The sequence below is a fragment of the Pinus tabuliformis genome, chromosome 9, assembly GCF_031772625.1.
Source record: "Pinus tabuliformis cultivar Carrire ecotype Pingquan chromosome 9, CPIR1, whole genome shotgun sequence".
In the NCBI taxonomy this organism is placed as follows: Eukaryota; Viridiplantae; Streptophyta; class Pinopsida; order Pinales; family Pinaceae; genus Pinus; species Pinus tabuliformis.
This window is the reverse complement of record NC_142307.1, coordinates 1,061,934,474-1,062,006,562: the sequence shown is the minus strand read 5'-3', so window position 1 is coordinate 1,062,006,562 and position 72,089 is coordinate 1,061,934,474. Positions and strand designations below refer to the sequence as shown.

The 72,089-nt window shown below is 44.6% G+C and overlaps 2 non-coding genes and 1 pseudogene across 2 annotated transcripts; all 3 read left to right on the top strand.

The window, feature by feature from the left end:
- Positions 1-30,224: 30,224 nt before the first annotated feature.
- On the top strand, positions 30,225-32,036 carry LOC149152411 (18S ribosomal RNA; annotated as a pseudogene).
- Positions 32,037-34,750: 2,714 nt separating this feature from the next.
- LOC149152410 (5.8S ribosomal RNA) lies at positions 34,751-34,904 on the top strand. Its single transcript, XR_016263915.1, has one exon. It is a non-coding gene; the product is annotated as a 5.8S ribosomal RNA (ribosomal RNA).
- Positions 34,905-35,151: 247 nt separating this feature from the next.
- Positions 35,152-38,505, top strand: LOC149152409 (25S ribosomal RNA). Its single transcript, XR_016263925.1, has one exon. It is a non-coding gene; the product is annotated as a 25S ribosomal RNA (ribosomal RNA).
- Positions 38,506-72,089: the final 33,584 nt, after the last annotated feature.

Here is a 72,089-nt window from a genome sequence, read left to right as displayed (position 1 = left end):
CAAGTGAAATGAAACAACCAATGCAACCAAGTAAGTATCTCATCTGCTGTTTGAAATCTCCGCAAGTTCTCACTTATGACCAACAAAAGAGAACTATTGAAAGGCAAGTCCCATGACAACTTAGAAACAGATCCATTGAATGATATAAATTCTCTATCCACCTCCAAAAACACTGCAAAAGGATCTTGAAATTCAAGCACACTGGAACTTAGCTCATCCAATGGATTTCTCTTCTCCTCATAACATGAATGCAAACTTTGATCTGAGCCTTGTGACGAGACCTTTGCTGAAAATAACAAAGAAACCGGCTGCCGGATCAAATTCATATCAGCACATGTTTCAAGCTCACATGTGGTCAATGGAGAAAGACTTTGACTGCAAACCTCATCCAAAACATCAGCTATTGGATCATGAAAAACTTGATAAGACTGCTGTAATATATCCATTGAAAATGTATGACATCTTTCTAGCTGTTCATCTTTTTCTTGAGAGATTTTATGAAAATTCTGCCTTATAAACTGAAATGCTTCGAAACAAAAGGGTATAGAATCTTCCCGCATCATCACATCATGTATTTCATCTTCCACAACTTCATCTATAATCTGACCTTCATCCTCAACATTAAAACTGAGTGATTGTTGATTTGTTATAGGCTTTTCATTCGAAGATGTACTATGCAATCGACCCTTCAAAAACTGAAATGATTCAAAACAGAATGGCACGGAGTCACCTTGAATCATTAAATCAGCTGCAATTTGACAATCAATGGCTTTCGGGGGTTGCAAATCTGAATATGAGGAGTCTTGAACAAAGTTTTCATCGCGCTCAAGAGGATCCAAATCAAGACTAGTCAACAACGGATTTGTGATTGCATGGAAGTTGTCTCTGATGAACTGACATGAATCAAAACGAAAAGGCAAAGATCCTTCACTTACTTCAAAATTTGCTGCACTTTCCTCATCACTGTCATAGCTGATATATGATGGCTGATCGTTGTATTCGAGCTGCTGAAAATGAACTTCTTCTGCCCACAAACTAGCTGCTGGTTTGTCTGTAAGATTAGCTTCTGTTTGGAGAACATAATCGTCATCATACTCATCAAACCGAGGCAAATCATCATCAAACATACACATCATATCAACAGCTCTCTCTTCTTCACAATGATCTATAAAATCACGAGGACAACTAGGGTAAGAAACAAAATGTTTGGGATCAGCAACTTGTTCTTCTTCAATCAGCGCGCCATGAACATCATAATCATTCCTTGAGTTGATCGTGTCCATCATCTTTTCCACTGCACTTACCAAAATGTCAAGCTTTACCTCTAGAGATGTTGATTCGGCCAGATCTATGTTTTTCATCTCTTCTTCCTTCATCCTTGCCCTTCGGATCAGCAGATGTGCCTCTACATTCACTGCACTGTTTTGCATCTCGTGAAGTGTTGCAATGTCCTTTTCTCTCAGCTGAAACTCCAACTCCGGATCAAAGGCACCCGGATAGTGCAAGAGAGCAGATCTAGGAGAAGGTCTTATATCAACTGGCATCGAATAATAAACTTGATTAAATCTAGCCGAAAACTGTTGTACTGTCTCACCTGGCAGTCTTTTCAACTGGTTATACTCTTCTACAATCAAGAAAAGGTTTTGACCGATCATCCACCTGTCGAGAAAAACTTTGACAAACTGCTGGAAATCTGAAATGTTTGCATCAGGCAGGGCTTTGAACCAACTCTTCACTTCAGCTTGCAAAGAAAGAGCAAAAAGCCTAATACTGACATCTTCTTCATCAACTTCAAAAAGATCTAGAAAATTCTCAAAATTCTGGACATGTTGCTCAGCGTTGACATTCTTACATTCACCATCAAACATCGGCAAGTATAGATCATAGTTTTTGGGGAAAGCATGAAGAAAAGAAGGTAAGACAAGAGGTTTATACCGATCTGGAATTTTACAAGGTATAGGGGTATGTACAACAGGTATAGAATTAGTTTTGGTCACTTGAGGTTCATCAACTTGAAGATGGCCATCACAAAATTCGGAAGAAAGGTCTTGATCAAGCTCAAAGGTATGCAAATCTTTGGTATTCACAATCTTCGAAGGGAAAGAATCAACTGCAGGTCGAGGATCTCTTCTCAAATACAATATACTTTGCAAAGCCTTCTTGACATTCTTGGGAAAAGAGAAGAAATAATTTATGACAAAGAACAAAATGTCTTGGATGAAATTCCAACTTGAATACCTGATTTTTCCATATTCTCCTTTCATGTTTCTGCTGGTCGGGATCATCCTCCAGTGGAGTCTTTGGATCTGATCTCAAAACTGATTTAGAGTTGCCAAGTGAATGATTTCAGCCTTTCAAGTGTCTGATCGCTGTTCACCATCAACAATCAGATCTGAACTTGATACATGTACTGGGGTAAAATGCAAATGAAGTGTTGTATCCACAAGCTCACGGAGATTGACTGAAGCAGCGTTTATCTACTAACGCTGATGTAAAACAAGAGCGTTTTCGAAGGCTCCTGGCGTAACTTCAGGCTCCGTCTAAGACTTTAGAAATCACACTACAATGAGAAAATTACAAATTTGTTCTCCCCAGTATGGTCGCCAATATGTTAGTGCTTGGAATTCACCTAGGCTGAGATAGACAAATTCTCAAGGCTACATCAAACCATTTCACCTTGTAGCTAGCCCTACGAGGTATGAGAAGGCTCTCTCAGGTCAGATTCGGTAGATCTTTCAATATGATAAGCTGACCAATTAGGAATAAAGATTTTAGGCTAGTAAATTGATAAGGGGGGTTGATTTAATGATTTTTGGGGTTTTTGGTGGCAATTGGAGGGAGTGCAATTCAGGGTGCGGGGATTGAGCACAGTTTTTTTTGCAGGGGGATCTTTGGGGCAAGGTAGGAGTGAGCGCTGATGCCTTAATCTGAGATGGATGATCAGGGATGATAGAGGAGGAGCTAAAGAGGGCAAACAACCATTTTGAATCCTCTCTAGACAGTAGAAAACATAAATATTGAACAAACTAAAAAGCTGAGCATGTCAAAGCATGAATTCAAACTTTACCACTTCATCTGTCCAATTAGAAGCAAAAGAGAGATGTGGAATACATAAACAAACTTACAAGAACATGTAGAAAACACACCATCAACACATCAATCCACAAGAATCCACAATGATGTCTGCAAAACCCTGGCCTTCCTTTCCTTAAATTGCAGAAGTAGATGTACAATACACAATAATGCTTTCTCCCACAAGAGTCCAACCATGAAAATGAGAAGGAGAGAGCATAATATAGACCATCTAGACCATATAACTCCTTTCCCCACCTCTAGGGGTCGAGCTCAGCTTCCTAGGAGCAGTTTGAACTAATTCTAAACTAAGAACTAGAAAATAGGCAGCCAAACAACTTGCCTCTATTACTTAGCTAACTCATCCATGCATTAATTTTTCACTTTTTACATCATGGAAGCTTCTAGAAGGGTAAAGAGAGATAAAATATATCAAAGTGCCATGAAAATATTACATTTATCCATCATCTACAAGTAAAAATGGTCAACCATAGTCAAAACAGTGTTTTTTGACAAAAAAGGTCAATTCTGGCAAAGCTGGCTCGAATGGTCGCACCCCCTGTTCAAATGGTCGCGCCCCTTTGCAGCTACTTTTGAGTGGGTTCCACTGATCCAAATCAGGTGCAAGATGGCTCATTGGAAAGCTTGGTCTGTCTACTTTCCATCTCAAGTGGAATTTATGAATTTGGAGTTGTTTTGCCCCCTCAAAAACCATTTCTCCCAAGGTCACTTTCTGCAACTCAAAAAGTGGGCAGAAAGTCATTTTTTTGATGTATTTTGAGCTTTTGGAGGCTCAAATCTCAAAATCAGGCTTCTCCCAAGTATTGGTAATTTTTCTCTTTGCATGCCCTTTCCAAAAATGCTAAGTTTTCAAAATTCCGAGCAATCCTCCAGAATGGTCTCACCCGGGGTGAGACCATTCCACGGGCAAAAACCTGTAAAATTGCACAAAAAATTCACAAATGACAAAATTTTCTCCAAATTTCTTGAAATTTGGGCTGGGAGTCCCCAATCAAGTACCATGCTCAGTCAAAGAGGATTTGGCCAAAATTTGGAGTGGATCGGGCGTTTTCCTTCGTTTTTGTGCTTTGGCCAACCGTCCTTGGAGCACCTTCGTTCTCGCCGGTATTTTTGACATTTCTCTCAAACCATGACACCTGTGTAAAAAGTGAAAGAGGTTTTTCTTTCTTGGAATGTTTTGGACAAAAACCTCTCTCAGTTTTGCAAAATTCATCTTTGATTGCTCAGATCCATGATTTTAGTGAAACTTGTCCCGATGTGTGGAATGAGGGATTTGGTCGAAATGAAGCGGAATGAAGGGGATAGAGGGCTTCTAAATTCTTGAGGAAATTTTTGGGAGTAGGGAGGGATGTTAGGAAGTAGGGGAAAGTGGAATCTCAGAGATTGAGTGAGAGGAAGGGGTTCAAAAGAGTGAAACATAGGCCCAACCTAGAAAATTGCCAGGTTGTAGCTAGAAACTAGGGTTTGTGCAAAAATGAGGAATTTGGGGGATCTAAGTGTCGGGAAGTGTTTGATAAGGTACATTAAGGATAGGGGAAGGTGTATGAACATCAGGAAGCAAGTTTTTCCGGTGATTTGGCCGCCCAAGAGAAATCGCCTTCAAAACCCTAGGAGAGGGAATTGAACCTTGCCTAGGCACAACTGAAGCATGAACAAGGTGTCAAATGACCCATTAGACACTGACATGATGATGAAAACCCTATGAATGATGATAGACTCAGCTGAATAATGACATGGACTGACATTTGGGCAAACCCTAGACCTAATGCCTAGTGACCAAATTTTGCTTGAAGACTCACTGAAATGAAAAAATTTGACCTTGACAATTCAAAATCACTTTGTAAGAGCACATTTTATCACTGGAGGAAGGCTGCAAAGACTGACACTAACAGTACTAACAACAACAATCCAAAGACTAAGAATTCCAAAACTAGTAGCTCATAGCAATGGTGGGAGTTTAAATAGGAGAAGGAGTCCCCATGAAAGGTGGGAGGATGAGCTTATATCCAAGGAAGATAGCACAAATGACAGAACAACCACGCCAAAGAAAGGAGGGCGACATAAACAAGGCCAACAACCAGGTCTGGAGTCATTTGGAAGGCCGACTGTTGGAACAAATTCGCCCAATCTGGATCATCACAGGCACATAACTGGTCTGTCATGCTGACATCGCTAATGAATAATGTAGCTAGTCATGTCATTGCGGGAGACTACAAATGACAGTTGCGCTGTCATATGAAATTCGACCATTGCAGGAATCACGTGTACTTTCGCGATGGCAGCACTTCTAGACTGTTTTGGAGCGCCCATCAGCGCGTTTATTTGGAAAGCAGACACAATGAGGCAGAAAAATTTGGAAAAGTGGGTCATTTGGCAACATCAAAGAGCATTCGTCTAGCTTGAGCATGTATAATTTGGACACATGACACAGTAGGGAGACTGGAGTGAGGACAGTGAAAAATTACTATGTAACAATCATAGCTGAAGGAAGAACTATGTTGGCTCCGATGAATAGAAGGAGTTTCTTGGGATATAGACCGAGGATGAATTCTATGACTTTGTATCGCAAATATCTGAATGTAAAGCATGAGGATGTGGAGCAAAGAGGACTTGGGAGTATGACTCAAACAACGAAGGAAGGGAAGTTGATTGACTTCGTTGCAAGAGCGAGAAAGAAGGAAGTAAGTGAGAGGTCAGTCTCACGAATCTTGAAGCACTTGGTAGAGACATCTTCTACTGATGATCTTCATGAAAGAGTTGCAGATGATGGGAGTCCAAGTACTTCTTCAGAAGTAGTGGTTGGAGAGGATTATGCAGGTAGAGATCCAACTGGCATAGTGTAGTTTTGCAGGTATGCTATGGGCATATATGACTTTCAGTTAACGAAATGCAAGCTTGGAGAGCTTGGTTGTACATGCGAGGGGGTTGAGGCTGTACACAGATACTCGAGGACACAAAATCAATCTGATACATGGGTGGATGAGAGTCAGGGAGGAAACGTCCTGGCCCTCCTTTCTCGGTAGAAAACCTTGGAGATAGGTTGGTGCAGGGACCTTGGTTGGAAGGGGCTGCACCACCTTAGCAAGGGGCCTTGGAGAAAGGATTATTTATGATAGATTATAGACTTGGATGTGGATGACTAGATGTTGGGATGGAGTCTACTTGGGTTAGACATCATGGACAGCTAGAGTCATGGACATCAGGTTGGAGACATGGCGCATGACATTTTATGTGGGGACATTATGCAGGAGAATGTGTAGAGGTGTCATTCATGGGAATCCTATGAAGAATTCCAAAGCAAAGGTTGTTATGACATGGAGATGTATGAGTCAGTGGAGAGGTTGTACACTCTTGTGCAACAAGGCCATGGGTTGGACATGTTGTAGATGGGATTTAGATTCCATGGACCTGAGCATGGGATTTGAGCAGATTCTTGATGAGTCCGAGATGTAGCAAAAGTTAGGAAAGGACTGATGGTGACATGAGGATGTGCATTCTTGCAGTTTGGGCATATGGTTGGATTAGCTACCCAACTAGTTCGAGTCATGAGGGGTACCAGTGTGCAGAGGTATGTTGGCATTAGTCGAAACGAGCCAATGTTTGACAGATAGATGTTGGCATTGGGTGGAGCATCTTGACAGACAGTCTATGGAGGGACGACACATGATGGAGATGGTTGTTCTACATATGTTGCAGGGATGTTTACAATATGTGGACCGGATGATATCATGGATAAGACTGTTCGGATATTAAAATCTTGGTGATAGGATGATTACCAAGGGGGGATGAATTGTCGAGGATGAAAATGACTTCAGGTGGAGGAGGATGTAAGGACCTGTAGTCTGTGCGATAGGAAGGATGCACATCACTGTGTGAATACAGGCAAGCCTAAGAAAACACGATGAGTGTGCGATGTGAAATGCATGTGGAAGGAGGTCTGATGGTGAGTTTATATGTGTGGGTAAGTTGGACAAGATACCCATGAGCCGACCAAGGAAGAGTTGCAAAATGGGTGAGATAGTTGGGGCGGTCCCGTGTGATGGGCGGGCTAACCCACACATTGGTCGAGGCTTGCAACTGAAAGCAAAGTTAGTTGGGTGAGTTGAATGAGTCAGCAGGGTGGCACGACTCGCCCACCCACCATATGAATACTTGGTGCGAGTTGGGAAGAGAAACAGCACAACGAATGAACAAGTCATTCGATCATACAAGCTTGAGCATCTAGAGAAGGTGTAAGGTGCAAGTCGTAACATAGAGGAACAAGTGTAGAGGACTAGAACCACAAGGGTTCATGCACCCTTCCATTGGACAGACTTACATGAGCTGCACAAGTTTTGGTGAATGGGTTTGGTAGGCAGGCCACATGAAGGTGTACCCACTGGGTGAACACAGTTGGCATCACAGGTGGAGGGCCGCATGAAGGCGTGCCCACCCATGGTTGGTGATACGGGTGAAGGGCTGCATGAGGTACCCGCCCATCTGTTGAAGGCATGGGTGGAGGGTTGCACGAGGCACCCACCCGTCAGTTGGAAGTGTGGGTGGAGGGCTACACGAAGGCACCCGCCTGCCGAATGGTGAACTTGGGTGGAGGGTGCACGAATGCACCAATCCAATAGTGGACGTGGGTGGAGGGCTTCATGAAGGCACCCGCTCGATGGTGAAATGAACTCGGGTGAGAGGTGAAATGAAGGCACCCGCCCACGGTCGAATGGTTCGTGTGAGGCTACACGAAGGTATTGCCTGAAGTGAAAATTTGGCTAAGTGTGGATTCAGGTGAGAGTGGGATCATGGTTTGGAAAGTTGGACTTGAGGATCGTGGACATGGATGATCATTCTATGGTGCTAGGGAAAGATTTTATGAGGCTTGCACAAGCCATACCAATGGTGGACCAGGACATTCTCTTGATCACTGTGATGCAGGAAAGTGTTCCCTCTGTAGACAGAGGCAACCACTCTAGCCCTAGAGTGGGTCTAGTCACAAACAAGGACAAATCAACAACAATTTTCCTTAAATAGTTCAAGTTGGAGGCCTACCTCAACTGGTGGTCGATGGAGTTCGTTGTGCTGCTCTAGCTTCCGCTTCCTTCTCCTGATGAGTAATCAACCTGAAACAAAGCAAAGGAAGTACAACAAAGCACTTAACCAGATACAACAAATGATCTATTTACCCATAAAGTCAAGAAATCATGAGCTATCTAGTACATTGCATACAAGACATAAGAAAACATCATTGATTGCATTAATTATGAAATAGATTAAGCTTACAACCAAGGTCTTGATGTCACAAGCCTCCTCATAAGGGTCCATCCAACATGTTCCTCAAGCATTCACTCTTAGAGATGGATCTCCCAATACACAAGCCTCTCTCACTCACAAGTTTTACACAAGATCAAAGGCACTTCACAACCTTCCTTAAGCTCTCAACAAACCCACACTTGTCACACTCACAACAGCTATCTAGCAAACTCACAGTACTAACAGTAACACTCCAAAGACTAAGAATTCCAAAACTAGCAACTCATAGCAATGGTGGGAGTTTAAATAGGAGAAGGAGTCCCCATGAAAGGTGGGAGTATGAGCTTATCTCCAAGGAAGGTAGCACAAATGATGGAACAACCACGCCAGATAAAGGAGGGAGACATAAACAAGGCCAACAACCAGGTCTCAAGTCATCTAGAAGGCCGACTGTTGGAACAAATTCACCCAATCTGGATTATCGCGGGCACATAACTGGTCTGCCGTGCTGACGTCGCTAATGAATAACGTAGCTAGTCATGTCATCGCAAGAGACTACAAACAACAGTTGCACTGTCATATGAAATTCGATCATCACCGGAATCACGTGTACTTCCACGATGGTTGTGCTTTTGGACTGTTTTGGAGCACCCATTAGTGCGTTTATTTGGAAAACAGATGCGATGAGGCAGAAACCTTTGGAAAAGTGGGTCATTTGGCAACATCAGAGAGCATTCGTCTAGCTTGAGCATGTATGATTTGGACACATGGCACAGTAGGGAGACTGGAGTGAAGACAGTCACAAATTACTGTGTAACCGATGCCACCTAGATTATGAAGCCTGAGAGAGAGGGAGGGGCGAAATGCTTTATGAACTGACTGAACTGGAACACCATCTGGAAGAACCTGCACGCAAATACAACTGATATCTCTGAATTACATGTATTCTAGGCATGGGCGCAGCCATCCAAAAGACATACGAAATAGGTCTATGGTATGGACACAGCCATCAAGCTAAAGAGACCATGATGATGATAAAGGTATGGTCACAGCCATCCATGAAGACTCAGGTATGGTCGCAGCCACCCATCAATGAGTCATGTAATCATAAAACCAATCCACGTAGCCCAAACATGTGTAATCTGAGTTCGGGGTCTTGAACCCATCCGACCAAAGTACAAATCCTAACATGCCAATAGATGTGCTGAAGTCGAGCATGATAGAACATCGCTTGATTACTGGTCAATGATGAAAACTGTTAACAAGTGCGAGAGAAACCACCAATAATGCCAGTGGCTCTCAAGGTACTATCCAACACAATCCACAGAGTGTGAAGAAGGAGTTGAAGTCGAACACCCGTGGAATCACCCAATCGACGACCAATGATGAAAGTTGACCGTCAAGTGCGAAGAGCTTGCCATTGAGGCATGCAAGCTCTAAGGTACCAAAGGGTATCTCTAGATCAATCTCTTGGATAATGAGCTGATGTCGACAGGAGACGACCCATCACAGGAGGGCCATAATGTTTCCCCCATCAACAACATGAGATAAGGAACAAGTGGTAGATGGAGAAACAGAGAATCAGAGGAGAAGGCGAGGGTGTAAACTGCAGAAGGATTATACTCTTGAACATGTCGGCGACACGACTTCGGAGGGGGTTGGAAACACTCAGGCATCAAGGGATCAGAGGCTCGAAGGAGACAACATGAATCGAATGGAATGAGGCTAGAATGATAACCCAAACCTGTGGAAGGCCAAATGACGATGTATGGATGTCCCAACCCGACAAGAAGCAAAAGTGTCGATGTTCAAGAGTGACTAGCTGCCATAGACAATCAATGATAAATGTGTTGTTGAGTCTAACCTAGTAATAGTTTAACGAGCCCTAGGAAGGAGAAGCATGAGTCTCGTCATGGTGATGAGTCCAATGTCGTCAGGGTTTAACGAGTCCGACATAGGTAAAACTCAGAGCCTTTTCATGTTTAGAGAGTTTGAAAAAGACACGGAAAAGAAAATTCCAGGGGGGTCCTTTTTCGTAGAGTTGTGTCTCTCGAGCCCGAAAAAGTATAAAACGATACTCGAAAGAACCACTCGACCATTACGATCGAGCAGTACTTTTCGTAACTAGTGACTTCGACCCAAAAAGTAGAAAAGCAGTCGGAAGCACGTCGTTTCGAAACCAATAACGAGCCTAAAACGACAAAAACTCGACAATATTTTTGTGTTTAAACGGTTGGAAAAGAGCTTAAAGGTGACCGCCTCTCATTTCTTTTAACGATTTAAGAGGAAAACTCGGCCATATTTTCATGTTTCGAGTCAGAAAAGTGCTGAAAGCAGACCTCCATTTTTATTTTCTTTAACGAGTCAAAAAGGGAAAAGTACTCGGAAATCTTTTCATCTTTTACGAGTCAGAAAAGAGCTTAAAGGAGACTCATCCTAGAGGAACGAGTGGTATAAAAAGCAACTGGTTCCAACAATGGTGGAACTACTCAAAACATGTAATGGTCAAGAGGTTGGCTAATAAAACCACTCATCACTGAAGTTCCTCAGGAAATAAAAAACAACCAAGTGAAAGCATATGATCAGCCAAAGAGATGGTGGTAATGGACTGAAACAACCAAGGCTCATCTAGCAAAATTTAGCGGATACACGACAATCAGGAGATGTAAATCGGCCATGGGTTCATTTTTACACAATCTTGAACCATGGAGAACTCTGCATGGATTCGATTTCATGTTTACACAAGCTTGAAATGAAAAACTATGCTTGTTATAAGTTCACATGCCCCCAGCATAATGACGCAATTAGAGGTGCATGCCCCCCAAGCTTCATTTCATTCAACGAAGTTGATGGAATGAAGGTTCATTTGCGAGATTTTGGAAAGACTCGACTTGGAATTTATGAGATCTTAGTCAAAGACTCGATTTGGAAAAGGAGGAGTTGTTTCATTTTTTAATGAGGTAGACACAATGAAAAAGAACTATCCTCATAACCCGTGTTTCATTTTTTAACGAGGTTGACACAAGATCAAACTATCCGCGTGACTCCTTGTTTCATTTTTTAATGAGCTTGACACAAGACAAGGAACTGTGCTCCAGGATCCTTGTTTCATTTTTTAACGAGGTTGACACAGGAACAAACTATCCTCGTAACCCTTTTTTCATTTTTAAGTGAGGTTGACACAAGATCAGGAACTATGCTCCACATCCCCTTGTTTCATTTTTAAGCGAGCTTGACACAAGATCGGGAACTATGCTCGTATACCTTTTTCATGGGCCATCCAAGAACGTGGCTCCCAAGAGGTCTTCACGGGATGGAAGAAACGCACTCTAGGAGGGACACATGTCAGGGTGCACCAATGATAGGTCGGGTTCCAATACCCCCAGTACATGATGTACGAGACCATCTGCATGATCAGCAGCAGATGCAGAGACGGAATGGGTAGCCACATAATTGACTTGTGGCAAGGAAGGTACTGCTTGAGAGCAAGAACTGAGAGGGGATGACTGCTGCGCAGGAGGCACCGGGGGACTAGAGAATGGTAACTGATCATAGTCACTATTCTTCCTTCGTGTGGAAAACAAACCACACAGAAAAGGGAAGAAATGAGGGCCCCCATGGCATAAATGTAGTCACGGCCAAGGAGAAGACTAAAATTCGCACCTTGGACAACCATGACGTCGATATAGATGGTTTTTCCCCCCAAAGTAATAGGAAACTTTGGGAGGATGCTGAGGGGTTGAAAAGATTCTCCGTCAAATGCCAACAGATTCTGTGTGACCAGAACAAGCTGTGGGGAACCCAAAGCTTGCCAAGTAGTGGAGGGCATAAGACTAACAGACACACCTTCATCCAGGACAATGCCAGGTACTGCCTTATCATAGGCGTGTACTGTAATCTCAAAAGGCACATAGGATGGAAGGTGGAAAGTGGTCAAATGGCTCTAGTAGAAAGTGATGTCCAAACTACTTGGTGGGGGAATTGTATGATTTCCCCCCTGCCCCCCAGGAACCGAAGAAGGACTCTCGGGATCAGAAGATAGGAGAGTCATTTTTGGACGCCGGAGAATCTGATGAGACGAGAAGAACATGAGCATGATGCTCTTCCGAAACAGAGTAATCAACAGGTGGTGAACCCAAGTTGACACTCTTTCTGACCAATGGTTGGTCTGGAATAGGCTTAGCACAACCAGGCTCAGAAGGAGGAGAACAGACAATAGAAGAATCTAAGTCAATCTCTTTGTCAATGGAGGGAGGGTCTAAAGAGAGCCACTGATAACCAACGAGGAGTTGGGGTGGAGAAGCTGTAAGGCTTTCCAAAATGGGTGAAGCTTTATCCATGAGCGAACAAAGGTGAAGGGGATGGAGGCTTTCACATTAGCCTACAGGGGAATCAAATCTTCCCTTCCTTCTTACCATTGGTAGTTGCTAGAATAGCATCGCCTTGAGCTTCAGAGGATGATGAGGGACAAACTTGATCGTGAGACCATACTTCTAGGATCCATGGAATGCCAGGATAGTCACGAAGAAGGTGGTCATCCTTGCACAAATTACAAGGAAACTTAACCTTCCGCGGAGTAGTAGAAGGTGGTTCACCTTGGGATGGACTCGGAGCGGTAACTGTACAGGTGGCCTTGGATTTATCAGACTTCTTCTTCTTCTTTGTATTCTTCTTCTTCTTAGGCTCCTAGTTACTTAATTTGAGACTTTCACCAAGTGAAGGAGGAGAGGAGGAGGAAGAAACAGTTGAAGAAGGTGCAGGCTCCACCTTGGAATCACCATGTCTTGGTTTAGATGAAGGAGATAGTGGGACTTGAGTGATGACACTCGGGACCACTGAGATTGAGAACAACCATACAGGAAAACGGATGGTTATCCCAGGAAAAGACAAGGTTGCCATATAGGGAGCACCGGCATTCCCAAAAGGAGGAAAAGGACTAGGGTTTCCATCGGAGGGAAAACCTTGGCCGGTAGACTCGAGGGATGTTGCCATCGAGAATGAGAAAGAACCCTACTCAAGCTAACACAAAACAAGATCTAACCGGGTAAATGTGAATCGTGGCCGAATAAATTTTAAGACACAGGAACAAAACTTGACCTTTTCATCTTTAAAGAGTCGAGAAAAGAACAAAAGATGACTCTAGTCACCTTCCAATATTTAATGAGCCTGAAGTGACAAGTGCTCAGATGGAATTTTTCTTTTAGGGAGTCTGAAAAGGAATGAAAGTGACTAATCTAGAGAACTAGCCAAAAGGTTTACCAGACAAATCCGTAAAACTGCATATACACCTTGGCAGTCATATGAAAAGAAGGGATTTTCTGTACAATAATCAATCTTCCTAAATGATGTGTTCGGTGCATTACGACTTGTAAGGTGGTAGACATGGCTTCCTATGGATAGAGGAAACACCTCTAGCCCTGGAGTGGGTCTAGTAACAAACAAAGGACAAATCAACAACAATTTTCCTTAAATAGTTCAAGTTGGAGGCCTACCTCAACCAATGGTCGATGGAGTTCCGTTGCGCTACTCTAGCTTCCACTTCCTTCTCCTGATGAGTAATCAACCTGAAACAAAGCAAAGGAAGTACAACAAAGCACGTAACCGGATACAAAAAATGATCTATTTACCCATAAATTCAAGAAATCATGAGCTATCTAGTACATTGCATACAAGACACAGGAAAACATCATTGATTACATTAATTATGAAATAGAGTAAGCTTACAACCAAGGTCTTGACATCACAAGCTTCCTCAGAAGGGTCCAGCCAGCATGTTCCTCAAGCATTCACTCTTAGAGATGGATCTCCCAATACACAAGCCTCTCTCACTCACAATTTTTACACAAGATCAAAAGCACTTCACAACCTTCCTTAAGCTCTCAAAAAACCCACACTTGTCACACTCACACCAGCTATCTAGCAAACTCACAGTACTAACAACAACACTCCAAAGACTAAGAATTCCAAAACTAGTAGCTCATAGCAATGGTGGGAGTTTAAATAGGAGAAGGAGTCCCCATGAAAGGTGGGAGGATGAGCTTATCTCCAAGGAAGGTAGCACAAATGACAGAACAGCCACGCCAAAGAAAGGAGGGCGACATAAACAAGGCCAACAACCAGGTCTGGAGTCATTTGGAAGGCCGACTGTTGGAACAAATTCGCCCAATCTGGATCATCACAGGCACATAACTGGTCTGTCATGCTGACATCGCTAATGAATAATGTAGGTAGTCATGTCATTGCGGGAGACTACAAATGACAGTTGCGTTGTCATATGAAATTCTACCATTGCAGGAATCACGTGTACTTTCGCGATGGCAGCACTTTTGGACTGTTTTGGAGTGCCCATCAGTGCGTTTATTTGGAAAGCAGACACGATGAGGCAGAAACCTTTGGAAAAGTGGGTCATTTGGCAACATCAAAGAGCATTCGTCTAGCTTGAGCATGTATAATTTGGACACATGACACAGTAGGGAGACTGGAGTGAGGACAGTGAAAAATTACTATGTAACAATCACAGCTGAAGGAAGAACTATGTTGGCTCCGATGAATAGAAGGATTTTCTTGGGATATAGACCGAGGATGAATTCTATGACTTTGTATCGCAAAGATCTGAATGTAAAGCATGAGGATGTGGAGCAAAGAGGACTTGGGAGTATGACTCAAACAACGAAGGAAGGGAAGTTGATTGACTTCGTTGCAAGAGCGAGAAAGAAGGAAGTAAGTGAGAGGTCAGACTCACGAATCTTGAAGCACTTGGTAGAGACATCTTCTACTGATGATCTTCATGAAAGAGTTGCAGATGATGGGAGTCCAAGTACTTCTTCAGAAGTAGTGGTTGGAGAGGATTATGCAGGTAGAGATCCAACTGGCATAGTGTAGTTTTGCAGGTATGCTATGGGCATATATGACTTTCAGTTAACGAAATGCAAGCTTGGAGAGCTTGGTTGTACATGCGAGGGGGTTGAGGCTGTACACAGATACTCGAAGATGCAAAATCAATCTGATACATGGGTGGATGAGAGTCAGGGAGGAAACGTCCTGGCCCTCCTTTCTCAGTAGAAAACCTTGGAGATAGGTTGGTGCAGGGACCTTGGTTGGAAGGGGCTGCACCACCTTAGCAAGGGGCCCTAGAGAAAGGCTTATTTATGATAGATTATAGACTTGGATTTGGATGACCAGATGTTGGGATGGAGTCTACTTGGGTTAGACATCATGGACAGCTAGAGTCATGGACATCAGGTTGGAGACATGGCGCATGAAATTTTATGTAGGGACATTATGCAGGAGAATGTGTAGAGGTGTCATTCATGGGCATCCTATGAAGAATTCCAAAGCAAAGGTTGTTATGACATGGAGATGTATGAGTCAGTGGAGAGGTTGTACACTCTTGTGCAACAAAAATGCTAAGTTGTGACCCAACGTTGTCTTTGTGCACGTTCGTGCAGCTCGTTTGCTTGACTCTCCCTTGTCCCTTCGTTATGGTCATGTGGGCGCCCACATAAACTCATTCAGGCAAGTCCTTTGATGGCATCCATGTTAACTTGTTCAGGTGGGTCGGCGAGGGCATCCGTGTAAACTCATTCAGGTAGGTCGGGCGAGGGCACGCCCAGGCGAGCGAGCCCGTGTCAAAAATGCTAATTTGTGACCCGAGGTTGGCTTTGTGCACGTTCATGCAGCTCGTTTGCTGGCTCTCCCTTGTCCCTTCGTTATGGTCGTGTGGGCACCCATGTAAATTTGTTCAGGTAGGTCGTTTGAGGGCACCCGTGTCAACGCGTTCGAGTGGATCAGGCGAGGGCGTCTGTGTAAACTCATTCGGGCGGGTCGGGTGAGGGCGCCCTCATGCAAATGAGTCTATATAAAAAATGCTAAGTTGTGACCTGAGGTTGGCTTTGTGCACCTTGGTGCATCTCATTTTCCTGGCTCTCCATTGTCCCTTCATTATGGTCATGTGGGTTCCCATGTAAACTTGTTCGGGCGGTTTGTTTGAGGGCGTATGTGTCAACTCGTTCGGGTAGGTCGTTTGGGTGGGTCGGGAGAGGGCATCCCTGTAAACTTGTTTGGGCAGGTCAAGCGAGGGCGCGCCTGGGTGAATGAGACTGTATCAAAAATGCTAATTTGTGACCCAAGGTTGGCTTTGTGCACGTTCGTGCAGCTCGTTTGCCTAGCTCTCCCTTGTCCCTTCGTTTCATTCGTGTGGGCGCCCATTTAAATTCGTTTGGGCGGGTCATTTGAAGGCATATGTGTCAACTCGTTCAGAGGAGTTGGGTGAGGGCATGCCCAGGTGAACGAGCTCATATAAAAATGCTAAGATGTGACCTGAGGTTGGATTTATGCACATTTGTGTAGCTCGTTTGCTCGACTCTCCCTTGTCCCTTCATTACAGTCATGTGGGCACCCATGTAAACTCATTCAGGTGGATTGTTTGAGGGCGTCTGTGTCAACTCGTTCAGGCGGGTCATTCGGGCTAGCCGAGCGAGGGCATCCATGTAAACTCATTCAGGCGGGTCAGGCGAGGGTGCGCCCTGGCAAATGAGCCCGTATCAAAAATTCTAAGTTTGTGACCCGAGGTCGTCTTTGTCCATGTTTGTGCAACTGGTTTTCCTGTCTCTCCGTTGTCCCTTCGTTTCGGTCGTCTGGGCGCCCATGTAAACTTGTTCAAGAGCATCGGACGACGACATCCGTGTAAACTCGTTCGGGTGGGTTGGGTGAGGGCATCCATGTAAACTCGTTCAGGCGGGTTGGGTGAGGGCGCATGCGGGTGAATGAGCCCGTATCAAAAATGCTATGTTGTGACCCGAGGTTGGCTTTGTGCATGTTCGTGCAGCTCATTTTCCTGGCTCTCCCTTGTCCCTTTGTTACCATCGTGTGGGTGCCCATGTAAACTCATTCAGGTGGGTCATTTGAGGGTGACCGTGTCAACTCGTTCAGGTGAGTCGTTTAAGGGAATCCATGTAAACTCGTTCGGGCAGGTCGTTTAGTGTGAGGCGCGCCCGGGCACACGAGCTCGTATCAAAATTTCTAAGTTATGACGGGGGTGAGCTTTGTGCACATTCATGTAGTTCATTTTCCCGTCTCTCCCTTGTGCCTTCTTTTCAGTTGTGTGTGGGCACCCATGTAAACTCAGTCGAGTCGCGTCAGGTTGGGTCGTGTCACACCCCTACACTTGTGGTAGTCTTTCAACCACTTATAGCGAGGTGTGGCACCACCGAACACTTTCTTTTCACCAATACTTATGTTCATGGACTACGTCTTAACATTCGATACTTAGTTTATTTTTCTTCACCAAGTATTATTATTAGCCTTTATACTAATGAACACCCATACACATTCATTATCCACATCAATTATACATAAACAACACAATTGCAAAATTATAAAGGGAGGGGCAACTCCCTGAATATGAGTCTGCCCGATTTCACTATATTTTCAATTTTCATACAATTACAAGTATTACCTTGGAAACCCCAAGTTTCATACTTAGAAAAATTCAGACTTCGTGTCTTGCCAACGAGCTACCCACCTTGCGCACACCTTGCATGGTGATCTGTTGTAGGGAAAAGTATCCAATACGGAATGACCCTATCCCACTCTAAGGGTGATAGTACCTCAGCAACAGCTGAAAGCAAAGCTATCTAAGGTTTCTTCTTTATGAAAGTAGAATAAGGGAGAAAGAGGTCCACTAACCGATGTCTTTCGCTAATGGTTGATCCAATCTTCTCTCCTTGTTGCTTGCTCCCAGCTCCTTGCTCTTTCACTGGCCCAGCTACACAAAGATCCTGCAAAAAGGCAAGAGAGGGAAACTACAAGAAGCATACATTCATAATTGATTCAAGGATTAGAATAAATCAAATACACAAGTACAACAATACATCATTGAGACACATGCATATAGAAGAACCTCAAATGCTTTATTAATGGAAGAAGTAAAGTTCGAGAAGTGTTACAACCATAAGAGGCCCAATCCAGCAACACCTCCCAGCAGAAAGAAATCTCCTCTTCACCTCCTTCAAAGCAATCACCCAATAGTTCTAAACTCAAACCAACAGCACTTCCTTACAGTCACAAAATTCCAGCCTCCTTAGACCTCATGAGAGAGCTCTATATATAGGAGTTTTGGAGAAAGGATGAGTCAGCTTGAGAGCTGACTAGTGTCCTCTCCCACTTCAATTATACTTCAGTTCTTGAGTCCACTTGGAGATCCTTGCTTCCACTTGGAGTTTAAGAACCTCTTACTCATCACTAGGCGAATTCCCTGATCCAAGTGTCATTTTGGAAGCTTCCTGGGCATTGACACATTGAGGAATGAGACTTCCACATGTCAAATCTCGCTCACCGCAGGTAGCCTTTGTTGGAGTTGACATTCAATGCAGGTACAGAGAGGAGCAGTTGACATTCAGCGCAGATGCTCAGTGAAGCAGTTGACATGATCCATAAATTGCTTGTTTTTGAGTGTTTTCAGGTGGAGAACTGATTTTCAGTGCTGTGGTTTGCTGACCTTGTTCCTCTAGGGGTAGGAACAACATGTTTAGGGACTTTGGATCCCTTAGATTATGGACATTTCATGCTTCATGCTGTAAGGCACAAAAATGTCTATAACAGTTGCCCCCTAAAGTATGAGGTCGTTTATCGGGTGAAATGCTTTATCAGGAGGATCCGAAGTTCATTCAATCGCTGAGAGGTGACCTATAATAAGATACAATACAATACATTATTTTTCATTCTGATTTCATGATCTAGCTGAGGCGAGCATTCCCATGCTCAGCTTTATAAATTCGTTTTGGTACATAGAACAGACGATCGTCTGATGGTAGACTGATAATTCTCTGCTGAAATTATCATCCTTTGAGTAGGATGATCATCTGCTGCAATGATGTACGTGTCAAATGTCTTTATATTTCCTGAATATATATCGCAGCCCGGATGGATGAAACTAGATCCGGGGTCTTCAAACTCGTTCGATCTTCACTCTAAGTACAAGTCGATCCATGTGAGAATTGCGCTGAAGTCGAACATGGAAAGACATCGCTTGATTACCAGTCAATGATGTAAACTGTTAACAAGCACGAGAGGAATCACCGATAATGATAATGACCCTCGAGGTACTGCAGTACAATTCATGTGGTGTGAATAAAGGACTTGGCGTCGAACACCACGTAAAATCTTTCGGTCGAAGGTCATTGATGTATACCTGTCGCCGGAAGTGAGAAACTTGCCATTGAGGCATGCAAGCTTCAAAGTACTGAAGGGGTTGTTCCTAGATCAACTTCTTGGATAATGAGCTGAAGTCGACAAGAAGCGATCCGTCAAAGAAGGGCCTTAATGAATCCCACATCAGTGACACGGAACGGAGCTAATGATTTTAGTGGAGGTGAAAACAATCTGTGACATATGATTCAGGGTGGCGGTCATGAATGGATGAAGGATAATGTATGGCAGTGGATGGGACACGACTGACTCTTTCTGAACAACATCTCTTGAACATATAACGACACTGATGCGATGGATCAGTAGCATTACCCCAAATGTGGATGGTTTGGCGAAGACAATGGTGATGAGACCGGTGAATGAAACAACCCAACCCGATGTGGTACGGAGGAAAAGTGTCATGTTCAAGAGCGACTTGCTACCATTAAAGCTTTGAGGTTCTCCCAATTTTTCCCCAGTCATTTCTGACCAGTACCTCTTTATTTTTGTCAAGCTTGAGGAGGATAACATATGCTTGTTCTATAACCTGCCCTGCGGGCAAGCCCATCGCTATGTTTTAACGAGCCTAGCGATAGGGAAACTCGTTCTCGTCTAAAGACAAGTTTGTCGCTATTTAATCATTTTAACGAGTCTAACGACAAGGAAAACTCGGTCCTTTTCATTTTTAGAGAGTCTGAAAAGGTACAGAAAGTTAACTCCAAAATTTCTTTTTCGTCATCTAATCCCTTAAGTCCCAAAAAGTATAAAACAATACAGAAGGGATGAGTTTTCGGTACTTTTAACGAGCCGAACAAAACAAGCGCTCGATCTTTTTGTGCAATAATCCCTCAGGTCCAAAAAGATTAAAATCTAGAGGAGGGATAGCTCTTCCGGGCGTTTAACGAGCTGGAAGGCCAAAACTCGGCAAACTTTTCATATTTTACGAGTCAGATGAAAAGAGCTCAAAGAAGACTCGTCTTTTGAGGAATGAGTGATAAACAGGGATAGCAGCAGATTCCAGGTACAGGTTGGAATTTTCCAATCACGGCAGTGTCACAAGGATGGCTAGGTGAAATCACTCTTCGTAGCTATTCCTCAAAATGGGTAAACAATCATATGGAGGTGAACGATCGGCCAAATGGAAAGTGGAGGTGACGGTGCAAACACGACCAAGGCTTTTATGGCTGACGGATTTACGCTCTCAAATGGTTATTTACCGGTTCATTTTTTCTGGATGAGCTTGAACTCTGGGGGAAGCTTGCTCACAGCTTATGTTTATTTTTTAACGAGCATGAACTATGTGCTAAAACTGCTCGGATCTTGCGTTTATTTTTTAATGAGCATGAACTATGTGCTAAAACTGCTCGAATCTTGCGTTTATTTTTTAACGAGCATGAACTATGTGCTAAAACTGCTCGATTAATTTTTCATGCCCCCAGCATAATAATGCAAACGAAGTGCATGCCCCCTAGACTTCAGGGGGGTCGTTTCATTTTTTAATGAGGTTGACACGGCAAGGAACTATCCTCTAACTTAGATCCATTAGAAACAGAAGGTTTCATATTCCACTGTGGCCATTTCCGCCAGATTACTTGGAGGCGGTAGGGCAAAAGTACCCATTAAAGTAGGGTTTTTTAGGAAAATGACTCCGATATTTTGGAGAGAATGATTGTTTTCATGGATCATTGGAATGCTTCTCAGGATGAATGGTGGCACAACTTCTGCTGAAGTTGTCGTCGAACCGCTTGGTTGATCTCTTTCCTTGCCATTCAACAGCTGCGGATTCCCGTAATCTTTGTTCTTTGTCGAAATCAAAGCATCATTTTGTTGCTTTGAGACCGACAACATTAGAACTTGCGACGGGGAAGCATTTCTACTATCAACCAGATTTTGACCTGGATTCGGAAACGGATCAGTTAACACAGCTGGGGTTTGTGAATTCTTTACGAATCTTTTAAGCTCAGCTTTGTACGGACAGTCTGTTGTCCAATGATCCTTGTCACATATAAAACATGGAATTTTTGGTTTTCCTTTCCTAGGAGAGTTCGAAGAATTCTTTCCAGGAGATAACTCACCCTGTCTCTTCTTCTTCCCTTTGTTTTGCTTATTCTTGCTTCCTGGTTGATTGGAATTTTTGCCTTTATCCGCAGATATGGCATTTATTTCCGAAGCAAGAATTTCTTGATTTGCATTTTGTTTCGAAGTCTTACGGGCTTTCTTATTCGAATCCCTTGTCGACTTTGCGTTTGCAGTGCCAATCATACCGTTACCGGCGTGAGAGTCACTATTTGATCCAGGAGGAGGAGGAATTGAAAATTCCGGTCTGGGGGCGTCAGGTATCTTATCATAGAGCATGCCAGACTGAGTATACACTAAGTCTAAATATTGGGCACGAGCAATAACCTGCTCCTCTGTTACGACCCCTCCCTTGGCCACATCTTCTGTTATAGTAGGAAGAAGCGACTTTATAAACCACTCAGCTAATAGCTGATCTGGAACATAAGTCTTTACCATTCTGCGACGACGACGCCACTCATGTATATGATCGGATATATGCGTGGCCGTTGTCTGCTTGAAATTGGTTAAGATCTCTGTTCCAGTTTCGTACCTTATAGGTAACTGAAAGTGGGTTAAGAAAGTCGTGGCTAGGGAACTGAAATTGTCGAAAGAGGCTCTAGGTAATTCAATATACCATTTAGCCGCCGGACCAGTCAATGTCCTCTGGAAAAGGCGAAGCCTTATCGAATCATCGTTCAATGTGTTCGACGAACACCACAGATGAAAAGTCATCACATGATTCGACGGGTCTTCGCCAGGATTTCCATTGAATTTAGGAATGAGACTTCCACATGTCAAATCTCGCTCAGCGCAGGTAGCCTTTGTTGGAGTTGACATTCAATGCAGGTACAGAGAGGAGTAGTTGACATTCAGCGCAGATGCTCAGTGGAGCAGTTGACATGATCCAAAAATTGCTTGTTTTTGAGTGTTTTCAGGTGGAGAACTGATTTTCAGTGCTGTGGTTTGCTGACCTTGTTCCTCTAGGGGTAGGAACAACATGTTTAGGGACTTTGGATCCCTTAGATTATGGACATTTCATGCTTCATGCTGTAAGGCACAAAAATGTCTATAACATGATCACTCTTACAATCCACACTTAGCCAAATTTTCACTTCAGGCAACACCTTCATGCAACCTCACACGAACCGTTCAACCCGAATTCATTTCACCATCGGGCGGGTTCCTTTGTGCAGCCCTCTACCCAAGTTCACCCTCGAGTGGGCACCTTCGTGCACCCTCCACCCGAGTTCACCGTCATGTGGGCGCCTTGTTCATCCTCCACCCGAGTTCACCAATTGGTGGGTAGGTGCCTTCGCGTAGCCCTCCACCCACACTTACAACCGACGGGTGGGTGCCTCATGCAGCCCCTCACCCGTATCACCAGCTGTGGGTAGGCAGACCTTCGTGTGGACCTCCACCTGTGATACCAACCGCATTCACTCGGCGAGCACACCTTCATGCAGCCTGCCTACTGAACCCATTCACCCAGTGGACGCACCTTCGTGTGGTCTGCCTACCAAACTCACCCACACCTCCACCTGTGATACCAACCGCATTCACTCGGCGAGCACACCTTCATGCAGCCTGCCTACTGAACCCATTCACCCAGTGGACGCACCTTCGTGTGGTCTGCCTACCAAACTCACCCATTCACCAAACTTGTGCGACCTCCGTGTAGGTCTGCCCGACAGGCGGACGCATCCAAACCTGCGGTTTTGTCCCTCCTATGCCAGCTCCTCCACACTTCGACCTGCACCTCCTTCGCACCTCTTCATGGATGCTCGAGCTCGTATGATGATTGTGGATGATTTTTGAATTCCCTTCAGCCACCTCTCATCTACCTATGTATATGGATGTGAGGCGTGGTCGTGCCAACCGACCGACCTTCCTTCCATCATGCAGCCGACCTCCAACTTCACGTTTAGCTTGCCCATGAGGTGGGTTGGCCCGACCATCACATGGGACCGCCCCCTCATCTCACCCAACACTTCTCCAATGTTCAGTTAGCTTGTCGGTGACTCACCCATCTCGTCCTCACCGTATAAAAACACATATAAGACTCCTCCCATGCACTTTTTCACATCACACGCTCATTTCCTTAGCCGCAGCTCGCCAACTTCACACGGGATGTGTATCCTGCTGGTCGCACAGACTGCAGGTCCTTATAGGGCAGGTCAGGTTGGGTTGTGTTGTGTCATGTCATGTGAGGACAACCATGAAAGCTCGTTCAGTTCAGTCAGGTCGGGTCGTGTGAGGGTGCCCATGTAAACTAGTTCGGTTCTTGCTTTTCATGTGAAAAGTGGGCTAGTAATTGAGATGTTTGTTTGGTTCTGCTAAAGGATGGCCTTGGGTCATTTTTAGGCTGGCTAATTCTAATCTACTCTCCATCCCCACTCGGTAGCACATGAGTGGTAATGTTTTCCATGCTCGCCTTGGTTCCTCGGTTGGCTTTTCTTGTGAAAGGTGGGTTGGTAATTGAGTTGTTTTTTCAGGTTTGCCTGAAGAATGACCTTGGGTCATTTGTAGGGTGGTCGATTGTCATCTTCTCTCCATCCCCACTCAGTAGCACATGAGCGGTAATGTTGGCCATGCTCGTCCCGAGAGGCATATGTGAAAAATTCCCCTTCTGCTCTCTAAGTTCTTGGAGTGGTATGCGTTGTTCTGGTTGGCTCCCTAGCTCATCCTCGTCCCCTTGTGCCCATCCAAATGATACAAGTGACAGGTTTTCTTTTCGTGCAAAAGGTGGGTTGGTAATTGAGTTTTTTTTTGGGTTTTCCTAAAGGATGGCCTTGGGTCATTTGTAGGGTGGTCGATTTTCATCTTCTCTCCATCCCCACTTGGTAGCACATGAGTGGTAATGTTGGCCATGTTCGTCCTGGGAGGCATATGTGAACAATTTCCCTTCTACTCTCTAAGTTCTTGGAGTTGCATGGGTTGTTTTGATGTGGCTCCCTGGCTCGTCTTGGTCCCCTCGTGCCCATCCAAATGATACAAGTGATAGGTTTTCTTTTTGTGTGAAAGGTGGATTGCTAATTAAGTTGTTTTTTCAGGTTTGCCTAAAGGATGGCCTTGGGTCATTTGTTGGGTGGCTGATTTTTATCTTCTCTCCATCCCCACTTGGTAGCACATGAGCAATAATGTTGGCCATGCTTGTCCCCAGAGGAATATGTGAACAATTCCCCTTCTGCTATCCAAGTTCTTGGAGTTGTATGGGTTGTTGCAGTGTGGCTCCTGGAATCATCTTGGTCCCTCATGCCCCCATCCAAATGACACAAGTGATAGGTTTTATTTTCGTGTTAAAGGTGGGTCGGTAATTGAGTTGTTTTTTCATGTTTTCCTGAAGTATGGCATTGGGTCATTTGTAGGGTGGCCGATTTTCATCTTCTCTCCATCCCCACTCAGTAGCACATGAGCGGTAATGTTGGCCATGCTCACCCCAGGAGGCATATGTGAACAATTCCCCTTCTGCTCTCCAAGTTCTTGGATTTTTATGGGATGTTGTGGTGTGGCTCCTGGGCTCCTCCTAGTCCCTATGCCAATCCAAATGATACAAGTGATAGGTTTTCTTTCCATGTGAAAGGTGGGTTGGTAATTGAGTTGTTTTCTTTTAGGTTTCCGTGAAGGATGGCCTTGGGTCATTTTTAGGGTGGCCGATTTTCATCTTCTCTCCATCCTCACTCAGTAGCACTTGATATGTAAGGTTGGCCATGCTCGTCCTAGGAGGCATATTTGAACAATTCCCCTTTTTCTCTCCAAGTTCTTGGGGAGTTGTATGGATTGTTGTGGTGTGGCTCCTGAGCTCATCTTGGCCCACTCGTGCCCATCCAAATAATACAAGTGACAAGTTTTCTCTCTGTGTGAAAGGTGGGTTGGTAATTGAGTTGTTTTTTTGGGCTTACCTGAATGATGGCCTTGGGTCATTTGTAGGGTGGTCGATTTTCCTCTTCTCTCCATCCCCAGTCGATAGCACATGAGTGCTAATGTTGGTTGTGCTCCTCCCGGGAAGCATATGTGAACAATTCCCCTTCTGCTCTCTAATATATTGTAGTTGTATGGGTTGTTGTGGAGTGTCTCCTTGACTCCTCCTAGTCCCTTCATGCCCCTCCAAATGATACCAGTGACAGGTTTTCTTTTCGTGTAAAAGGTTGGCTGGTAATCGAGTTGTGTTTACGGGTTTGCCTAAATGATGGCCTTGGGTCATTTGTAGGGTGGCCAATTTTCATCTTCTCTCCATCCCCACTCAGTAGCACACGAGCGGTAATGTTCGTTGTGCTCGTCCCGGGAGGCATATGTGAACAATTCCCCTTATGCTCTCTAAGTTCTTAGAGTTTTATGGGTTGTTGTGGTGTGGCTCCCTGGCTCGTCCTGGTCCCCTCATGCCCATCCAAATGATACAAGTGACAGGTTTTCTTTTCGTGTGAAAGGTGGGTTGGTAATTGAGTTGTGTTTTTGGGTTTGCCTGAACGATGGCCTTGGGTCGTTTGTAGGGTGGCTGATTTTCATCTTCTCTCCATCCCCACTCGGTAGCACATGAGCAGTAATGTTGGTCATGCTCATCCTAGGAGGCATATGTGAACAATTCCCCTTCTACTCTCTAAGTTCTTGGAGTTGTATGGGTTGTTGTGGTGTGGCTCCTTGGCTTGTCCTAGTCCCTCATGCCCATCCAAATGATACAAGTGATAGGTTTTCTTTCCGTGTGAAAGGTGGGTTGGTAATTGAGTTGTTTTGTTGGGTTTTCCTGAATGATGACCTTGGGTCATTTGTAGGGTGGCCGATTTTCATCTTCTCTCCATCCCCACTCGGTAGCACATGAGCGGTAATGTTGGCCATGCTCATCCCCATCCCTCTTGCCCATCCAAACAATAAAAATGTTAAAAGTTTGCTCGAAGCTCCTTTGAGCCTTCATTGTTGTGGTCCCAGATGGAAGCCCCAAAACTCTGTCATGCCCATGTCACTATCATGCCCCTTAGTTGTTGTGAATAGAAAATTTTGATCCTCCCTATTTGGTGGGGAGGGTTGTGTCTTTCATGTGAAAAGTGGGTTGGTAATTGAGTTGGTTTTTAAGGTTTACCTCAAGAACCGCCTTGGGTCATTTGTAGGGTGGCCAATTTTCATCTTCTCTCCATACCCACTCAATAGCACATGAGCGATAATGTTGGCCATGCTTATCTTGGGAGGCACATGTGAACAATTCCCCTTCTGCTCTAAGTTCTTGGAGTTGTATGGGTTGTTGTGGTGTGGCTCCCTGTGATGGCTACTGTTGGAGAGGTAAATCCCCTCTACGGATAGAGGCGATCCCTACTAGCCCAGAATGGGTCTAGCAACAATCTGTCAATGCTACCATTCAAGTTCCTAATTGCAAATAAAAGGTAGGCAATGAAAACCTACTTGGATTCCAATGCTAATGTTTGATGAAGAGATGTCGCTCTCGCTCCTTCACTTTGGCCGGTCACAATCCTCCACGATCCTCGTGAATAGACACCTGCACACACAAAGAGAAACACAAACGAAAGCGTGAAATCTAATAAATGCAATTATACATCAGTCAGAAAGGAGATAACTCACATTAACCATTACAAAGACAAATGAGAGTGGAACCATAATAGTAGTCATCTATTATTAATCAATAACAGAGAAGAGTACAACCAAAGTTCTGACGTCGAATCCTTCTCAAGAGGGTCCAGCCAGCAAGTCTCTTAAGCATTCACCCTTAGAGGTAGATCTCCCAAGACAAAAACTCTCTCTCACACAAGTTCACAGAAGAAAGAAACACTTCACAACCTTCCTTAAGCTCTCTAGCAATCCCACACTTGTCACACCAACTACCTACTAGCAGCAGCACTCTAAGCACTATCAACTCCACACTATCAAAAACTAGCTGCTCATGGCAATGGTAGAGGCTTAAATAGGAGAAGGAGTCTCCATGAATGGTGGGAGGATAAGCTTATCTCCAAGGAAGGTGGCTCAAATGACGAAACAAACATGCCATAGAAGGGAGGGCAACATTTACAAGGCCAACAACCAGGTCTGGAGTCATCTGGAAGGCTGGCTGTTAGAACAAACTCGCCCAAACAAGATCAGCGTGGGTGTATAACTGCACTGGAGCACTGACATCGCATCTGAATAACAGAGAAGTTTGTGTCAGCGCGACTCAATATAAACATAGGATGCGCTGGATCATGAAATTCGACTAGCGCGGGAAACACGTGTGCTTCCGCGCTGGCAGCGCATTCAGTCTGTTATGGAGCGCCCATCAGTGCGGTTATTTGGACAAAAGTCGCGATGATAGTAAAACTTTGACAAAGTGGGTCATTTGGCAACATTAGAGAGAATGAGCATGATTAATTTGAACTCATGACACAGTAGGAAGACTGACAGGGAGACAGTGACAAATTACTGTGTAACAGCTACCCTCTTCGTTGTTCGGCTATTTATGGTGTCGGTTTCTTGTGCTTGTACTCTTTCTGTGTTTGCATTCTCAGTTGAGATGCATACATTTAAGAGGGACGTGGAAGGGTTTTGGTTGTAAACCACCTACCCTCCCTCTTGCTTGCTTTTTCCATCGGGTGATGTGAGGCGCTGTTCTCCTTATTGTAAAGTTAAGGGTTGGCATTCCTTTCAAAGTGCACATCATTCATGGTTGCATTGGCTTTGAGGTTTTGATAGATGTGTTGGCCCATATGTTTGATCGAGTGGTCAGCTTTTCCCTTGCATCTTGCGTGCGTGGCAGGCTTTTGCGGTTGGAAATGTTAAGTCACAATGTTTATGGGCATTTGTTGTTTCAATTGTGTATGCGCTTGTGGTCCAATGGGGAGGAGGCTTGCTACTATAGGCATCGATGGTGGGGGCTATCTGGAAGAAGGATTTCAAGGTGGAATGCTTTGACCTCCCTCCTTTGTGTGGAGGTGGCTGTAGGTGAAAATTATTCATTGTCTAGTTGGAAAAGATGTGGGAAATCTCCTAGGTTGCCTATAAGTAGGGTGCGTGGGGTGGGGAGCTGCCCAATCCCTCCTCCTATTTGGATATGTTCTTGTATTTTGTAGCGAGTCTCTTGATTTGCATTTATTTCCTTCCTTTTCCTTCACATGCGGTCAAGTGATCGAGGTCCACCATTTCTGCTCTCCGAGTGGACTCCTAGGTGGCCTCGTTGCATGTTAGGGAGGGTCGGGGGGAATTTCTGAGAGAGGTTGTGGGCTGGGATGGTATTGTTTTATTTCCTTCTATTTCCTTTGCATTAAGGCTACCACAAGAGATCTTGCAATCAAGGTCCATCGTTGCCGTTTTCTGGGTGGACTCCTAGGTAGCCACTGTGTGGGGAGGGGAGGTTTGGGAGGAATTTGTTGTTTCAATTGTGTATGCGCTCGTGGTCCAATGGGGAGGAGGCTTGCTACGTCAATGGTTAGGGCTATCTGGAAGAAGGATTTCAAGGTTGAATGCTTCAACCTCCCTCCTTTACGTGGAGGTGACCATAGGGGAAAATTATTCATTGTCTAGTTGGTAAAGCTGTGGGAAATCTCCTAGGTTGCTTGTACGTAGGGTGCATGGGGTACGGAGTTGCCCGATCCCTCCTCCTGTTTGGATATGTTCTTGTATTGTGTAGTGAGCCTCTTGATTTGCATTTATTTCCTTTTTCATCATGGTTGTCGCAGGCAGTCAAGTGATCGAGCTCCACCATTGCTTTTGTCTGGGTGGACTCCTAGGTGGCCTTGGTGCATGGCGGGGAGGGTCGAGGGGCATTTCTAAGAGAGGTTATGGGCTTGGTTGGTCTTGTTTTATTTCCTTCCGTTTCCTTTGCATTGAGGCTACTGCAGGTGATCATGTGATCGAGGTCCATCATTGCTGCTGTCTAGGTGGACTCCTAGGTGGCCTCTGTGTGAGGAGGGGAGGGTTGGGGGGCATTTCTAAGGGAAGTTGCGGGCTCAGTTTGTCTTGTGGTATTTCCTTCCCTTGCCTTTGTGTCGAGGCTGCTGTAGGTGATCATCCGATCAAGGTCCACTGTTGCTGCTATCTGGGTGGACTCCTAGGTGGCATCGGTGTGGGGTGGGGAGGTTTGTATGGCCTCTCTATGATAGGATTTGCAGTCGGTTGTCCTCATTTTATTTCCTTCCTTTTCCTTTGCATCGAGGCTGCCGCAGTGATCAGGAGATTGAGGTCCATCGTTGTTGCTATTCGGGTGGATTCCTAGGTGGCCTCAGGGTAAATCGGAGAGGTTTGGGGCTCATTTATAATATAGAGGTTGCGTGGTTGGTCATTCTCCATTTATTTCCTTTGGATTGAGGCTGCCATAGGTGATCAGGAGATCGAGGTCCACCATTGTTGCTGTCTGGGTGGACTCCTAGGTGGCCTCGGTGCGGGGCATGGAGGCCTTTGGAGGCATCATTTCTAAGGGAGTGGGTGAGTGATTGCTCGTTTTCTTGTTGGTTGGGCCGTGGCTGCAAACTCCGGAGTGGCCCTGGTGTGTTGTGGCTTGGCAGGTCTGCCCATTTGTTCGCCATGTCCTTGGCATGTTGCGTGTGCTTCCTTCTTGGGATGCAAGAGGTGCAAGGCATAAAAGTTTTACATGATATTTTGACATCTCTTTGACTTGATGGGTGTTCAGGTTGGCTCTTGGTAAGAGAGTGCCCAGAATGCCCTTTGAAGTGGGAGGGTGCTACCTGGTTGATCCTGCCAGTAGTCATATGCTTGTCTCAAAGATTAAGCCATGCATGTCTAAGTATGAACTAATTCAAACTGTGAAACTGCAGATGGCTCATTAAATCAGTTATAGTTTTTTTGATGGTACCATACTACTCGGATAACCATATTAATTCTAGAGCTAATACATGCACCAAGTCCTGACTCTTTGGAAGGGATGCATTTTTTAAATAAAAGGCCGGTGCAAGCTTGCTCACTTTTCTAGTGAATCGTGATAATCGATGGATCGCACAGCCCTTGTGCTGGTGATGCTTCATTCAAATTTCTACCCTATCAACTTTTGATGGTAGGAAAGAGGCCTACGATGGTGGTGACAGGTGATGGAGAATTAGGGTTCGATTTCGGAGAGGGAGTCTGAGAAATGGCTACCACATCCAAGGAAGGTAGTAGGCATGAAAATTACCCAATCCTGACATGTGGAGGTAGTGACAATAAATAACAATACTGGGCTCATCGAGTCTGGTAATTGGAATGAGTACAATCTAAATCCCTTAATGACGATCCATTGGAGGGCAAGTTTGGTGCCAGTAGCCGCGGTAATTCCAGCTCCAATAGCGTATACTTAAGTTTTTGCAGTTAAAAAGCTCGTAGTTGGATCTTGGGTCGTAAAGGTCGATCTGCCTACTCAGTGTGCACCTGCCCTTCCATCCCTTTTGTTAGCAGCGTGCTCCTGGCCTTAATTGGCTAGGTCGTGGCTCTGACACTGTTACTTTGAAAAAATTATAGTGCTCAAAGAAATCTTATGCTCTGAATACATTAGCATGAAATAACGTGATAGGAGTCTGGTCCTATTGTGTTGGCCTTCGGGATCAAAGTAATGATTAATAGGGACTGTTGGGGGCATTCGTATTTCATTGTCAGAGGTGAAATTCTTGGATTTATGAAAGATGGACCACTGCAAAAGCATTTCCCAAGGATGTTTTCAGTAATCAATAAAGAAAGTTGGGGGCTCGAAGATGATCAGATACCATCCTAGTCTCAACCATAAACGATGCTGACTAGGGATCGGCGGATGTTGTTCTAAGGACTCTGCCAGCACATTATGAGAAATTAGAGTGTTTGGGTTCTAGGGGGAGTATGGTCGCAAGGCTAAAATTTAAAGGAATTGATGGAAGGGCACCACTAGGAGTGGAGCCTGCGGCTTAATTTGACTCAACACGGGGAAACTTACCAAGTCCAGACATAGTAAGGATTGATAGATTGAGAGCTCTTTCCTCATTCTATGGGTGGTGGTGCATGGCTGTTCTTAGTTGGTGGAGTGATTTGTCTGGTTAATTCTGATAACGAACGAGACCTCAACATGCTAACTATCTATGTGGAGGTTCCCCTTCGCAGCTAGCTTCTTAGAGGGAATATGGCTGTTTAGGCCATGGAAGTTTGAGGCAATAACAGGTCTATAATGCCCTTAGATGTTTTGGGCCACACACATGCTACACTGATGTAGCCAACGCGTTTTTCTTCCTGGTTCGAGAGGATCGAGAAATCTTCTCAAATTACATCATGATGGGGATAGACCATTGCAATTATTGGTCTTCAACAAGGAATTCCTAGTAAGTGTGTGTCATCAACTCGTGTTGACTATGTCCCTTCCCTTTGTACACACTGCCCATCGCTCCTACCAATTGAATGATCAGGTGAAGTGTTCAGATTGCCTCGACGATGGTGGTTCGCCGCCATCGATGTCATGAGAAGTTCATTGAACCTTATCATTTAGAGGAACAAGAAGTCATAACAAGGGTACCATAGGTGAACCTGCGATACGATCACTGATAGCAGGGGTTTTCTTTTTTTGGTTCGAGTTGGTTGGGTTTCGATTGCAATGTGGGACAGTGTGGTTTGTCTCTAGGGGAGCGGGTTTGGTGTTTGGCAGGAACATTGTTGGTTGATTGTCTTGTGGTAACACTTGTTTTTTCGTGTGTGTGCCTGCAAGCCATGCTTGTGCTTGTCCCACCCATCATTTGTTTTTATTCCCCCAATGTGTTTCTGTAGGGGGTCGGAAGCTTGTTTCTTGGGAGCCCTTCCGATGATCTGTTCGGTTGGGCATGGTTGCTACAGTTGAGGTGCTTGGGAAATACGATGGATAAATTTAGACTCATTCGTAGTGGCAGTGCTCGGTCTTTTGTTCATTGGAAGGCATGGGCCAAGGGTGCGGGCTTCCATAGTTGGTTCTCTCGAAAAGGCGATGGTGGTTGATGTGTTGCTTGGGTGAGATTTTTTGCTGGTGGTTGGGTCAAGGGAGTGGTTGTGCGTGCACGTGGTAGCTCAAACCTTCCGTGATGGTATATTTTTAGGGTGGGGTCAGTATGGGATGGATGAAGAGTGGTTCAACCAGTTGGGCTGGCCACCCTAGTCCTCCCGACCATTCCTCGACATGCCCTCGCGGAAGGGCTAGTTGTCCAGGTAATGGAAAACCCCTCCCTTGGTCTAAGGTCCATCGAGATCACAATTTTCCCCGCCGATGGGCATGAGGGTGGCTATCTTATCTCCTACCTTTACCATCGAGGGAATTCCTTGTCCTCTAGTGAGCCACTCCCCTTCTAAGGGAAAAAGAAGTAGCGGGTTGTGTCTTTGTTCCTCCCTTTGGATTGTGGGTTTTTTGTGGGACTTGGTCATTTCTTTGTTTCATGGTGTGCACTTTGTGGACGTCCCTCTCTTTAGTGGCCTTGCACCATCGATGTATTTGTTGCCCCATGACTTTCTCTAGCATTGAGTGTCGGCCCGTGACAACTCCTCTTTGGAGTTTGATTCTTGACCCCCGTTGACTTTCTCGCTAGAAAGGTTGTTGGGTGTTTTGTACATGGAGGGGTGCAATATCAGGGTGGGTTTGTTATTAATAATCTATTTGTCTCTTGAAGCCTTGTGCTGGGTTGGGGGGTTGTTTACCTCTCAGTAACATGCTCCACACACTAGTCTCATCGCAGCCCTTGTCTTTTCTAGTGATCAAGTTTAGGTTGTGATTTATTTGCTTGGTTGTTGATTGTTGTTTGTTATGTTGTAAAGATAGAAAGGGTGTTGTGCCGTAATGTATGTGGGAGGGTGTGAAGAGGTGGGATTCTTTTTGAATGGGTGCCTTGTTTGATTTCTTTTTGGTTGGAAAACATCTACTCGGTGTGCTGTTGAGCTTCTCTCTTTTCTTAGGATCTTTGTTTCTTCGGTGTTGTTTTCTTCCCTTCTTCCTTTTGCTAATAACTTTATGGAGAAGAGGTGGGATTGTTGTGGATTGGTGTTTGGAAAGGACGAAAAGTAGTATGAGTTCCCAGGGTGGCCACCTTATTCCATCTCAATTGTTGTCCCCTGCAGTACCCATTTTTTGCAAAGGTATGGGGTTTAGGAAGCTTGTTCTCTATTTGAGCCTCACCTTGTGAGCCAGTAGCCATGTTTGATGTCTCTTTCTTTCATTTTGTTTTCTTCCCTACTTGCTTTTGGCCCCTAGCTTTACGAAGAAAAGGTGGGATTGCTGTGGATTGGTTTTCAAGAAGGGCGAAAATCAGTGCAAGTTTTGGGGGTGGCCACCCTATTCCTTCTCGATCATAGTCCCCTGAAATTCCCCCCTTTTTATGAAGGCACGGGGTTGGGGAAGCTTTTTCTCTATTTGAGCCTCCCCTTGTGAGCTGGTAGACACATTTGATATCTCTCTTTCTTTCATGTTGTTTTCTTCCCTTCTTCCTTTTGGCCCCTAGCCTTACGAAGAAAAGGTGGGATTTTTGTGGATTGGTGTTCGGGAAGGATGAAAAGTAGTGCGAGTTCCTAGGGTGGCCAACCTAGTCCTTCTCGATCGACATCCCCCGTAGTTCCCCCCTTTCTGCGAAGGCACAGGATTGGGAAACCTTGTTCTCTGTTTGAAGCCTCCCCTTGTGAGCTAGTAGCCACTTGATATCCCTTTCTTTCATGTTGTTTTCTTCCCTTCTTCCTTTTGGCCCCTAGCTTTATGGAGAAAAGGTGAAATTGTTGTGGATTGGTGTTCAGGAAGGACGAAATGCAGTGTGAGCTACTGGGGTGGCCACCCTAGTCCTTCTCGATCGTCGTCCCCTTCAATTCCGCCCTTTTTGTGAAGGCATGGTGCTTGGGAGGCTTGTGCTTTGTTTGAGCCTCCCCTTGTGAGACGGTAGCCACGTTTGATCTCTATTTCTTTCACCTTGTTTTCTTCCCTTCTTCCTTTCGATCCCTATCTTTATAGAGAAAAGGGGGAATTGTTGTGGACTAGTGTTCGGGAAGGATTAAAAGCAGTGCGAGCTCCTGGGGTGGCCACCCTAGTCCTTCTCGATTGTTGTTCCATGCATTTCCCCCCTTTTTGCAAGGGTGTGCGGATCGAGGAGATTGTTCTCTATTTGAGCCTCCTCTTGTGAGGAGGGTAGACACCTTTGTTTCTCTTTCTTTCATGCGTTTTTCCTCCTTTCCTCCTTTTGGCCCTTAGCCTTACATTTATTGTGGGGGTGTGCCCCTATTTAGTGTTGTGCCGAAGTTTTCAGTAATACGTGGAAACAACTCTCAACAACGAATATCTTGGCTCTTGTTATGATGAAAAATGTAGCAAAATGCGATACTTAATGTGAATTGCAGAATCCTGTGAATCATCGAGTTTTTGAATGCAATTTGTGCTCGAGGCCTCGGTCGAGGGCACTTCTATCTAGGCATCACATCCAATTCAAATGCGCTCCTTGCAATATGTTAGGGAGCAGCGGAGCTAGTCGTCTGTGTCCAATGTAGTGCGGTTGGCTGAAATACCTTGAGCGATGTTTCATGGCATGCGTCGGTGAGCGATGATCTTGTCCCCTTGGATGGGCAATCAGCATTAGCTGATGCGGGCTTTGTGTGGCATCGCTCGAACATGATTTACTCTCTCTTGTCCTCCCATTAGGTAGGGTGGATTTAGCTCCAACTTTGTGACCTCAGCTTAGGTGAGAACACCCGCTGAGCTTAAGCATATAATTAAGCAGAGGAAAGGAAACTGACACGGATTCCCCTAGTAGTGGCAAGCGAACTAGGAAGAGAAAGCATGAAAATTGGGTGGCAGTGTCACCTGAATTATATTCTGTAGAAGCATCCTCAGCAGTGGACCTGGGCCAAGTCCCTTGGAAGGGGGTGCCTGACAAGGTGACAGCCCCATCGGGCCAGGACCCTACCGCATCACAAGGCGTTGTCGGCAACTCAGGTTGTTTTGGGAATGTAGCCTTAATTGGGTGGTAAATTTCATCCAAGGCTAAATACGGGCCAGAGACTGATAGCAAACAAGTACCGTGAGGGAAAGATGGAAAGGACTTTGAAAAGAGAGTTAAAAAGTGCTTGAAATTACCAGGAAGGAAGTGGATGGAGGCTGTCGATGCGTCTCAGTCGGATGTAGAATGGCTTAGGCTAGTATGCCACTTGACTTCAAGTGAAAACCAACATGGACTACTGCATCGTCACAAGCGTGGGTGGATTACTTCATGTTGATTTACCATTGCAGTGGTCAATGAACAAAGCGTGTGCCCTTTTGGCGGGCCATGTGCACCTATTCACTCATGGTGTTGGTTGGTGGGCTTTCCGTTCGACCCGTCTTGAAACACGAACCAAGGAGTCTAACATGTGTGTGAGTCGGCAGGATTGAAAACCAGAGAGGCACCAGGAAGCTGACGAGTGATATCCCCTCTCTAGGGGGGTGCATCGTTGACTGACCTTGAGCTTATGTGAAGGGTTCAAGTGCGAGCACACCTTTTAGGACCCGGAAGATGGTGAAATATGCCTGAGCAGGGTGAAGCCAAAGGAAACTCTCGTGCAGGCTCGTAGCAATATTGACGTGCAAATTGTTCATCTGACTTGGGTATAGTGGTGAAAGACTAATCAAACCATCTAGTAGCTGGTTTCCTCCGAAGTTTCCCTCATGATACCTGCAGCTCACGCGCGAGTTTTATCAGGTAAAGCAAATGATTATAGGCATCGGAGACGTAATTCCCTTGACCTATTCTCAAACTTTAAATAGGTAAGAGGGTGTGGCTGCTCCATTAAGTCATGCCATGGAATTGAGAGCTCCAAGTGGGCCATATATGGTAAGCAGAACTGGCGATGTGAGATGAACCAAAATTCAAGTTACGGTGCCAAATTGCATGCTAACCTAGATCTCACAAAGGGTGTTGGTTGATTAAGACAACATGACGGGAAGTTGAAATCCGCTAAGGAGTGTGTAACAACTCACCTGCCAAATCAACTAGCCCTGAAAATGGATGGCACTGAAGCACACAACCTATACTTGACCGTCAGAGCAATTGCCTGGCTTCGATGAGTAGGATGACATGGGGGTCATTGAGAAGCCTCAGGCGTGAGCTTGGGTGGATCAGACCTCGGTGCAGAACTTGGTGGTAGTAGTAAATATTCAAATGAGAACTTTGAAGACTAAAGTGGGGAAAGGTTCCATGTGAACAACACTTGGACATGGGTTAGTTGATCCTAAGAGATGGGGAAGCCTTGTATCAAGGGTACACTCTGCACGAGTATCGAAAGGGAATTGGGTTAATATTCCCCAATCAATACATGGCAGCGGGTGACAACGTTTAGGAAATCTAGAGATGTCATCAGGGGCCTTGGGAAGAGTTATCTTTTCTTTTCAATATCTTTCCCACCCTGGAATCGGTTCACCAAGAGATAGGATCCAGCAGCTGGAAAATTTAGAGGACTGAGTACTGTTCATTCTCGGTCGTACTCATAACCGCATCAGGTCTCCAAGGTGAACAACCTCTAGTTAATAGAACAATGTAGGTAAGGGAAGTCGGTAAAACGGATCCGTAACTTCAAGAAAAGGATTGGCTCTACGGGTTGGGCCTAGGGGTCTGCGCCCTCAACTCGTGGGCTATCATTAGTTTTCTTGCACTGCTCTCGTGGCAAGGGCGGGCAGTCGCGTGTCGATTGGGCTACGAGCGTAGAATTCCCCCTGTCGGGGGCTTTTCCCTAGGTGTCGAACAGTCGACTCAGAACTGGTACGGACAAGGGGAATTCAACTGTTTAATTAAAACAAAGCATTGTGATGGTCCCTACAGATGTTGATGCAATGTTATTTCTACCCAGTGCTCTGAATATCAAAGTGAAGAAATTCAACCAAGCACAGGTAAAAGGCAGGAGTAACTATGACTCTCTTAAGGTAGTCAAATGCCTTGTCATCTAATTAGTGACACACATGAATGGATTAATGAGATTCACACTATCCCTATCTACTATCTAGAAAAACCACAGCCAAGGGAACAAACTTTCTAGAATCAGCAGGGAAAGAAGACCTTGTTGAACTTGACTCTAGTCTGACTTTGTGAAATGACTTGAGAGGTGTAGAATAAGTGGGAGCCGTTTTTAGTGCAAGTGAAATACCACTACTTTAACGTTATTTTACTTATTCCATGGGGTAGAGACGGGGCACTACCCCTATTTTTGGCCTTAAGGCATGTTTTGGTGGGTCAATCTAGGCAGAAGACATTGTCAAGTGGGGAGTTTGGCTAGGGTGGCACATCTGTTAAAAGATAACATAGGTGTCCTAAGATGAGCTCAACGAGAACAGAAATCTCATGTGGAACAAAAGGGTAAAAGCTCATTTGATTTTTATTTTCAATATGAATACAAACCGTGAAAGTGTGTCCTATCGATCCTTTAGATTTTTGGAATTTGAAGCTAGAGGTGTCAGAAAAGTTACGACAGGGATAACTGGTTTGTGGCAGCCAAGCATTCATAGCGACATTGCTTTTTGATCCTTCGATGTCGGCTCTTCATATCATTGTGAAGTAGAATTCACCAAGTGTTGGATTGTTCACCCACCAATAGGGAACATGAGATGGATTTAGACCATCGTGAGACAGGTTAGTTTTACCCAACTGATGAACTGCACCGCAATAGTAATTCAACTTAGTATGAGAGGAACCGTTGATTCCCACAATTAGTCATCGTACTTGGTTGAAAAGCCAGTAGCGCGAAGCTACCGTGTTTTGGATTATGACTGAACGCCTCTAGGTTAGAATCCATGCTAGAAGTGGCGCATGTCACTCTTCGACTGTATTTAGACCCACAGTAGGGGCATCACTTTGTCACCCCCACGGACCCGTGTCATTTGTAAACCGCAACCGTGAAAAATCTCGGTCGGGGTAGCTTTGAAGTTCAATTCCAAATGGTCGTTGACAAGAATCCTTTGCAGATGACTTAAATAAGTGACGAGGTGTTGTAAGTGGCAGAGTGGCCTTACTACCAGAATCCACTAAGATTCAACCCTTGGTCACCTCGATTCAGAGCTTCGCTCTTGTCACAAACAAATTCGGACAACCCTCCTGCTCTATCGCCTCTGCCTCTTCCTCTAGACGACAATTTTTTATTACTTGGGGGTGGAAAATTTGGGGTTTCCATGCCGCAATGGAAAAGGTGCCAAAGCTCAGGAAAATTAGGGTTTCCATGTCATGCTCCATCACCCGAAATTTTGGGGTTTCCATGTCGCGCCTCAGTTTACAAAACTTTGGGGTTTCCATGTCACGCCCCCGTACCCAAAATTTGGGGTTTCCACGTTGCGACAAAAAAGGATCTCAAGCATGGGAAAAATTAGGGTTTCCATGCCGCACCCTAGTGCCCAAAATTTGGGGTTTCCACCCAGCGCCTAAAATTTGGGGCTTCCATGTCGCACCAAAAATTTGGGGTTTCCACCCAGTGCCTAAAATTTGGGGGTTCCGCCCAATGCAAAAAAAAATTGGGGTTTCCATGTTGCACCCAAAATTTGGGGTTTCCACCCGGCGCCTAAAACTTGGGGCTTCCGCCTAGTGCAAAAAAATTGGGGTTTCCATGCTGCACCAAAAATTTGGGTTTTCCAAGTCGTGCCCCAACACCCAAGCCTAGGGAAACTTGGGGTTTCCATGTCATGCCACGACCGAAACCGACAGTGCCCAAGCCTGGGGAAACTTGGGGTTTCCATGTCGTACCCTAGCACCCAAGCCTAGGAAACGTGGGGTTTCAATGTCGTGCCACGATCGAAACCAGCGGCGCCCAAGCCTAGGGCAACTCAAGGTTCCATGTCTCACCTTAGCGCCCAAGCCTGGGAATATTGGGGTTTCCATGTCCCGCCCTTGATGGAACCACGGGTTTCCGCATTTTACGGAACAATGGAAATGTGAGGTTTTCAATAATGCCCCAACGCGGGGAACTTGGGGTTTCCATGACGATGCAAACCGACTCACAAGTCTCGAGAACTTGGGGTTTTTCAAAACCGCTGCCCAAGTATGGGGAACTCACGGTTTCCATGTTGCAGTGTAGCTAGAACCACCGACGGAAACCACCCAAGTCTGGGAAACATGGGGTTTCCACCTGAATCACCCTAGAGTCTATGGAACTTCGGATTTCCATGTCGTGGGGTGACGAAAAGCCGCCAAAGTCCAGGGAACTCAGGGTGTCCATTTCGCAGTGCGATGGAAACTGCTACCCAAGTCAGTGGACACACAGGGTTTCCATTTCGTGTCACAACAAAAATTTCTACCCAAGTCTGGGAAACGCGGGGTTCCCATGTCACTCATGCTGTGGCTAAAATTGTCGCCCAAGTATGGGGAGCTTTCGGTTTCCATGTCATCATGCCATAGGGAATGACTTCCCAAGTTTGGGGAGCTTCAGGTTTCCATGTCACGTGACAGGAAACGACTGCCCAAGTCTACCGAACACGGGGATTTCCATTCCATGGCATGATGGAATCCACCAAATTATGGGAAACTTGAGGTCTTCCATGTCCCGCCATGACAGAAACCACAACCTCGATGCAGGGAACTCAGGTTTCCATGCCATGGAATGACAGAGGACTGCCCAATTCCGTAGAACCCGGGGGCTTCTGTTTCATGGCATGAGGGAAACCGCCTAATTCTAGGAACCTCTAGGGTCTCCATCTCCTGCCCGGGCGAAAACTGCAGCCCCGGTACAGGGAAATTGGGTTTCCATGTCGCAACATGACAAAAATCGCTAAATTTTATGGAACTCATGGTTTCCATGTTGTGGAACGATGAAGAACTGCCCAATTCTTGTGAACTTAGGGTTTCCATTTCGCGGTGGGGTGGAAACCACTTGCCTGGTCTGTCTCTGGAACTTGGGGTTTCCATGCCTCATTGCGACGAGAGCCATCCAAGTGCGGGGAAAGCGGGGTTTACCTGCCCTACCATGATGATAGTTTCCCAAGTGTGTGAAATCTAGGGTTTCCATGTCCCATTGTGCTAGAAGCCTCTACTACGTACGCCAGGGGGGGCTGGGGTGTCAGGTATTCGAGTCGGGAGCACCCGAGAGAGTCGAAAGACTGAACTCATAGTATGTTGGGTCCCTATAATACTAGTGATTACCCCATTACTATTGTAGTTATACCCCTTATTTATATTGTTGTGCCCCTATTACCCCCATATTGTTATTTTTGTGCCCCATAGAATCCCTCTATTGTTATTTTTGTGGCTTTATATTATTATTGTTAGGTCGGCTAGATTATATTGTGACTCCATATGCTCCTATATATAGAAAGGAGGTTTTGTCATTTGAATCATCCAAGAATTGTTCATTTATGTAATGTAAAGGAGGTTGCCCCCTTGAAGAGGCTGAATTCTAAGGCGTTGATCTATCTTCTCTATCATTTCTTGAGTTGGTTTCATAACATTTGGTATTAGAGCTTTGGATTCTAGGGTTTTGCTGCTCCAAACAGGTCATCGTGCCATTTTCGCTATAACTTTTTTCTATGAAGTTTCAGAAGTCGCAAAAAAAACCCATTTGAGAATAAATCACACTGAATCTTGGATCCAAATTTCAGAGCTTTTCACACGATATTTGTGGAGATATGATCTGAGGAAGTTGGTCTTTTTGCTGACTCTTGAATTACATTCAAAACAAGTGACCTGGGGAAAATCGTCATAACTTTCTCTCTGGGGATCGGATTGAAATTTCATAAGAAGCTACAGAAAGAGGACAGACTATAGTTTCTTGTATGCATGTTTCAGATCCAAAGGTTGAAACAGTGACTCGTGGCATGTCGTACAAGTTCGCTCTACTGAACTAGTCTAAAAGAAAGTCACCGTGGGAGATTTCACATAACTCTTCCTTGGAGAATCCAATTGGGGTCAGATTTGTGGAATTGGAAAGAGGACATAGAGGGCTACTACAGCTCACAAATTTAGAACTAGATGATTGGAAAGTAGAGAGATAAATCAGAGGCAATATCAAGCTCCTACAAAGTGAAAAACGGTGTGTAGATTTTCTTAAAGTTTTGCTTAAGCTTGGTTTGAAAATTTATTTTGAAGGAATTCAAAGGGCATAGTAGAGCATTATTATTGGTAACTGATGCCCCGAGGAAAGAAAATGCAAACACCTAGTAAGGAACCTAAAAGCTCTAGCATGACTCATGAAGAAGAGGAAGAAATGAAACATGATATATCAAAATTACAAGACCAAGTGCAACACCTGTCCCTTGCACAAAAAGGAACAGAATCTAAGATGGATGATTTGAAGAGAGATTTGAAGACAGACATGGATGAATTGAAGATAAATATGAATAAGTTGCTACAAGAAATGGTCCCTAAGGGTGAAAGGGTACTAAAGGAAACTGATGATGAGAACAAAACAAATGTTAATCATGATTCCATAGAAGCTAATGTTGGATTGAAGAATCACCATATTCCAAAAATTGATATGAGGAATTTTGATGGCAAGGATCCCGCCACATGGATATTACAGATGGAGCAATTCTTCGATCTCAATAATGTGAAAAATGCACAAAAGGTACGTATGGCAACTATATATTTGGAACCAAATCAGTTTGTATGGTATCAATGGCTTTGTTCTCGTAAACAATTTATCACTTGGGCAATTTTTACGGAAGAATTGATAGCACATTATGAGGATACAAAAAGCAACACTTTTTTTAGCCAATTGATAAGTCTCAAACAAAAGGGTTCAGTAATGGAGCACATTGAGGAGTTCCAAAAATTGAACATAAGGGTAAAAGATATTCCAGAGGAGCATAGGATTGATGTGTTCATAGGGTCTTTAAAGGATAATATCCAACATGATGTCCGCCTTTGGGAACCTGATTCATTAGAGAAGGCATTCAGGTTAGCAAGAAAAATGGAAAGCAAAATTATCACAACTAGCAAGCATACCACTCACAACTATAAAGACGGAAGTGTTGTTGCCCCTAGTCTTCCACAACCTACAAGGTTGACACCACAACAATTGGAAGAAAAAAGAGCAAAATGGCTTTGTTACAGTTGTGATAGCAAATACACAAAAGGTCATAAGTGTGCTGAGAAGAAATTATTCTACATAGATTGTGAAGAGGAAGAAGAAAAGGAGCAAGAAAGGTCAAAAGAAGAGGATATACTCCAGGAACAAAGCCTAGATGAAGAAAAAATAAATCCGACCATATCTTGTAATGCATTGGCGGGAATTACCACTCCTCAAACCATCAAGATAGAAGGACAAATCAAGAAGAAAAAGGTAATAGTGTTGATTGATTCAGGAAGCACCCACAATTTTATTCATTGTAGCGTAGCAAAAGAATTGAATTGCTTCCTATATCCAGCACCAGAGTGTCAAGTGATGATTGCAAATGGAGGAACAATAAATTTCTCAGGAAAGTGCCATAATATCAAGCTATCCATGGGAGAATATGTATTGACTAGCCCAATGCTTTCCATTCCAATGGGAGGTGCTGATGTTGTACTAGGAGTCCAATGGCTACAATCCTTGGGTACAATAGCTTTTAATTTTCAAGAAGTTTTCATCAATTTTTCTACGGAAGGAAAGGAAGTTGAATTAAGGGGTATTGCAGGGAAACCAGGAAAGATAATCAGCTCTAATGGCATGACTAAGCTTCTTAAAAAGGATCAAAGAGGTGTAATTGCACAATTATGTTTGCCAGATGTTTCCACATTGGAATCATCTATTTCTCCAGATCTCCAAAACGTCCTGGACAATCATTCCAAGGTATTTGAGACTCCCAAAGGTCTCCCACCTATGCGTGATCATGATCATGCTATTCATCTGATTCCAGGAAGTGTTCCTCCAAACATCAGGCTGTACAGATATCTCTATGCCCAAAAAAGTGAAATTGAACGTATGGTTGCAGAAATGCTAGAGGCTGGTATAATTCAACCGAGTCAAAGTTCTTTCTTAGCTCCAGTAGTATTGGTGCACAAGAAGGATGGATCATGGCACATGTGTCCGGATTATAGGGAGCTCAACAAGCTCACTATTAAAGATAAGTTCCCCATTCCTGTCATTGATGAATTACTGGATGAATTGCATGGATCAATTTACTTCACCAAGTTGGATCTTCATTCGGGATATCATCAAATCAGAATGAAGATTGAAGACATTCCGAAAATAGCATTTAGAACTCATGAGGGTCATTATGAATTTTTGGTCATGCCTTTTGGCCTTACCAATGCACCTTCAACATTTCAAGGTTTGATGAATTCAATTTTCAAACCATTCCTTAGAAAATTTGTGTTAGTATTTTTTGATGATATACTAATCTGCAGCAAGTCTTGGAAGGATCATGTTGAACATGTTGACAGGGTGCTACAACTATTGGAGGAGAAACAGTTATATGCAAAAAGATCCAAATGTTTCTTTGGAGTCCAGGAGGTGGAATATTTGGGTCATATTGTATCTCATGAAGGAGTTAAGGTAGACCCTAGCAAAATTAAAGCCATTAAGGAATGGAAAATCCCCACATCCATAAAGCATCTGCGAGGATTTCTTGGGTTGACAGGGTATTATCGCAAGTTTGTTAAGAATTATGGGAGAATAGCAGCACCTCTAACAACATTATTGAAGAAAGATTCATTTTCATGGACTCCGGAAGCAACAAAGTCATTTGAACATCTTAAAGAGGCAATGTGCCAAGCACCGATCTTAGCTACACCGGACTTCACAAAAACCTTTATTATGGAATGTGATGCTTCAGGAAATGGAATTGGTGCTGTTCTAATGCAAGATGAAAGACCCATTTCTTTTGAAAGTCATCCAATCAAGGGAAAGTTCTTAAGCAAAGCTATTTACGAAAAGGAAATGTTGGCAATACTCCATGCACTTAAGAAATGTCGACCCTACCTAATGGGAAGACACTTCAAGGTAAAAACGGATCATGATAGCCTTAAATACTTTTTAGAACAAATATTATCCTCTGAAGAGCAACAAAAGTGGGTCACAAAGATGTTGGGTTATGACTTTGAAATCATCTACAAAAAAGGGAAGCAAAATGTGGTGGCAGATGCACTCTCAAGAAAGGATGAGGATGTGGAAGCATTCTTGTGTGCCATTTCTATTATCCAACCAGATTGGATAAATGAAGCAAGCGAGGAATGGAAGAATGACGAAGAAGTGTGGGCACTTATTTGATTGCTACAACAAGATTCCAGTACTTCTGATACATTTAGCTGGAAAAATGATTCACTATGGTACAAAGATCGCTTATACCTCTGTTACACAACAATTTGTCACCGTTTGTCACCGTCCCTGTTATCCCTCATCTGCATACTGGAGGACTCATTCCGGGACCTGTGAGAAGTGACATGACCTTAAACCACTTGCATCGTATTCCTCTTAGTATGAGCTTCATTTTCCCTGAAGACATCTCCTGCAAAATCCTCATGAAAACAACTCTTTTTACATTAGCACGGTTCACAGTTCACTGCCCGCGCCAATGGGGGAAATACTCTATAAAGGGCGCGCCATTGGCGCTCTGTCCCAGAGTCGCACTCGCGCCAACCGAATTGAGTAAAGTTTTCAACGACCAAACTCCCGAAGGTTCTCTTCAACCCATTCACCAACTGAATCTATGTTGAGCTCGGATGGTTTGGCTTCGAATCTCCATAGAAGGGAAAGTGGTTTGCCACCTTTCATGGAAGTTTCCAAGTGATAAAGCCAATCCCATGAATAATGTGGTTGATCCTACCTCTTTCCCTCTCTATCTATAAAAGCTTACCTCTATGCCTTGAGTAAGCTAGTCACAGTCATAATACTCATAACTCCAGGAATTCAAGAGCTTGAAGCTGCAAGAGCCTTCTTTGCACCCATAAGGCCAAATCTAAGTAAGGAGATTCTTGTCACCCAAAGAGAGAGAGAGGCTTGTCCCTCATCCCAGCAAGCTTTGCAAGACTTGTGTAGCTGACTACCCAGCCAAAGGAGGATTTGACGTCAGAACAATGGTTGTATTCTTCTTTGTTATTCATTAATAATAGATGACTATCATTATGGTTCCACTCTCATTGCTTTATGTTTTATGTTGAGTTATATCTTTTCTGATCGATATATAATTGCATCTACTAGATTTTACGCTTGTTTTCGTGTTGTTCTTTTCATGTGCAGGTATCCTATCACGGAGATCGCGCGGATCGTGACCGGCCGAAGCAAAGGAACGAAGGCGACATTTCTTCGACGAACACTAGCGTTGGAATCCAAGTAGGTTCTCACCATCCACTTTGTATTCGCAATTAGGAACTTGCGTGATAGAATTGTGTGATTATTGCTAGACCCGATCTGGGCTAGTAGGGATCGTCTCTGTCCGTAGAGAGGATTTACCTCCACAACAATTTGATGCCCCCTAAAGCATGAGGCCCGAGAGAGAGAGGGGTGAAATGCTTTACAAGAACAGGCGTGACTGAAAACACGGCTGCCGGAGAACCTGCGTAAAGAAGTACAACTGATATCTCAAGTACATGATATATGTGTGGTATGGGCGCAGCCATCCGTAATAAAGTACATAATAATTTAGATCCAAGGTATGGACGCAGCCATCCGGTCAATGAGTCATGTAATAATCATAATAATCCACAAATCGCAGCCTGGATTCCAATAGACAAAAATCCAGGGTCTCGCGCTCCATCTCGACCCGTACAGAGTACAAGTTCAAGCATGCGAATACATGAGTTGAAGTCGAACATGCATGAACATCGTCTGATTACCAGTCAATAATGAAAACTGTTAACAGACGCGAGAGGTACCATCAATAATGACAATGGCCCTCAAGGTACTATAGGTACAATCTACGGTGTGTGAATGAATGAGCTGACGTTGAACACCCGTAGAATCATTCGATCGGAGGCTAATGATGAAAACCTCTCGTCGAACACGAAGAACCTGCCATTGAGGCATGCAGGCTCCAAGGCACCAAAGGGAGTCTCTAGATCAGCTTCCTGGATAGTGAGCTGAAGTCGATAGGAAGTGATCTTGATCAAAGGTGGGCCATAATGTTTCCCACACCATTGACATGAGACAGAGGAAAGGCGTTGTGGTGATGCAAAATTATGTGAGGTATCAGAGGAGGTGGTATTAATGCAGAGGTCAACCTCTCTTGAACATATCAGCGGCACGATAGTGGATTTGGCAGTATTTGACATCAAATGAGTAGAGGTCATGGTGACAAAACAATGAGCAGATGAGAGGCCGAATAGGATAACCCAAACCCATGGAGGCTAGTGTAAAACAAGATGAGATGTCCCCACCCCGACACGAATGCAGACGAGTGCCATGTTCAAGAGCGACATACTGCCGACACGATGACAAGTATGGATCCATTTTCCCCACCATTTCTGGCGAATACCCCAGTTACTTTTAACAAGCTTGATGGGGATAGCATATGCTTGTGAGCGTCATTACGATGGAATCCGATGTCATTAAGTTTTAACGAGCCTGACAAAGGAAAAAACCGGGGTCTTTTCCTATTTAGAGAGTCTGAAAAGACAGCAAAAAGAAAACTCCAGGGCGATCCTTTTTCGTAAAGTTGTGTCTCTCGAGCCCGAAAAAGTATAAAACAATGCTCGAAAGAACCGCCCGACCGTTATGATCGAGGAGTACTTTTCAATTATAGTGATATCAAATTGAAAAAGTAGAAAAGCGATCAATATCATGTCGTTTCGTAACCATTTACGAACCGGAGATGACAAGGGTCCGACGATCTTTTCGTTTTTACACGGTCGGGAAAAGGGTTTAAAGACGACCGCCTCTTATTTCCATTTAACGAATCAAGAGGGAACTCGGCAATCTTTTCACTTTTAAGGAGTTAGAAAAGAGCTGAAAGATAACTCCATCATTACTTTTTCGTGCATTTACCGAGTCTGAAAAAGCATAAAACACAACTCACTTCACCATCGAAGCTGCAAAAAGGACCTGTCATAGCACCAGAAACAAGCGTAAAACCTGTTTTTGACCGAAAGCACATTAAAATATTCAAAAACCAACTTTTTAAACCTTATTACAAGTCAAAAAGCCTATAAATGTGGTTAAAATGTAAAAACAAAATTACTTTTACCTTTTTACCTTGTGCATAGTGGTAGTGGTCCATTTGGAGTGCGAACTTCGAGCAGCTATTACCACCAATCCGGGCAACCATTTGAGATTCCGCTAGTTGCAGGTAAGAGGCGCTCTCATAAGCTTCATTTTCATTCCTGTTTTCATGCATTTTGTTCCTGATTTGTGCCTCTACAAGGGGGATTTCAAAATTTAGGGTTGCGCCCCATTGGCGCGGGTATCCGGCACGGGTCCGCGCCAATGGGGTGATTTACCCAAAGGTGTCGCGCCATTGGCGCGACTGTTTTAGAAACAGTCGCACCAACCGCGCTAGGTTTTTACTTAGATTTTCCCATTTATTTTGAAATTTTTCCGGTGTATATGCTTACCAAGGCTTCGTTAATGATTTATTCATCCTTGTGGGTGCAGGAAACACACAAAAATGCCGGTGGAATGGAAAGAACGAGAGCACGATGCCGTAGATGCCTTAGCCCTCGCAGATGAAGGATGTATGAATGCGCTGAGAGACCGTGGTCTCAAGAAATTCTTTCTCACCTCCTATCTGCGAGCTCAACTAGATCTATTGCAGTTATAGTGGATGCTTGGGACATCGATGACCAAGTATTTCGACTACGAGATCAGACCTTAGAGTTGGATGTATTTGACATGTACTTCATTACTGGGTTGTCACGGAGAGGGGCAATCCCCATTCTGACCGGAAGCAGGCCTTCCGTAGAGAAAATAGGTGAAGTAAAGGCTCGTGTGTGCCCAGAGGCACAATTTGGGAAGAACAGCGCCAAGGTGGATAGCGCCACCATCCATGATTTGGTTCTTAAGGTGATACTGTTCACGTGCAGCTGGGGTACAGGCGCCCCATGAGGCCAGTAAGAACCATCTGTTACTGGTGACAGAGTGTCTTAGCCCCACCATTTTTGACTGGGCTACACCAGTGACTACAAATATAAAGAGGCAACTTACAAAGTGTAAGTGCGGGGGGGTGAAACAGTTTGGATATGGTTCGATTGTGGTATCGTTCTTCCTAGAACGATTACCTTTATTCCAGTACCAGGGAGCTGTGGTAGCAGACCCATTACCACGAGAGCCTAGAATGGCTCGCTGGGCAGCATTGATGCCTAGAGGTGGAGGGGGCCAACAGATGTCTTCGCGGCCTGAGTTCTTCATATGGCTTCGCCGCCAGTTGATCATGGTGGAAGACTGGCCATATGCGGGAACCAACTTCATGGGGGACCCAAACCTCCCACTGCCCAAGGGGGAGGAATGGGAAGAGGAGCTAGGTATGATCTTCTCTTTTTGATGTTTTTTTATGTATTTTTTATGTTTTTGTCAATGCATGTTCTGATGACAGTGATATATATATGCAGATACGGGACTAGAGCGTCCAGTCGGTTTGTCTCCCATAGCGAGGAGGGGCCAACCTGCAACTGACCCTCAGGTAGGAGGTGCCATGGGGGAAGAGCTAGTGCAGAATCTCGAGGGACTTACCCAAGGGATTCCAGGCTATGCCAGATTGGCGGATGTGCCGTTCGCATATCAGAGGCACACGGTGGGGGTGTCGTCCCGCATCCATCGTCTGTTGAGATGCTTGGTGCGCACGGTGACGTGCTACCATGAGCACCACCATGAGTAGACTCCTAGGTTTCTTTCATGCATATTTTTTGAGGGACATGTTGTCCGAGGATGTATCAGAACACGTATTATTTTTTTGGTTTTGTAACGCACAGAGTGCAAACATTATGACACACACACACACACACACACACACACACACACACACACACATATATATATATACATATGCCTATGGTTTATTATTGTGCTTTTATGTGCTTGCTTGTATGATGTTTTGATTATAAATTACGCAAATGTCTATCTAGTACATGGTTGGCCAGTGCATCAGATAATGTGTTTAATCGTCGAGGAATATGTTGATATGTGATAAAATCAAAATTTCTTTCTAACAATTTAACACGTAAGTAAAACCTTAAAATATGACGGTCTCTGGTGGAATATCGTCCATTGAGCTGGTGGACGACAAGCTGAGAGTCTAGGTTAACAAGCAATGTATGAATACCAAGATTGATTGCTTCGGCTAATAATTCAATAACAGTGCTATATTCAGCGACATTGTTTGTAGTACAACCTAAATAGACACCTTGAAGGTCTATCAACTCACCGTGAGGATCGTAGATCACCCACGCCGCAGACGACAAATTACGAGTACTGCGGCAGGCACCATCAGCGAAACCAATGTAAGGTGCACCTAACATCTGCACAAGAAGCAAAAAGACACAATAAGGGGCAATCACGCTTTCACACCAAATCGAAAACATGAAAACTCACACACACACACATGCATATCCAAATCAAAGTGCATGAATTATGCATAGTACTTTTTCAAGTACAACCCATTACAGGGCTTATCAAGAGGATTACCTTCGTAGTCAATTAGTTCGTAGGCCCCTTTTTGCAACACTCTCTTTACAATGTAAGGGCCTAGCCACATGGGCTCGAGTTTGCCTACCCCCAGCTTATCATTGGCTTGGTCGTATAGCAGGACAAGGTCTCCCTCAACAAAGGAACGAGGATGAATGGTATGGTCAAAATGAGTTTTGACTCTCTTCTTTTGAGCTTCAATAGCTAGAGAGGCTAAACGACGAGTCTCGTCTAACCGTTCTAGATAAAGGAGCCGTTCCTCCACTAGAGTGGTGTTGGGAAGCAACTCAACGGCTATTTTCAACGAAGGAATTTCACATTCTATAGGAAGGGTAGCCTCCAATCCATAAACTAGCTGAAATGGAGTGAACCCGGTGGCATCCTTCACAGAGGTTCGGTAGGCCCACAAGGTAGGAAACAACATCAGATGCCAATTAGACTTATGCATGTCGACAGCGCGTTGAAGCATTGTTACCAAAATCTTGTTAACAGCTTCAACCTGACCGTTAGATTGAGGATAGTACGGGGTTGAACTATCGTACCTTAAGCCTAGTTGGGTTGTCAACTCGGTCATCATGTGATTACTGAAATGCTTCTCGTGATCCGTGACAATGGCTTGTGGAACTCCGAACCACGTAATAACATGATTGAACAAAAACTGCGTCGCTGTATGACCGTCTTCATTTAATGTGGGCATCGCCTTGGCCCATTTCGTGAAATAATCGACGGCAACGATAATAAACCCATGCCCCCCGGCCGAGCGAGGCTTACAGGTTGTATAATCAATGCCCCATTTTGCAAAAGGGCCTACGGTCACAACAGGTTGCAGCGGGGTCGGTGGCGCACGCATCTTCCGCTGGTATATCTGGCATGCATGACACGAGCGGACAACAAGAATGCAATCTTTAAAAATGGAAGGCCAGAAATAACCAGCGCGAAGGATTTTTTGAGCTGTAGCATATCCGAACATATGACCACCACAGGCGCCAGAGTGGCAGTCATTCAAGACTTTCTCAGCTTCCTCGAGGGTGAGACATCGGCGGAGAACGGAGTCAACGCCGAGGCGGTACAGGGTGTCTCCTATGATCCGATAGGGTTGAGATTGATGGCGGATCCGCCGCCGAGCATCTTTGGATAGAGCGGGACGGAATGAGGAGGTCTGTAAATACACAATAATATCCCCGTACCAGGGATCGAGGGTGCTGATCAGAAAAAGAGTTTCGTCTGGAATATGATCTTCGGAAAGAGAAGGTGCAGAAGGGGATGGCAAAGAACAGAGCAATTCAGCGAAGACCAGAGACTTCTTAGACTTGGCAGCAGTGAATTCCAAGTCAAACTCTTGGAGGATTACGATCCATTTAGAGTATTTTCCCCCTAACAACTGACGCGACAATATTTACGTCATCGGGTTGCAATCCGAAATCACGGTCGTAGAGCGCAATAGGATATAGTGCTGAAAACGTTGGACGGTGCACACAACGGCCAATGCCAACTTCTCAACGTAAGCGTAGCAAGTTTCCGTATCCAAGAGGTTGCGGCTGAGGTAATAAATAACGTGTTCATTGCCATCATCGTCATCTTGCACTAGAACCATGCCGATAGTGGTATCGGCAGCGGCCAGATATAGAGTGTAATCACGGTGGTAGTTCGGGGGTTGCAGTAATGGAGCAGAGACAAGGAGACCCTTGAGTCGCTCGAAAGACTCCTGAGCAATAGCATCCCAATGGAAGGGTGTGTCTCGCTTCAACAACCGTGTAAAACCCTTAGCCACCTCGGCATAATTCGGGATGAAACGTCTAAGGAAATTGGCTTTGCCCTGCAAGCTCTGCAATTGCTGCAAATAAGCAGGGGGAGGAAGATTCAGGATGGCCTCGACTTTGAGGGGATCTAGACGGATGCCTTCTCGGGAGACGATAAACCCGAGTAGTCGTCCTGATTCCACGCAGAAGACACATTTATGAGGATTGAGCCTAATACGATAGTGTCGATAGCAGAGAAAAATTTCGAGAAGATGTGAGGGATGGTCTTGACGCTTGGCTGAATGAGCCGAAAGGTCATCCAGATATGGTTGCACGATGTGTCGAATATCATGAAAGGCATAGGACATCGCACGTTGGAAGGTAGCACCGACATTTTTTAAACCGAAAGGGAGCTTCTTATAGGCAAAAGTGCCCCAAGGACAAATAAAAGTGGTGTTATGTTGATCAGGAGGCGCGATGTTGATCTGGTTATATCCAGAAAAACCGTCCATGAACGAGTAAATTTCGCTTCCTGCACACTCATCAATAAGCTGATCAATGAAGGGTGTAGGGAAGTTATCCTTAGGACAAGCGCGATTGATATCACGATAATCAACACAAACTTGAATAGTGCCCTGCTTTTTGTTCACAGGAACTATATTAGAGACCCAATCTGTCAGTGGAATTGGGTAAATGAAACCAGCCTTGAGAAGCTTTTCGACTTCTGCTTTGATGGTTGCGGCCTTTCGGGGGTGCATAGGGCGTAGGCGCTGACAGACAGGCTTAGCACCTGGATATGTAGGTATTTCGTGCAACACAATACTAGGGTCAATGCCGGGCATTTCTTCATAGGACCAAGCGAAGACATCACGAAATTCACGAAATAGAGCGATGTAAAGTTGAACTTCCTCTGGAGTGCAAGTGACTCCTATGTAAATGTACTTAACAATCCCTGGTTTCACAGAGATGTCGATGGGTTGGGTTTGCGTGATGTTTCCCATATTGCCCTCAGAAGACACTTGGTAAAGCTGAATAGGTGTTTGAAGGGGCGAGGATGGGATACACGAAGCAAACCGCTCGAGACATGTGATCATTTCCTGATGGGGAGGGAGAAACGAAGAGAGGTGGTGAGGATCTGACCAAGGGAGCTCTTCGAGAGACATGGTCTCTATGATGGCTTCATCGGAAGGAAAAATTTCCTTTAATGGATCCGAAGTAGCATCATCTCCTAGCCAAGGGAAATGAACATATGAATCGGGAACACTGCCCAGAAGAGCAGGTTCAGCAGGGGGAGCCGATGCAGCGATGATTTCAATGTAGTTGAGCTCGGTGGGACTCAACGGCATCATATCGCCCCAAGATTCTTCCTTATTAGTGGGAGGAAGGACCCACGGATCAGAACGCACAGAGATCATGTTAATAGGGGCGAGACTTGGAGGTGGAAGGGGAAAGACACCCATTAGAGCGGGATCCTTAAAAAGTCCGGCTCCCACACTCTCGAATGACTTAGAGGTATGCTCCACAAATGGCACATTACCTTCAGAAGAAGAGGTGAAGAAGGAGAGCTGGTCCACCGTGACAATCTTCCCCTGATGAGGGAAATGAATGACACGGAAAAGGGAGGAGGCCACGGCTTGCATGACATATGTCCAGCTACGTCCGAGGAGGAGATTATAGGTGAGATTAGCGTCAACGACTTCTACCTCCACTTCTATCGTCTTTCCTTCCAGGGAGATGGGCAAGCGTTGGAGGATACCATAAGGGTGAGACTCTCTTCCATCAAAGGCTTCTAACGTCGTAGGAGACTACTTAATGTAGGAGAACCAATAGCCTTCCAGCAAGCAACAGACATGATGCAAGTTGAGGCACCTTCATCAATGACTGTACGATTGCCAACTTCCCTCTTGACTTGTTAAATGGAAATAAGAGGCGTTCGTCTTTAAACCTTTTTTCGACCGTGTAAAAACGAAAAGATCATCGGACCCTTGTCGTTTCCGGTTCGTAAATGGTTACGAAGCGACATGATGTTGATCGCTTTTCTACTTTTTCGGATCAATGTCACTATAATTGAAAAGTACTCCTCGATCATAACGGTCGGGCGGTTCTTTCGAGCATTGTTTTATACTTTTTCGGGCTCGAGAGACACAACTTTACGAAAAAGGACCCCCCTGGAGTTTTCTTTTTGCTGTCTTTTCAGACTCTCTAAATAGGAAAAGACGTCGAGTTTTTCCTTTGTCAGGCTCGTTAAAACTTAATGACATTGGATTCCGTCGTAATGACACTCACAAGCATATGCTATCCCCATCAAGCTTGTTAAAAATAACTGGGGTACTCGCCAGAAATGGTGGGGAAAATGGATCCATACTTGTCATCGTGTCGGCAGTATGTCGCTCTTGAACATGGCACTCGTCTGCATTCGTGTCGGGGTGGGGACATCTCATCTTGTTTTACACTAGCCTCCATGGGTTTGGGTTATCCTATTCGGCCTCTCATCTGCTCATTGTTTTTTCACCATGACCTCTGCTCATTTGATGTCAAATACTGCCAAATCCACTGTTGTGCCGCCGATATGTTCAAGAGAAGTTGACCTCTGCATTAATACCACCTCCTCTGATACCTCACATAATTTTGCATCACCACAACGCCTTTCCTCTGTCTCGTGTCAATGATGTGGGAAACATTATGGCCCACCTTTGATCAAGATCACTTCCTATCGACTTCAGCTCACTATCCAGGAAGCTGATCTAGAGACTCCCTTTGGTGCCTTGGAGCCTGCATGCCTCAATGGCAGGTTCTTCGTGTTCGACGAGAGGTTTTCATCATTGGCCTCCGATCGAATGATTCTATGGGTGTTCGACGTCAGCTCATTCATTCACACGCCGTAGATTGCACCTATAGTACCTTGAGGGCCATTGTCATTATTGATGGTACCTCTCGCGTCTGTTAACAATTTTCATTATTGACTGGTAATCAGACGATGTTCATGCATGTTCGACTTCAACTCATGTATTTGCATGCTTGAACTTGTACTCTGTACGGGTCGAGATGGAGCGCGAGACCCTAGATTTTTGTCTATTGGAATCTAGGCTACGATTTGTGGATTATTATGATTATTACATGACTCATTGACCGGATGGCTGCGTCCATACCTTGGATCTAAATTATTATCTACTCTGTTACGAATGGCTGCGCCCATACCACACATATATCATGTACTTGAGATATCAGTTGTACTTATTTACGCAGGTTCTCCAGCGACCGTGTTTTCAATCACGCATGTTCTTGTAAAGAATTTCACCCCTCTCTCTCTCGGGCCTCATGCTTTAGGGGGCATCTGTTACACAGCAATTTGTCATCGTTTGTCACCGTCCCTGTTATCCCTCACCCACATACTGGAGGACTCATTCCGGGACCTGTGAGAAGTGACATGACCTGAAACCACTTGCATCATATTCCTCTTAGTATGAGCTTCATTTGCCCTGAAGACATCTCCTGCAAAATCCTCATGAAAATAGCTCTTTTTACATTAGCGCGGGTTCACAGTTCACTGCCCGTGCCAATGGGGGAAATATTCTATAAAGGGCGCGCCATTGGCACTCTGTCCCAGAGTCGCACTCGCGCCAACCAAATTGAGTAAATTTTTCAACAACCAAACTCCCGAAGGTTCTCTTCAACCCATTCACCAACTGAATCTATGTTGAGCTAGGATGGTTTGGCTTCGAATCTCCATAGAAGGGAAAGTGGTTTTCCACCTTTCATGGAAGTTTCCAAGTGATAAAGCCAATCCCATGTATAATGTGGTTTATCCTATCTCTTTCCCTCTCTATCTATAAAAGCTTGCCTCTATGCCTTGAGCAAGCTAATCATAGTCATAATACTCATAATTCCAGGAATTCAAGAGTTTGAAGCTGCAAGAGCCTTCTTTGCACCCATAAGGCCAAATCTAAGTAAGGAGATTCTTGTCACCCAAAGAGAGAGAGGCTTGTCCCTCATCCCAACAAGCTTTGCAAGACTTGTGTAGTTGACTACCCAGCCAAAGGAGGATTTGATGTCAAAACAATGGTTGTATTCTTCTTTGTTATTCATTAATAATAGATGACTATCATTATGGTTCCACTCTCATTGCTTTATGTTTGATGTTGAGTTATAACTTTTCTGACCGATATATAATTGCATCTACTAGATTTTACGCTTGTTTTCGTGTTGTTCTTTGCATGTGCAGGTATCCTATCACGGAGATCGTGTGGATCGTGACCGGCCGAAGCAAAGGAAAGAAGGCGACATTTCTTCGACGAACACTAGCGTTGGAATCCAAGTAGGGTCTCACCATCCACTTTGTATTTGCAATTAGGAACTTGTGTGATAGCATTGTGTGATTGTTGCTAGACCCGGTCTGGGCTAGTAGGGATCATCTCTGTCCGTAGAGAGGATTTACCTCCACAACACCTCTATAAGAATTCCCAGCTAAAACAAAAGATTCTTATGGAATTGCACACATCTCCCTTAGGAGGGCACTCAGGATTTTTAAAAACTTACCACAGGGTTAAGAAGGAATTTTTTTGGGATGGCCTTAAAAGTTTGTGGCGGAATGTTTGGTTTGCCAACAAAATAAAGTTGAAACAATTAAGACATCGGGTCTATTACAACCTTTATCCATCTCAAGCCAACGTTGGGAGGAGGTTTCAATGGATTTTATCACAGATTTACCCAAGTCTGAGGGAAAGAGTGTCATCATGGTGGTAGTTGACAGACTTACCAAGTACGCACACTTTTGTGCATTATCACATCCATTTAAAGCCAGTACAGTTTCTACTGCATTTATGGAAACAGTTCAAAAGCTACATGGAAACCCAAAGATTATTGTAAGTGATAGAGATCCCATTTTCACTGGAAATTTTTGGACATAATTATTTTCTTGTCTTGGTACTCAGTTAGCTCATAGCTCATCTTATCATCCTCAATCTGATGGGCAAACTGAGATAGTAAACAAATGTTTGGAAGGATATCTTCGTTGCTTTGTATCTGATAAATAGACACAATGGGTCAAATGGTTGCCTCTGGCTGAATGGTGGTATAACACTTCCTTCCATACAACAACAAAAATGACCCCATTTATGGCACTTTATGGGTATAAACCACCATCCATCACATCATATTTAAGAGAAAATTCTAAGGTTCAGGCAGTGGAACATCACATCGAACATCAACAACAAATCCTCCAACTCTTAAAGGATAACCTCGTGTTGGCACAAAATATAATGAAACAACAGGTAGATCAACATCGCAGTGAAAGAAGTTTTGATGTAGGTGATTGGGTATTCCTACGGCTACAACCATATAAGCAAATGTCCCTAAAGCAAGCTAAGAAGGAAAATAAATTATCACCAAAGTATTATGGTCCATACAAGGTGTTGCAAAAGATTGGTACTATGGCATACAAATTGGAGCTTCCTGCAGCTTCTCAATTGCACCCAGGTTTCCATGTTTCATGTTTAAAGAAGGTTATAGGCGACAAGCTCCCAATTCAAACAATATTGCCAGAACTTGACGAGGAAGGAAAAATTATATTGGAACCGGAAGCAGTCACAGAAACAAGAACTCGACAGCTATGAAATCAATCAATTTCAGAGTATCTTATCAAGTGGAAGAACTTATCCACTGAAGATTCCACATGGGAGGATGAGAATTTTATGCAGAAGTATCTAGAACTACTCAAGCGTTGAGGACAACACTTTTTTGAAGGAGAGGGGCATGTTGGGTCCCTATAATACTAGTGATTACCCCATTACTATTGTAGTTATACCCCTTATTTATATTGTTGTGCCCCTATTACCCCCATATTGTTATTTTTGTGCCCCATAGAATCCCTCTATTGTTATTTTTGTGGCTTTATATTATTGTTGTTAGGTCGGCTGGATTATATTGTGACTCCATAGACTCCTATATATAGAAAGGAGGTTTTGTCATTTGAATCATCCAAGAATTGTTCATTTATGTAATGTAAATGAGGTTGCCCCCTCGAAGAGGCTGAATTCTAAGGCGTTGATCTATCTTCTCTATCTTTTCTTGAGCTGGTTTCATAACATAGTACGGTAGCCCATGTTTGGTTATATGCAACTCAGGTGAGCGTTCTGTTATATGTGAAGACTTGGCATAGCATTCGCTTATGCATGACGGTGATGATTGCACTCATAGTGGGCACACCGTGTTGGGCATGGCGCACGCCCCTTGATACCTGCACGATGGGCGAGTCACTGACGGAAGGCACACGGGTGACCCTTTTTGGGTGCTAGGATGAAAGAGGTGACCATGTCCGGATGAGTTAGGATGCGGGTAGGTGTGCGACGTGCAGCGACGGGTGTAATCAGCTAAGAGTTGGAGCTGACCCATGGGTGCAACAATGCACATGAAGGGATGCAGCGATTCGTTGAAATGGGGTGTGTCGAGGTTATGTGGTAGGTCAGCTGAGCATGCATGTTGATGGAGCTGACCCTTGTTATCCCCAAGAGACACTGCCCTTGGGAAAAAGAATGCGTATAAGTAAGGAGGATGGCGTTCGATGAAGGGACATTGAACTCAGACTTCCACATCGCAGAACAAGTGCGAAGGAAGGAGTTGGGTGAAAATAGAAGGAAGAGAAGGATGCGAGTAAGAGGGCTGCACCAGCGGGCGAATTACAGCAGGCAGGTCAAACTTGGTAGTGTGGACAGGTAGAGTGGGGCAGGTTACTGTCTGGGAAGGAAGGCCACACTACGTGCGGGCCATGTGCCCTCACTATGGACCACACCAACAGGCAGAGTTTGGGTGCTGCGGAATGGAAAGTTGGGCAAACAGGTTCGCAGTTCAGGTGTGGATTTGTGTCATGCAAGCCACAGGCAGTGCAGCATGACCACATGACATGACAGGTTGAAAGAATAATTGTAGAAGATAAATTTATGGTAAGTTATTTTCGCTGCATTGTTAAGAACACTTATTGGAAATTTGACTAGGTGTTGAAGTAGGTGTAGATTGTGTACTCAAGTATTGGTAAAAGGAAAAAGTGCAGTGGTGCCACACCCACTTATGTGTGGTCGAAATACTACCACTAGGATAGGAGCGTGACATGGGGTCTCCCAGTCCCTCCTCGACAAAAGTCACCAAATTGAGGGGAACCTGGGGATTCCATGTCCGCCTTGTCAAAAGCCTCCCAAGTGTGGGAAATTTGGCGTTTCCATGTCTCGTCGCGATGGAAATCGCTCCATGTGCTAATAAACTTCGTGTACATCGAGTCTGTAACCTCACATCAAGAAAAAGGCTCGGTTGGTCAAGAGAATGAAGTTTTCTTCATTGGTAAAGGATCTCGCTAAGGATCAAAGGTTAGAGTCTCTTCTAGAGCTAGTCCACCATGGACTATCAAAATTTGAAAGAAGGACACAGTGTTGAGGAACGAAGTGTCGAAGAAACAAAGTGTAGAGAGGAGGAAGTACTCGACTTGTGCTTGGAGGATATTATTGTAAAGGGTCTAGGGCTTTGCAATGACCAACAAGAAGCTTCAATAAGAGAAATTTATGAAAGGGTTTTCCTCTCTGAGAGAGAGAGGTTTTTCCCTGGCAAAGAGCCAACATCCTGTGTTCTTGTTCTTATGTTTTTGGCACCAGTTTGATGAAGTAAACACACATGCATTAATAAGAAGAGAAGAATATTAAGGTAACAAGATAAATTGTAAAAGAGTTTCACAAATTGTTATCAAATCTAGAAGAATTCTACTATACCCCATTGCCCTAGATTCTTCAACGCGGTATCAGAGCTAAGGTGACACATCAAGGAAAGGGAATCTCAAAAACATCTGCAAGGTTGAAGCATCAAGCCAAGAAGTCTCAATCACATCAAGGACAAGAAGGTCTACCATCTATCATTCATCATGGAAGACTACAAAGCAAGAAGAAATGACTTGTAAAAATGCACCTACAAGAAGAACAAATCAAAGAGGGACCTACATCAAGCTACACCATCTTGAAAAATGAAATGCACTACGATTCAAGTCATCAAGAAAGTCCATTTGAAGAAAGCAACTTGAAGAACATCAAGATCTAAGGAAGGCAAGCCATCAAGTATTCAAGAAGAAATCAAGTTCACTACATCTCAAACTCTATCAAGTAAGTATATGTCCCCTTCTGAGTATACTTCAGTGTCTTTTTGTGAAGAAAGTAAAAAATTGGTTGGGACCACTACATGTCCAAAGTCCAATGATTTGGATGCCAAGAATATGGATGCTACAAAATGGATTTTCCTAAACTTAAGAAGGACAAAAACAACAAGAGAAAAAGGGAAGAAGCTCATGTAACTCAAGAAGTGAAAGAATATGACAAGAAGAAAAAGAAGGAAGATCCTCCTATGACTAAGTCAACCTCTTTGCTTAATGTCTTCTTTCAAATGGGGTAGATGTCTCATTGGGGGTCCCATTTATGGGATTCAAGAAAGGATGATATACAGGTGAGAGTAGATGAAGCAAGAAAGGCTACACCAATCGAGGAGAACTATCAAATAAAGCCAATATGATAAAAGCATAATCAAAATGAGGTATGTATGCAACAAAGTTTAAGTCATGTCATCATATATATTGATTGGGTCATGGGAAAAGTTATAGAATCACGATCAAGAATAAAAGGATCTCTTTTGCCAACGATATGCTCAGAGGCATGTACTACAATGGAGTAAAGGTCAACATGAATAAGTGCTCTCATAAGGAGTATAAAGTGGTTTATTAACCAATCCAAGAAGAAGAAAATGAAGAAAGAGATCAAGCATGTGAAGAATATCACAGTCACAAAGAATAACTATTTGACAAGATTCCTCAACATCTCTCGAAAGAAGGCATGGCAACTCTGACAAAGGAAGAAAAAGATAAAGGACCCTTGACACCTACGAAGGTCTTGGAGATAGTAAGGTGCAAATAACCAATTCAACTCTACAAATATGTCATGATGAAGAGGCCATCCAACAAAATCACCATTTGTTGTTGAAGCAATATCATGATGAAGTCATGAAGGGCCACTAAATCAAAGTATGGGAACAAGAAAGTACAACTAATAATCCATGTGATAAGTGTTATGAAGGATAGACAAGACGACGAAGGAGTAGCTAGATGACAAAAAGGACCTGATATATATAAACAAAGCCACTTTCCACGAAGGGATCAATTACATGACAAACCAGGAGGGAAAGTGATCGATGGCCAGTACCCTGCCAAGAAGAAGTTCAAACAAAGACTTCATGACATCGAAGGAAAGAAGGAGATCAAGCAGCTGAAGGACCCACGAAGAAGACGTTGTTGATGAATGGGCAAGTCCCTAGCTAAGAGGGAGTTCTAATAAGTTCCCAACTATGAAGGAGCTTGGGCAAGTTCCTTGTCAAAGGAAACTTGGGTGTGTCTTCCTCAATCAAGGGGAAGAGATAGACACAACATTCTTGTCTTCACTTGGTAAGAAATTATGGGAGGATTGGGTAATCATCTGGCATCTGATGGTATTTGAGGATGTGTAGGGCATCCAAGAGAAGAGTAGGTGAGAGGAGCGATATTCTTTGAGGGCTGGGAACCCAAGACAAGAATCGTCCTATAAGGTCATACTTAGGGAACACCTGGGTGGGTATGTACCTTTAGAGACAATGAATAAGGTGTTTATAAGCCATTGGCCTTGCTGTTAGTCAAGGCCTTTCTATGAACAATGTTGGATAATATGATGCTATAGCAAATGGGTTGCCAATCCGGTTTCTCTTATGTGAATTATTTAAGATTAAAAAATAGCCAAACACCTTGTAATGATTTATGAATACCTCCCTAGTTAAGAGGGGGTGTTGAAGAAAGTGTAATTGGGTTCAGTATTCATAAATGTACTTTTGATATTTGTATTTATTCAAGAAAATATAAATATATATATATATATATATATATATATATATCATTGAGATTCTTGCTCATTGAAATAGGCCTAACACATGTTAAAGTGTTATAAAGAGTCAAAAGAAAATGTTGAAGACCTTAAGGGCATGTTACACCAGGTATATTTATGTATTAGAGTCAAATATATTCCAACCCTCATGCCTTTTCTCGATTCGTGCACCCATTCAAACCCCAAATTTCCTTCGGGCTGGGTGGGTCATCCTGTGTCGTGCTGTGTGTGGGTGCTTGGCCACATGTGGCCATGCCAAAAATTCTAAGTCGTGACTACCCATGTGCCTTTTGCACATTCGTGTGGCCTGTTTTCCCAACACTCCCTCGTTCCTTTGTTCGGGTCGTGCACCCATTGAAACCCCAAATTTCATTCGGGCGGGTCAGGTCAGCTCGCCCGGGGCAGGTCGGGTCATGTTGTGTCGTGTGTGTGTGCCAGGGCACACGTGGCTGTGCCAAAAATTCTAAGTCATCACCGCCTGTGTGTCTTCTGTAAGTTCGTATGGCCCGTTTTCCCGACACTCCCTTGGGCCTTCGTTCGGGTCATGCACCCATGGAAACCCCAAATTTCGTTCGGGTCATGCACACATGGAAACCCCAAATTTCATTCGGGCAGGTCGGGTCATGTCATGTGTGGGTGCCCATGCAAACGCGTTCGGGCGAGTCGGGTCGGGTCGTGTCGTGCCATGTGTGGGTGCTTGGGAACATGTGGCCATGCAAAAAATTCTTAGATGTGATTGACCATGTGCCTTCTGCACGTTGACGTGACCCATTTTCCTACCCCTCCCTCGTGCCTTCGTTCAGGTCGTGCACCCATGGAAACCCCAAATTTCGTTCATGCGGGTAGGGTTGTGCCATGCGTGAGTGCTTGGTCACACATGGTAGTGCCAAAAATGCTAAGCCATGACCACCCATGTGCCTTCTACACATTCTTTCAACCTGTTTGTCTGATGCTCCCTTGTGCCTTCATTTGGGTCGCGCACCCATGGAAACCCAAAATTTCATTCAGGTTGTGCATACAAGGAAACCCCAAATTTTGTTTGGGTTGGGTCGTGTCATGTCATGTGTGGGTTCCCATGAAAACGTGTTCGGATGGGTTGGGTCAGCTCACCCAAGGCTGGTCGGGTCATGTCGTGCCATGTGTGGGTGCCTGGGAACACGTAGCCGTGCCAAAAATGCTAAGTCAGACCGCCCGTGTGTCTTTTGCATGTTCGAGCGGCCTGTTTGCCCGATGCTCCCTCATGTCTTCATTTGGGTCGTGAACCCATGGCAACCCCGAATTTCGTTCGGGTTGTGCAGTCATGGAAACACCAAATTTCGTTATGGTGGGTCAAAACATGTCGTGTGTGGGTTCTTGTGCAAAAGCGTTGGGGCAGGTAGGGTTGGGTCGGGTCATGTCGTGTCGTGTGAGGGCGCCTAGAGCACACGTGGCTGTATCAAAAATGCTAAGTTGTGACTGGGCGTGGGCTTTGTGGATGATCGTGCTACCCATTTTCCCGACTCTCCCTTGTGCCTTCGTTTTGGTCGTGTGTTAGAGCCCATGTAAATTCATTCGTGCAGGTTGTTTTTTGTGTAAACACTCATTTGGGTGGGTCGTTTTCCATGTAAACTCATTCGGGAGGTTCGTTTTAGGGCACCCGTGTAAACTCATTCTGGAAAGTCATTTTCCATCTAAACTCATTCGGGCGGGTCGTTTGAGGGTGACCATGTAAACTCGTTTAGGAGGGTCATTTGAGGGTACCCGTGTAAACTCGTTCAAGCGGGGCATTTGAGGGCACCCATTGTCGTGGCGGAAAAAGTCGTTTGTGCGGACACACCTGACCTCCCTAGGAGTCTAAACTCTCTAGCGACAAACAAGACAAAATGGAACTATCTTTCTCTAAATACACCTTTTAAAACATGAAAACTACAAGTGTTTAGGCTTACCTCATTCCAAAACGCTGTTGTTGTAGTCTGTCCTTGCCGATCCGGATGAGCTCCTCCTTCACATCAATTCCTGCAACCACAAACAATCAAACAATTACCAAGCACTTGCATTTCATATAATAAAACATATATTCAACATGCAGACCAAGGAACACATGAAATAACTCATTAACACAAGCTATTGAGAAAAATGAACCAGTTTGTATTAATAACGAAACAAAGGAACTCTTACAACCTGGCCTTGGTGTTGTGCAAGTTCCTCCCAGGGTCCATCAAGGGTTTTCCTCTACTTTGACAAAGCTCACCCACCTCCAAGTAGAATCAAGCAAAGACAATCTCTCCTCACAAGGTTCTAAATGGGAGTCCTAATTCCTGCAGCATTTACCCAAAGAAAATGTATAGCTTCAACCTCCCCTCCCTCTGGCTCAATGCCTTTATTTATAGTGCTGTAAAGAGGTTATTCAGGTCCACCATCAATGGGATAATCCCCCTCTTTGGGTGGGATAGCTCCCTTATTGATGGGATAAGTTCCTCCTTAATAGGGATACATGAACCAACTGGAGGCGCATCCATTTCATCAAACCGACCTCTAGAATGTTCTAGAAGTAACCACAAGTAACTTTTTTAAGATGAAACTTGCGCATTTTGCCTTTTACAGAAGGACGCACCTGTCCCTTAACATACAGAGCGTCCAAGGACGCATCTTTTGTGAACATTGGGAGTGTCCCCGCAGGTAAGGCTTGAGAGAACCTGCGTCCCCAGAGATAAACACATTTTTTACAAGACTTTCTCTCTTCTTTGAGTTTGAGATGGATAGCAGAGGCATAAGACTTGCCTAAGAGGGTAGCATGACTGTTGATTGAGCCATACTAACTGTAAATAGTCATGGTGACATTTTTTAGTGTAACACCCATGTAAACTCATTCTGGTGGGTCGTGTTAGTGTCAGTCTTCCCAGCCTTCCTCCAGTGATCAAACATGCTCTTACAAAGTGATTTTGAAGTGTCAAGGTCAAATTTTGTCATTTCAGTGAGTCTTCAAGCAAAATTTGGTCACTAGGCATTAGGTGTAGGGTTTGCTTTCACTCTTTTCAAAGTTGCCCAAATGTCAATCTATGTCACTATTCAGCTGATTCTATCATTATTCATATGTTTGTTATCATCATGTCAAGTTCCATTGGGTCATTTTACAACTTATTCATACTTCAGTTGTGCCTAGGCAAGGTCATTTCCCTCTCCTAGGGTTTTGAAGCCAATTTCTCTTGGACGGTCAAATCATCGGCAAAACTTGTATCTTGATGTTCATACACCTTCCCCTATCCTTAAAGTACCTTATCAAACACTTCCCATCCCTTAGATCCGCCAAATTCCTCATTTTTGCACAAACCCTAGTTTCTAGCTACAACTTGGCAATTTTCTAGGTTTGGCCTGTGTTTTCCCTTTTGGACCCCTTCCCCTCACTCAATCTCTTGTATTCCACTTTCCCCTGCTTCCTAACATCCCTCCTTACTTCCAAAAATTTCCCCAAGAATTTAGAAGCCCCCTATCCCCTTCATTTCGCTCCATTTCGACAAAATTCCTTGTTTCACACATCGGGATAAGTTTCACTCAAAAGCTGTTTTAGAGCAATCAAAGATGAATTTTGGAAAACTGAGAGAGGTTTTTGTTTAAAACATGCCAAGGAAGAAAAAAATCCTTCACTTTTTACACAGGTGTCATGGTTTGAGAGAAATGTCAAGAATACCGTTGCTTGAGGAGAATCAAAGACACCTCTGAAGTGACCTTGGGAAAATAAAGTTTTCTCCTAGCTTGGTTGGCCAAATGATTTTCTTGATGGATAAAATGATAACTAGACACAAAGATCTTTCCAATGAGCTATCATGAGCTCAATTTGGGGTTGAGGAAGACATTCAAAAGTTGACTGTAACAACACTCTTCCTTGAGGCAGCCTCATTTGGCACATTTTGACCAGTCTTGGGAGATTTGATTTTTGATAGGTCAAATCAACTCCAAATTGAAAAATTCTAGTTGGGTTGGAAATTAGACTCAAAGACCTTTCCAAAGAGCTATCTTTCACCTGATTCTGACACTGGGAAGGCCTCCAAAAGACTCCTTCAAAAGCGCATGACCCGTCAGAGGCAGGCGACCCGTCAGGACACCTTTGCCAGTGCAAAAATTACACTGGCGCGACCCGTCAGGGGCGCGCAACCCGTTGAGGATTTCTCCACAGAAATTTTCTAGTAAACTTGCCAAGGAGCCACAAATTGCAAAATTTTTTAAGGTAGGCCCTCAAATCATGAAAAATTGTTGCTTGTTACAGTTTAAGAAGATCATGATTATATTTGTAGAGGTCTCCATTTGCAAGTAGAAGTCTCCATTGTGCTTTGGCTTGAAGTTGTCAAATTGCTAGGGTTTTATATGCTGTTTTGAGGTATCCCTTGTCTTCCCTATTTTTCACCTCCCATTCCATATTCCCTATCATTTTTATTTAAATTTCCCTTCCACAATTGCTAAGAGCCCTAAACCCTACCCCTCTTCCTAAGAAATCAAAAAATTAAACCCTAACCCTACCTCCCATAACATCCTTGCAAATGAAATTGTATGATGATGTATATGTCATGCACAGCACCACCACCACATCCTGAGATTTTTCACGAGGAGGAAGGACCATCACAGCAGCATGACATCCCCGTCACTAGACATGTCAGCTCCTCACCTTTGGTTACTTATCAGAGAGGCCAGAGGGCCTTATTTGCAGCAGCTCGGTGAGTACTTTCTCCACAGCATGTGGAAGGGGTCTCACCTTCATCATCAGCTCAGTGAGTGTTATCTCCACATTGGGTGGAAGGGGCCTCGCTTTCTTCACCAGCACAGGTAGCACAGAGGGGCAAGCAGCCCATGATCGAGGAGGAGATAACCGGTGATCCCGACATTGACATTATTGATCTTGATACCCGCTCTCCTACTTCGGAGCTTCATGAGGCTATTCAGAAAAAGGAGGCAGAGAACCACTTGTTGCAGCAGAAGCTAGAGATAGCTCAGTGGACCATCACATATCTGGAGCTGCGCAACAAACAGTTGGAGGATGAGAAAGTCCTTGATGAGCTATGGAGGATTAGAGGAGACCGAAACTTGAACAGAAGGAGACTCGGTGATCCATTGCCCGCTGACCGAGAGTCCATGCTCATCCAGGAGAATGCACACTTGGAGAGGCTATTGGTTAAGGCCAACCAAGAGAAGAAATTGCTGAGGAACATGAAAAACCATTATTGGGCAAGAATGCATGTGTGCAAGGCCAAGATGAAAATGTTTCAAAGGCGGTTGTCCGAGGCCCTTAAACGGAAAAAGAGGACCAATCCACTCTGTATCTTGGCTGAGGCTTCCCTAAAAGATCAAGGCACTAATTAGCCCAGCCACAGCACAAAACCCAAAAAAATTTGAGAATTTTGGGTGAATTTTGACATTTTCAGGCAATTTGCAGGTTTTTCCCATTAACGGGTCTCACCCCGCGTGCGACCCTTCATCATGGCAACTCCTTTTGGCGAAAACTTAGCATTTCTAGATTTTTCATGCAAATTTACATATGCCCATGGATGGACTTGAGATTTTGTGCAGTTTTGGTCCCCCAAAAGGTAAAAAAACTACCAAAAAATGACTTTCTGGCCCTTTTTTGAGTTGCAGAAACCAGTCTTGGGAGAATTAAGTTTTGACAGGGAAAATGACCTCCAAATTCAAAAATTCTAGTTGGGTTGGAAAGTAGACTCACATACCTTTCCAACAAGTCCACTTTTGCTCAATTTGGACACCTTCACGTGCCCCAAACATGGCTCCAAAGGCGCGCGACCCGTCATGCAGTGGCGCGCGACCTGTCAGGCAGTTTTGTCCAAAAATGCACTGTACAGCCCAAAAAACGCAGATTTGACTCAGTTTGACTTTTTGAGATGAAATGTGATCCTCATTGATGTAATTATTGTACTTTTTAGACACTTTTACTCTTATGTAACACTTCTAGAACATTCATTCATGAAAAGGGTAAATATTAAATGAATGAATTGGTTTCCTAACTTATAGAGGCAAGTTGTTTTGACTGCCTAGTTTGTAGTGCTTAGTTTAGAAGTGGTTGAAACAACTCCTAGGATAGTGAGCTCGACCCATGGAGGCAGGGAAAGAGGTTAGATCATCTATATTATGTACTTTCTTGCTCATTTTCATGGTTGGACTCTTGAGGGAGAAGCTATCATTGTATTATTTCACTTGTATCTCTGCAATTTTTGGCTAAGGAAGACCAGGGTTTTGCAGTCCTTTTTGGGATTCTTGTGGTTTCATGTATTGATGGAGTGCTTCTTAATGTTCTTGTAAGTGTGTTATGTGATTCATCTCCTTTCTTTCCTTCTGCACATTAAACAAATGAAGTGTTAAAGTAAGAATTCATGCTTGCCATGCTCTGCTTTTAAATTTCTTTAATTTCTATGTTTTCTACTGTTTAAGGAGAATTCAAAGTATTATTTGCTCTCCTTAGCTCCTCACCGGTATTTTCCATCCACTCACCTCAATCAAAGGCATCAATACGGTCTCCTACCTCGCGCCAAAGAACCCCCTGCAGAAACTGTGTCAAATCCCCGCACCCAAAATTGCAATTCCTCAATTTGCCACTAAAAACCCAAAAAACCCAAAATCAACCTTTTTAATTAGTTTACTAGCCTAATATCAGTGTTACCTTGTTGGTCATCTCATCCCATTGAAGATCTGCTGAGATTGACCAGAGAGAGCCTTCTCCTGCCCCGTAGGGCTAGCTACGAGGCTAAATGGTCTGATGTAGCCTTGAGGTTTACCTTTCTCAGCCTGAGGTGAAATTTCAAGCACTAACATGTCAGTTGAGGACGCCCGTGTAAACTTGTTTGGGTGGGTCATTTGCCATGTGAACTCATTCAGGTGGGTCATTTACCATGTAAAATCGTTCAGGAAGGTCCTTTGAGGGTGCCTGCATAAACTCGTTCGATCATGTCGTTCAGTGAGAGGGCACACCCGGGCACACAAGACCATATCAAAAATGCTAAGTTGTGACCCAGGGTGGGCTTTGTCCACGTTTGTGCAACTTGTTTTCTTGGCTCTCACTTGTGCCTTTGTTTCGGTAGTGTGGGTGCCCATGTAAACTCGTTCTAGTGGGTTGTTTGAGGGCGTCCGTGTAAACTCGTCCAGGCAGGTTGTTTGAAGGCGTCCATGTAAACTTGTTCGGGCAGGTCATTTGAGGGTGTTAGTGTAAACTCATTCGGGCGGGTCATTTTAGGGAATCCATATAAACTCACTTGGGCGAGTCGTTTGAGGTCATCCATGTAAACTCGTTTGGGCGGGTCATTCCAGGGTGTTCGTGTAAACTCATTTGAGCGGGTCATTTAGGCTGGTCATTCAAGGGTGCTCATGTAAACTCGTTCGAGCGGGACGTTTGAGGGCATTCGTGTAAACTCATTCAGTCGGGTCATTCAATGCATGCCCAGGCACATGAGCCCGTATAAAAAATGCTAAGTTGTGACCCGTGGTGGGCTTTGTGCACGTTTGTGCAGCTCGTTTGCACGGCTCTCCCTTGTGCCTTCGTTTTGGTCATGTGGGCGACCATGTAAACTTGTTCGGGCGGGTCGTTTGAGGGCGTCCATGTAAACTCATTCGAGTGGGTCGTTTGAGGGCATCTGTGTAAACTCGTTCGGGTGGGTCGGGCAAGGGCATCCATGAAAACTTGTTCAAGTGGGTCGGGCAAAGGCATATGCGTAAACTCGTTAGGGTGGGTCGTTCGAGTAGGTCGGGCAAGGGTGTCCTTGTAAACTCGTTCGGACGGGTCGGGCGAGTCAGTTAAGGGTGTTTGTGTAAACTCATTCAGGCGAGTTAGGCGAGGGCATCCGTGTAAACTTGTTTGGGTGAGTCTTTCGAGGGCGTCCATGTAAACTCATTCAGGCATTTTGTTTGGGTGGGTCAGGCAAGGGCATCCATGTAAACTCATTTGGGCGGGTTAGGTGAGGGCGTCCATGTAAACTCATTCAGGTGGGTCAGGCAAGAGCGTCCATGTAAACTCGTTCATGTAGGTCGGGTGAGGGCGTTCGTGTAAACTCGTTCGGGTGGGTCAGGCGAGGGCGCCTGTTTAAACTCGTTCGGGCGAGTCGGGCGAGGGCATCCATGTAAAGTCATTCGGGGGGGTCGGGCGATGGTGCACCTGAGCACACAAGCTCGTATAAAAAATGCTAAGTTGTGACCTGGGGTGGCCTTTGTGCACATTTGTGCATCTCATTTTCCCGGCTCTCCCTTGTCCCTTCATTTTGGTTGTGTGGGTGCCGATGTAAACTCGTTCGGGCAGGTCATTTGAGGGTGTTCATGTCAACTCATTTGGGCAAGTCATTTGGGCAAGTTGGGCGAGGGCGTCTGCGTAAACTCGTTCGGGCGGGTTGGGTGCGGGCATCGGTGTAAACTCATTCAGGTAGGTCGAGCGACATCATGCCCGGGTGAACGAGCCCATATAAAAAATGCTAACTTGTGACCCGAGGTTGGCTTTGTGCATGTTCGTGCAGCTCATTTGCCCGACTTTCCCTTGTCCCTTTGTTACAGTCGTGTGGGTGCCCATGTAAACTAGTTCAGCAAATCGTTTGAGGGCATCTGGGGTAGGTTATTTGGGCTGGTCGGGCAAGGGAATCCATGTAAACTTGTTTGGGAAGGTCGGGCGAGGTCGCACCCTGGCGAATGATCCCGTATCAAAAATGATAAGTTGTGACCTAAGGTTGGCTCTGTGGACATTGGTGTAGCTCATTTGCCCAACTCTCCCTTGTCCCTTCATTTCAGTTGTGTGGGTACCCATGTAAACGCGTTTGGGCAGGTCGTTTGAGGGCATCCGTGTCAACTTGTTCGGGTGGGTCATTCGGTCGGGTTGGACGAGGGCGTCCGTGTAAATTTGTTCAGGAAATTCGGGAAAGGGTGCACCAAGGAAATGAGCCTGTATCAAAAATGCTAAGTTGTGACCTGAGGTTGGCTTTGTGCAAGGTTCGTGCAGCTCGTTTTCTCGACTCTCCCTTTTCCCTTCATTACGGTCGTGTGGGCACCCATGTAAACTCATTCGAGAGGATCATTTGAGGGTGTTCGTGTCAACTCGTTTGTATGGGTCGGGAGAAGGCATCCATGTAAACTCGTATGGGTGGGACGGGCGAAGGCATCTGTGTAAACTCGTTTAGGCAGGTCAGGCGAAGACATCCGTGTAAACCCATTCAAGCGGGTCAGGTGAGGGCATCTGTGTAAACTCGTTTGGGCAGGTTGGGCGAGGGTGTGCCCGAGTACATGAGCTCATACAAAAAATGCTAAGTTGTGACCTGAGGTGGCCTTTGTGCATGTTTGTGCAGCTCGTTTGCCCAGGTCTCCCTTGTCCCTTCATTTCAGTCATGTGGGTACCCATGTAAACTCGTTCGAGTGGGTCATTTGAGGGCATCCGTGTCAACTCGTCTGGGTAGGTCATTCGGGCGGGTCAGGAAAGGGCATCCTTGTAAACTCATTCGGGCAGGTCAGGCGAGGGCGCACCCAGGCAAACGATCCCATATCAAAAATGTTAAGTTGTGACCCAAGGTTGGCTTTGTGCACGTTTGTGAAGCTCGTTTTCCCGGCTCTCCCTTATCCCTTCATTACCGTAGTGTGGGCACCCATGTAAACATGTTCGGGCGAGTCATTTGAGGGCATCCGCATCAACTCGTTTGGGTGGGTCGTTCGGGCGAGGGCACCTGTGTAAACGTGTTCAGTCGAGCGAGGGCTTCCATGTAAACTCAATCGGGCGGGTTGGGCAAGGGCCTTCGTGTGAACTCGTTCAGGTGAGTCGGGAGAGGGCGTGCCCAGGAAAACAAGCCCGTATAAAAAATGCTAAGTTGTGACCCGAGGTTGGCTTTCTGCACATTCATGCAGCTCGTTTGCCCAGCTCTCCATTGTCCCTTTGTTTCAATCGTGCGGGCATCAATGTAAACACATTGGGCCAGTTCGTTTGAGGGCATCCGTGTCAACTCGTTCGTGCGGGTCGAGCGAGGGCATCCATGTGAACTCGTTCGAGTGGGTCAGGTGAGGGCACGTCTGTATGAACAAACCCGTATCAAAAATGTTAAATTGTGACCCGAGGTTGGCTTGGTGCATGTTCGTGTAGCTCATTTGCCTGGCTCTCCCTTGTTCCTTTGCTTCGGTCGTGTGGGTGCTCATGTAAATTCGTTTGGGCGGGTCATTTGAGGGCATCCATGTCAACTCGTTCAGGTGGCTTGTTCGAACAAGTCGGGCAAGGGCATCTGTGTGAACTTGTTCAGGAGGGTCGGGTGAGGGCACACCCGAGCGAACAAGCCCATATAAAAAATGCTAAGTTGTGACCCGAGGTTGGCTTTGTGCACATTCATGTAGCTCGTTTGCCTGGCTTTCCCTTGTCCCTTTGTTTCGGTCATGTGGGCGCCCATGTAAACTTATTCGGGTGGGTTGTTTGAGGGCGTCCATGTCAACTCGTTCGGGCGGGTCGTTCGGGCAGGTCAGGCAAGGGTGT